The sequence below is a fragment of the Ahaetulla prasina genome, chromosome 4, assembly GCF_028640845.1.
Source record: "Ahaetulla prasina isolate Xishuangbanna chromosome 4, ASM2864084v1, whole genome shotgun sequence".
Classification (NCBI taxonomy): Eukaryota; Metazoa; Chordata; class Lepidosauria; order Squamata; family Colubridae; genus Ahaetulla; species Ahaetulla prasina.
The window spans coordinates 25,167,614-25,239,702 of record NC_080542.1 but is presented as its reverse complement, the minus strand read 5'-3'; the positions used below and the strand labels follow the sequence as shown (position 1 = coordinate 25,239,702).

At 42.2% G+C, this 72,089-nt stretch overlaps 2 protein-coding genes and 1 long non-coding RNA gene across 7 annotated transcripts in view; 1 reads left to right on the top strand and 2 right to left on the bottom strand.

Annotated features, from left to right (window-relative positions):
* The window catches only part of LOC131197434 (uncharacterized), a 6,665-nt gene extending 4,748 nt beyond the window's left edge, over positions 1 to 1,917 (top strand). Inside the window, exon 3 of the long non-coding RNA XR_009154950.1 lies at positions 1 to 1,917. This exon is cut by the window's left edge and continues 202 nt beyond it. This is a non-coding gene — a long non-coding RNA (uncharacterized LOC131197434).
* Positions 1 to 11,820, bottom strand: part of LOC131197431 (immunoglobulin superfamily member 1-like) — a 25,530-nt gene extending 13,710 nt beyond the window's left edge. For 2 of the 3 annotated variants that reach the window (XM_058181494.1, XM_058181495.1), the window contains exons 1-5: positions 11,631 to 11,818; positions 11,461 to 11,496; positions 9,506 to 9,805; positions 6,824 to 7,126; positions 2,012 to 2,302 (exon numbers count right to left, since the gene is read on the bottom strand). In XM_058181494.1, coding sequence (XP_058037477.1) covers positions 2,012 to 2,302; positions 6,824 to 7,126; positions 9,506 to 9,805; positions 11,461 to 11,496; positions 11,631 to 11,658 — 958 coding nt within the window. In that variant the 5' untranslated portion in view covers positions 11,659 to 11,818. Of the gene's footprint in view, positions 1 to 2,011; positions 2,303 to 6,823; positions 7,127 to 9,505; positions 9,806 to 11,460; positions 11,497 to 11,630 lie in introns of all 3 variants that reach the window. The other variant, XM_058181496.1, reaches the window with a different exon arrangement.
* A 20,891-nt stretch (positions 11,821 to 32,711) lies between these two features.
* LOC131197432 (immunoglobulin superfamily member 1-like) lies at positions 32,712 to 56,646 on the bottom strand. 3 transcript variants are annotated; one of them, XM_058181497.1, is made up of 8 exons: positions 56,499 to 56,646; positions 56,353 to 56,388; positions 46,735 to 47,034; positions 45,159 to 45,440; positions 44,218 to 44,274; positions 39,249 to 39,347; positions 38,108 to 38,145; positions 32,712 to 35,502 (listed from the first exon to the last, which is right to left on the bottom strand). In XM_058181497.1, exons 1-8 carry the CDS (start codon positions 56,527 to 56,529, stop codon positions 35,344 to 35,346), a joined length of 1,002 nt encoding a protein of 333 aa, XP_058037480.1. In that variant the 5' UTR covers positions 56,530 to 56,646; the 3' UTR covers positions 32,712 to 35,343. The 3 variants fall into 3 exon arrangements, with proteins under 3 accessions (XP_058037480.1, XP_058037481.1, XP_058037482.1); XM_058181498.1 differs by lacking the exon at positions 39,249 to 39,347; XM_058181499.1 differs by lacking the exon at positions 46,735 to 47,034.
* Positions 56,647 to 72,089: the final 15,443 nt, after the last annotated feature.

Sequence of the window (72,089 nt, the reverse complement as noted above, 5' to 3'; positions counted from 1 at the left end):
CCCGCTTCCGGAGAATGGAGAGGCGATGTCAGCAAAAGGAAGGGAGGGGCAGGCCTGGATAAGTGCTGAGTCATGGAGCCACAGCCCATGGCCTATATAAAGGATCTGCTTTTTGGCATTCCTTGAGTCAGACAAAGTCTCATCTGGTTGCTGAAGTCACACCTTGGATTCCTGCCTGCCCTGAGAACTCTGACAGGAATTTGGCAAAGCTGCAGAGGCTTCATGGCCACGCTTGATACAGACTTCCCAGACCCGGCCGTCGGAGGGGGAGTGGGACACGACAAATTTTGTTTTTTCTTCCTTTTCTATTTTTTCTTTTCTGCACTTTCTATTCTTTATTTTTTACTTTATATTTTAGTTTGTATTAGTTTTTATCGTGTGTGTGTGTGTGTGTGAGTGTGTGTGTGTGTGTATGTATGATTAAAAACTAACATATGTAAAAGCAGGGAGCAACCACACATGCTGATCTTGGTGCTTTGTTGGTAATGAAACATTTGCAAGAAGGGGGATGCACTGGATCAGAGATTTAATGATGCTGGAACTCCTGGACAGAAATGATTTGCCCTTCGGCAGTTTGAGCCCGGCTCCATGAGACGGAATGAGCCCCTGTCGCTTGATCCCTGGCTCCCCGTCCACCCAGCAGTTCAAAAGCATGCAATATTGTGAGTGAATAAATGGATACCACTTCGGTGAGGGCTGCTTTTGTGTGTGTGTAGCTGCCTAGCTGCCTTTGTGTGTGTGTAGAACAAAAACTGGTGTTGGACCTGGCTGGACGGGAGGCATCTCAACATGAGGTGAAACCAGCAGAGGAACCCAGAAGAGCCAGCAATTCGTACCATTAGTTAACTGGTGTAAAAATAGTTTGCCCCCCAACCCCGCAGTGCACCAAGGATGGGTATGCAAGTGTCAAACAAAACGAACTAGCAATTTAGGCTGTCAGGACTGCATTGTGTCTAGCATGTTCAGATTTCTCTGACATTGTATGCCTAATAGTAGATAATAAAGACTAACTACTATTGACCTCACCCCATTCCTAAGAGGTCTGTAAGGGGCGTGTATAAGAGCACCAACATGCCTACCGTTCCTGTCCTAATGTTACCTTTGATAGTTATTTCATGCTTATACTTATATATACTGTAGTGTTTGACAAATAAATAAATAAATAAAAATAAAACAAATGTACTAAATAAATTAATTTGCAAAGAATCCAAGCTCAGGGAAGCATCAAGGGCTCTATTTATGTCTCTTTCTCCACCTGTGTGGCTTAACAGGTTGGGCTTCACACTTCCTGTAGTAGAAGTGATGAATCCATGCACATATTACACTGGCCCTTTTCTTCTGACCCCACACATGCTGTTTTCCACCTCTACTTATGGGACCGCCTTCTGCTACCGAATACCTCCCACCGTCCCGTACGCTCACACAGAGAGGGGCTTCTCAGCGTGCCGTCCGCCAAACAATGTCGGCTGGCGGCCCCCAGGGGAAGGTCCTTCTCTGTGGGGGCTCCTACCCTCTGAAACGAACTTCCCCCTGGATTACGCCAACTGCCTGACCGTGAGCTCAAGACCTATTTATTCATCCGTGCGGGACTGGCTTCGTGATTTTTAAATTTTTAAATTTTATATTTTTAGAGAGTTTAATTTTAATAGGATATTGTTTTATATCTCAACCCATATATAATAAGTTTTTTAATTGTTGTTTTAATTGTATATTGTTCTATTTTTTTATTATGGCTGTGAACCGCCCTGAGTCTTTCGGGAGAAGGGCGGTATAAAAATCAAATAAATAAATAAATAAATAAATACAGTATATGTGTAGTGCAAATGAAGTTGGCTACAATTTTTTCACTTTCTCATTCTGATTTTTTTTTCCATTCTTTCCTCATTAAAGCATCTCATCCTCTGGTTTCCTCAAATGGTTCAGGATAATGGTCCCCAATTTTTACTCATGGTTATTATTCAGAATATGGGTTTGGAAGAAAGTGGGGATTGGGGAAGAGCTAATTCCTTACCTCTTACTTGAAGCTGCAGAGGGTCACTTAACTTTGAATACACAAAGGGTTTATTTTTAAGCTGATAGCAGCAACTGTAGTTTCCTATGTGTTCCAGCCTGACTCCTGAGATGGAAAACTCAGCCAAGGAACTGTTTGGTTTTGTCCTTTGAGAAGTTATGAAGTTTGTTGATTTATAGAGGGAGTAGTTCAGGCCATCCTCTGGCCCCTGGCAGTAGATCCAGACATTTGTATCAAGCATTTGCTGTCCCTTTGGTTCCATATAGATGTCAGGCTCTGTGACCCTGGGGTCTGAATGCAAGAAAATATTAGATAAAGAGCAAAGGCATTAGAAGCACCAAATGACAAGCTTTAAAAGTGGCAAGGACCTACAATTTCTCCCTCTTTTAGATTTATGCAAAATCACTAGCTGGGAGGAATTTGCTGGATAGGAAAATAAACACAGAGAAATAAGGATCATTAAACGAACAGCTTTCCTGAACTTTAACAAGGTTTCCCATTCATTTTTAGCTTGAAAATAATTTTGGATTTCCTCTGGAATTTTATCTTTAACCTGAGCGTTCCATAACAAACTCATTAACTCCATCTAAACATAATTTCTTAATCATTTTAGAACATAGAATAATAGAGTTGGAAGATATCTTAGAGGTCTTCTAGTCCAACCCCCTGCTCGGGTAGGATATCCTATATACCATTTTGGATAAATGGTTGTCCAGTCTCTTTCTGAAAGCCTCCAGTGATGGAACACCCACATCTTCAGAAGGCAAGCTATTCCATTGGTTGATACTCACCGTTAGGAAATTTATCCTCAACCCACTCATTCTTTCTAAGGTTTATTTTGCTGTATGTTCATTCTCTTTATATGACCAAACCACATATTTCTTTCATAATCGTCTCTCATTTGTGCAATCCACATTTTTTCAGCATTCATTCATTCATTCATTCATTCATTCATTCACTCATTCATTCATTCATTCAAATTGTAAGGCCACCCATCACACATACCTAGGGCCTCTGGTGGCTCAGCAGACTAAGTCTGTCTGTTATTAACACAGCTGCTTGCAATTACTGCAAGTTCAACTCCCACCAGGCCCAAGGTTGACTCAGCCTTCCATCCTTTATAAGGTAGGTAAAATGAGGACCCAGATTGTTGGGGGCAATTAAGTTGACTTTGTGTATAATATACAAATGGATGAAGACTATTTCTTAACACATTGTAAGCCGCCCTGAGTCTTTGGAGAAGGGCGGGATATAAATTCAAATTTTAAAAAAAAGTGACTCTGGGCAACTCACAACAATTAAAAACAACAATCTAACAAGTTAAAAACCTATATTTGATTATTGAGCCTCTTGTGGCTCAACAGGCTAATGCAGTCTGTTATTAACACAGCTGCCTGCAATTACAATTACTGCAGGTTCGAGTCCCACCAGGCCCAAGGTTGACTCAGCCTTCCATCCTTTATAAGGTAGGTAAAATGAGGACCCAGATTGTTGTGGGGGCAATAAAAGTTGACTTTGTATATAATATACAAATGGATGAGACTATTGCCTTACACAATGTAAGCCGGCCTGAGTCTTCGGAGAAGGGCGGGATATAAATTAAAAAATAATAATAATTATGTGCCATTAAATGATTTTCAGTTCCTAGAGACCACATATTTCCTACCACATACATCTACCTTGGTCTTTCATCCATGATATTCTAGATTCATATTCCTTAATGCATCATGCAATCATAATATATAATAAAAGCAATTTTTTCAGTGCTTTGTGCAATCGGTGTAGTGTGCATTCTTTTAAGAGGACTTGGAAAATAATGACTTAGCCTATTTTGTATATATAGCAATAGCACTTAGACTTAAATACTGCTTCAAAGTGCTTTATAGTCCTCTGTAAACTGTTTACAGAGTCAGAATATTGCCCCCAACAATCTGGGTTTTACCCACCTCAGAAGGATGGAAGGCTGAATGAACCTTGAGCCTGCTGAGATTCGATCTGCCAAATTGCAGGCAGCCGGCAGTCAGCAAAAATAGCCTGCAGTAGTGCATTCTAACTACTGCACCACTGAGGCTCGTATGTATGTAAGTATGTATGCATGCATGCATGCATGTATGTATGTATCTGGAGCAAGTTTTTGTAGTGGTTAAAGGATCAGGCTAGAAACTGACAGACTGCGAGTTCCAGTCCCTCCTTAGACATGGAACCTACAGGAGATCATGGGCCAATCACCAGGAGACTGTGAGCTCTAGTCCCTCCTTAAGCAAACCAAGAGAGAATCTTGAGCCAATCACTAACTCTCAGCCCTAAGAAAAAGGTAATGGCAAATCCCTTGTGAAAATCTTGTCAGGAAAACTGCAGGAACTAGTCCAAGCAATAACCAGGAGTCACAAATTAACTCAAGGGCTTTCATTCTACAGCATGACAATGCTGTACTGACAATGCTGCTGCCCTACAAAGTGACCTTGACTTTGTGTCAGAATGGTCAAACAATTGGCAACAATTGGCAACTTTGTGTCAGAATGGTCAAACAATTGGCAACTCTAAATCTCAACCAACAAATGCTCTGTCTTACACATTGGCAACGATGGTGGATATGACCTTGTAGATGACCCTCACTCTGTCAAGGATCTAGGAGTACTTATCTCCAATGATCTAAGCCCCAGAGCTCACTGTAATAGCATTACCAAAATGGCATTAAGGGTTGTTAACCTAATCTTGCAAAACTTCTTCAGTAATATCGTACTGCAAACTAGGGCATACAAAACCTTTGCTAGACCAATTTTCGAATATAGCTTGTCTGCCTGGAATCTGCATTGTATATCCGACATTAATACAATTGAATGAGTCTAGAGGTATTTCATGAGAAGAGCAGTGGTGGGATTCAAATTTTTTTACTGCCGGTTCTGTGGGTATGGCTTGGTGGGCATGGCATGGCTTGATGGGCATAGCAGAGGAAGGATACTGTAAAATATCCATTCCCACCCCATTCCAGGGGATGGATACTATAAAATCTCCATTCTCTCCCCACTCCGGGGGAAGGTTTGTGCAAAATCCCCATTTCCTCCCGATCAGCTGGGACTCAGGAGGCAGAGAATAGATGGGGGGGGGCAGTAAGAGGTGGTATTTACCAGTTATCCAAACAACTCAAAATTTTTACTGCTGGTTCTCCGGAACTAGTCAGAACCTGCTGAATACCAACTCTGGAGAAGAGTACTCCACTCCTCTGCTCACAATAGAATACCTTATGCCACCAGGCTTGAAATTTTGGGCTTGGACAGCCTAGAACTATGCCGTCTATGGTCTGACCTAAGCGTAGTACACAATATTATCTGCTACAACATCCTACCTGTCAATAACTACTTCAGCTTTAACCTCAATAATCCACAGGCAAACAATAGATACAAACTCAAGATAAACCGCTCCAAACTCGATTGCAGAAAATACGACTTCAGCAACAGAGTGGTCAATGCCTAGAATCAGTGGTGGGATTCAGCCAGTTCGCACCACTTCTGGAGAACCGGTTGTTAATTTTCTGAGCAGTTTGGTAAACTGGTTGTTGGAAGAAATCATTAGGGCAGAGAACCGGTTGTTAAATGACTTGAATCCCACCACTGCCTAGAATGCCTACCTGATTCTGTTGTTACATCCTCAAACCCCCATAACTTTAATCTTAAACTGTCTACTGTGGACCTCACCCCATTCCTAAGAGTCTGTAAGGGGGCATGCATAACCACCCCAGCGTGCCTACCATCCCTTGTCCTATTATCACCATTTATTCATACCCATTTCCTGTGTCCATATCCATGTTTATACTTATACCTGTTATCTCATACATTTTTGACAAACTAATTTTCTACCGTATCGCAAGATCTAAAATGGACACCTAACATCAAAAATGTCATCAAAAAAGCACAACAAAGAATGTTCTTTCTGCACCAGCTCAGAAAGCTCAAACTACCCAAGGAGCTGCTGATCCAGTTCTACAGAGGAATTATTGTGTCTGTCATCTGAACCTCTATAACTGTCTGGTTTGGTTCTGCAACCCAACAAGACAGACACAGACTTCAGTGGATAATTAGAACTGCGGAAAAAACAATTGCTACCAACCTGCCTTCCATTGAGGACCTGTATACTGCACGAATCAAAAAGAGGGCTGTGAAAGTATCCTGGACATAAACTGTTTCAACTCCTACCCTCAAAATGACGCTATATAGCACTGCACACCAGAACAACTAGACACAAGAACAATTTTTGCCCAAACACCATCATTCTGCTAAACAAATAATTCCCTCAACATTGTCAAACTATTTACTAAGTCTGCACTACTATTAACCTTCTCAGCTTTCCTATCACCTATCTCCTTCCACTAATGACTGCATGTTTGTATCCTTATGATTTATATTGACTGTTTCCTAATATGATTTGATTGCTTATTTGTACCCTATGACTATCAAGTGTTGTCTTTTATGTGCACTGAGAGTATATGCACCAAGACAAATTCCTTGTGTGTCCAATCACACTTGGCCAATAAAATTTTATTCTATTCTTCTAAAATAAGTAAGTAAGTAAGTAAATAAATAAGCAAGCTACTGCCATACAATACAGGGAAGATCACACTATGATTATTACATCTGTATATTCTTTGATGTTCAAGAGAATAATAACAAGTTAACTGAATCGCAGATGCAGGAAGAGATGAAGGAAAAAGAAAATTCAAGTGCTAATATTATTTGTATTCTAAGTACAGAAAATGCAAAAACGCTGAACTCTCTTTTGTGAAGCAACTGTGAAGAATAGGAATCCACATCTTACCTGTTATATTGATATATATTTTATTACTGAACTTCGAATATCTATTGTCACCCTGGTGCCGGTTTTTTAATTGATAGTCACAAAAATAGATTCCTCCATGTGGTTCTTGGGCACTGGTAATAAAGAATTCAGTCATTTTGTTCTTTGAAAATTCATTTGCTAGTACATTTAAAGCACCTTTTTTGAAGAGGTTAAATTGTACAGTTTGGTAATATTCCTGTTTGCACTGGATGGTGACTTCTTTTCCTAGGACAACCAGGCTATTGGGGATCACTGAAATGGAGGGGCTGGGAAAAGATTGTTCTGAGTAAGGAAAAAAAAAAGAGATGAGATTTTAATACTGCGATATTTGCAACAGCCCGAGCTTTAAAGTGGCAAGATATGTGCATTTCAGGAGAAAACAACTTTGGTTAGGTCAAAACCCACCTGGGAAAGAAGGTAAAGAATCAAAATAGGAACTGTGACCATCAGCTGAACTAAACCTCTCCCCTTTTTACCTGTGTTGCTCATGAGATGAATGTAGAAATATTGTCGCAGCCACCAAGTTGCCTTAATGATCCCATCCTGGAGACTTTGACCAGGCAAGTGTTATAGTAGCCCCTTCTCAATTTTTTAAAACCATTTTTGCTCTCAGTGACAGAATGGATGGTGATCAAGAAATGAAACTTGATCAGTGACCACTTGCCCAGGGATTCCTTCCTTTTTCAGCAGAAGAAGAGGCAAAAAGAGTACCATGTCTATTTCTCTTTATTGGGGTGTCAAACTTGATTTCATTTAGGACCGCATCAGGGTTGTGTGACCTTGGGGGGGCTGCGGTAGGTGTGGGCAGCTTGACATCACTCGTGTCAGGAGCACCTGTTGTGGCCCAAGCACTCCTGAGCTCCATTTTCAGCTGCAGTGGCCTCCTGCAACTTTTCACCAGCAAAAACAGAGCTCAGGAGAGTTGCAGGCGGTCTTCATGAGCTCCAATTTTGGCTGTGACAGCCTCCTGCAACCCTCTGCTAACGGAGCTTGGGAGGGCTGCACTTGGTCCTCCCAAGCTCTGTTTTTGCTGGCAGAGGCACCATGGGTGATCTGGTTTCCAGAGTGACTCCACTGTCAGATCTAAGCACCCCACAGGCTGAATCATCCCCCTGGGCCTTAAGTTTGACACCCCCACTCTATATAGTTCTTGGTGTCTTGATACTTATCTCATCTTAGATAATGCCGCCCCTTGTAACTAACCATGGCAAAATCATTCCTCAACAATGGCCATTACCTATTTGTCTTCAGGATATTGACTTCAACTGATCTCCAGTTGGTGAGAGCTACAAATTATCTCTTGCAATAGTAAAGTGATGGTTTCCCCCTGATTTTGATCCCGGCTATCGGCAGGCGGTAAAGAAGTAAAGTCAGCTTGGCTTTGCTTATTTTTATTTATTTTTTAACAAATTTATCTAGCCACCCAACTTACACATAGGTGATTTAGATGGCTTACAAAATTTAACCACCCACTTATCTTTATCTTCAAATGATAGGGAATGAGAGCAGTAGGGTAGATTAGACATCAGCAACGGGATAGCAAATTCATGCCAGTATAATTTCCTGCTGGCTTAAGGACAGGTAGAGAGATATAAACTATAATATATTCCCTTAAACTTGCAGGGATGAACAAAGCCATGCAAATTTATGTTTTCTTCTCTCACTTTGTGGGGATGAGGGCAGGGGACGGACAGATATAGCAGCAGGCACCCTTGAGAAAGCTTCTTAATTTATCTGTTGATACTACAGGCTAAGCTGGGTGTCAGAAAGCAGTGAGGTTTGCATTGATGTTACCTAGTTTGGTAATGAAGTGTCTGCAAGAAAATAACCAAGCTCAGAGAACACCCTGGGCCTCACAGTTTAAGCTACAAATATTCTCATCTATTGATAATTGTTTTCCTTTAATAGTATGAAAAACATGCCTTTCATACATTGTCCTGTCTTGATCCTGAAATTTAGAAGGCATTATTTCCAAGTCTCCCCACTCCCCCATGGAAATATTGGGGTGGCTGGAAAAATGAGGAGGAATAAATGGATTACAGCTCACGGCAGCATATTAGCTGATAAAGAGCAGCCACTCGACCGGCTGAGCTTGGCTGAACAAGAGTTTGGAATGATCTCTTGAGACCTTGGGAGGAAACAGCCTTGGGGAGAAAATGGCAATTTCCGACTCTCCTGCATTTTGGAGAATGCAGACTTTGGTTTCGATTTATAGGTGTAGGAAATACAGGTAGTCCTTGACTTCTAATCACAATTGAACCCAAATTTCTGTTGCTAAGTGGGACATTTGATAGGTGAGTTTTGCCCCATTTTAAGACCTTTCTTTCCACAGTTGTTAAGTGAACCGCTGCAGTTGTTAAGTTAGTACCGTGGTTGTTAAGTGAATATGGCTTCCCCATTGACTTTGCTTGTCAGACGGTCGTAAAAGGAGATCGCGTGACCCCAGGAACACTGCGACTGTCATAAATATGTTCCAGCTGCCAAGCCTCTGGATTTTGACCATGAGGATACAGCAGTGATCATAAGTGTGAAAAGAGTCATAAGTCACTTTTTTCAGTTCTGTTGTAATGTCAGATGGTCACTTAACAAACTGTTGTAAATTGAGATTTACTTGTAGCTACATTAGTCTCATGGATAAAAGCAGCATGGAAAAGGACTTACCTCGCACAAAGATAGAAACTGACTCGCTTAAGTATGACGGTTCTGAAAGAAGGAAATAATATCCACAATAGTAGTACCCCTGATCTGATTGCTTGGCACTGAAAATATGAAATTCAACCTCATTGTGCTCTGTTTCGTTACGATATATCGTTACGAGATGACGATTAATTTCTTTACTTAGATAGAAAGCGGATATCACTTTTACGTTCCCGTCCTTCTTGCAGCCAATGTTTATATTCTCTCCCACAGCAACCACGTTACTGGGATTCACTGAGATGGAAGGTTTGGGATGAAGTTGTCCTGGGTAAGAGAAGAAGACGAAAGAGGCTGTAACATGGAGAACCTGAAAGCAGTTGTTTGTGTAAGAGATTGTTAGGTTATACTTTTAGCCAACAAACAATATTTAATGTGGTGTGTGAGGGCTATATATGAAATTGTGCAAAACCTGAAAAAAGTAGCAATATTTCCTTTGCTCAGTGACTCACACCCACATGAATTGCCAGAGAGAGAGAGAGAGAGAGAGAGAGAGGGAGGGAGGGAGACTGCACTAATGCAAGATACTGCAGTTATTTGAAAAGAAAAATCATTTGGGCCCCTCTGGTTCCAGGAGTAAATCCCAATAGACTGCGGGATTCCCCCCCCCCCGCTCCACCCTTTTGGGGAGCACAGGGCAGAGTTTGAACACAGCCTTCTCTCCTCTAACACCTTGTTTTGATTAAAATCATCTGCCTCCTGAGAAGAATTCCAGTCAACCAAATCTCAGAACAAGCAACTCAGAAGTAGCAACAAATCTTAGAAGTCTTGAGTAATGAATTTTGGAAACTCCATCCATATACTGTATTTTTCGGAGTATAAGACGCAGCTTAGTTTTTGGGGAGGAAAATAGGAAAAAAAATCTGCCTACCAGATATTCATCTGGCTAGCATCCTTAGTCTGGTCAACTTTAGCACATTAGTTTGCTGGTTTTGCTTAGGGATAAAAAACAGCTTCTAAAGCACAACTGATCTTTGGAGAGAGAAGCTTCCAAGAGAGGTACACATCACATTTTTGAAAAAGTCGATGAGAGGAAATACTCAAGAAGGCAAGAGATGAACCACTGCAATACAAGGGAGAAGAATACAATACAAATGGCAAAAACTTTGGGATAGGAAGTATAAAATGACAATGGCCACCTCGTATAAGGAAAACCTATACAAAATGCTTTGTATAGCCACCAAGGCTAGCAAAGATGTCTAAAAATATGTCTGCCAAATGTTGGAAATGTAATCAGACTCCAGGTACTTATTATCATATGTGGTGGACATATGTGAAGGCAAAGAAATTCTGGATGAAAATTCATACGTGGTTAGAAAAGGTAATGAAGTAACATATAGGTCTAAAGCCAGAAATGTTCTTGTTAGGTAGACTACCAGAAACTACAACAAAGGGACTACATATTTAATATTTCATGTGTTGACAGCAGCAAGAATTGTATTTGCACAATATTGGAAAAATAAGAACATCCCCTCCAGATGAAAATATAATTCAGAAAATATTAGACTGTGCAGAGATGGATAGACTGACATTAAAAATAAAAGATAAAGCAGATACAGAATATTACTCAACATGGGATCTGTTTTTACAAGTGGTTAAAGATAAGAGGTAGAAATTAGAAGAAGAAAGATTATTACTATGTATAAGTAAAAGTTGAATTAGTATGACTATGAATATAAATAAGTTAACATAATTATTTTTGTTATTATAATTGTGATTTTACTATTACTATTATTATCAGAACATTTGCTATTTCTCTGTTAAACCAAATGGACCTAGACAATACATTGTTTTCAAAGTATCTATGTATAATTAAAATATAAAATATATCAAAAAAGAAAAATGGATTTGTTTTGGGGAGACCCTGACATGTAATTCTCATTTTACATCCATTCAATAGTTGCGTGTCCCTTGAGACTCACCTTCAGCCGTCCCTCTGTGCTGAGTTAGCCACCATCCTGATAAAAAAAAAAAAAGATGTCAAAATTATTGTCAAAATATCTAAGCAGCAGAAATTGACACTGGATCTTTGACCTTGGCATCATGTTGCCATCCCTACTGCTCCCATCTTCTGTTTACTTGCAATACCAACCTAGGAACAGATTGAAAATGAGCCTCATGCTGGGATTTTTGTAGGCAGCAGAACTTCTGGCTTTCTAGGTCTTCTAACTTGTCCTGTCCTGTTGCTCGGAAGAACAGATTGGTGCTGAAATACGACAGGAATTATGGAAAAGATCTTGTCTGCACATCCCCAAAAAACAGCTTAATTCCGACAAAAGCTTCCTTATTCTGCCTGATGATTCTCTAAATTTCTACAGTTGTGAAAGAAAATAAAGAAAATACAGGAAGTGACAACAATCTATGGGTGTGTTGAAATGAAAGAAGTGAAGCATCATTTGCAGTAGACCCAGAGTTTTAAGGCTCTGAGATATTCCCTTTGGAGTCGGGGAACAAGGAAACACTCCTCCTGAAGATCCAGAAGTGAATTATCAAATTTTTCTACCATTGCTTAGCAGATGGAAGAAAATAGACCTAGAATCATAGGGTTGGAAGGGACCTTGAAGGTCTTCTACTCCAACACCTTGTCCAAGGTAGGACAATCCTGTACAAGGGCCGGATAGCTCAGCCTGGTAAGGCCTGTTATTAAGAACACAGAAGCCTGCAATTACTGCAGGTTCAAGCCCGGCCCAAGGTTGACTCAGCCTTCCATCCTTTATAAGGTAGGTAAAATGAGTACCCAGATTGTTGGGGGGGCAATAAGTTGACTTTGTAAAAATATACAAATAGAATGAGACTATTGCCTTATACACTGTAAGCCGCCCTGAGTCTTCGGAGAAGGGCGGGGTATAAATGTAAACAAAAAAACAAAACAAAAAAAAAACAAGTGGATATCCAATCTTTTCTTGAAAACCTCCAGTGACGGAGCACCCACAACTCCAGGAGGCAAGTTGTTCCATTGATTGATTGTTTTCATTGTTAGTTGCAGGTTAGATTTCTCTTTGATCAGAGAAATCCACCCATTGCTTCTTGTCCTACCCTCAGGTGCTTTGGAGAATAAGTTGATCCCATCTTCTGTATTTCCAGCACCCCACAGGTGCTGGAAATTAGCTATCATGTCCCCCTGCCCACTTTAGCCTTCTCTTTGGTAGACTAGACTTACCTAGTTTCCTTAGCCATTCATCATACAATTTAGCCTTCAGATCCCTTATCATCTTTGTTGCTCTTCTCTGTATTCTTTCTAGGGCTGTAGCATCTTTTTTCTATCTTGGTGGCCAGAGCTGGACACAGTATTCCAATTGTGGCCTCACCAGTGCAGTAAAAATTGTAATAGCAAGAGCACTTAGACATAATATATCACTTCACAGTGCTTTACAACTCTCTTTAAGCAGTTTAGAGTCAGCATATTTCCCCCAACAATCTAGGTCCTCATTTTATCGAATTAGAAGGATGGAAGGCTGAGTCAACCTTAAGCCAGTCACGATTGAACTCCTGGCAGTGGGCAGAGTCAGCCTGCAATACTGCATTCTAACCACAGCTCATAGAGGAAGTGAGATGGAGTCACTTTTGCAGTACATGATCTTGATGATATCCCTCTGTTGATGCACTCCAGAATGGCATTAGCTTTTTTGGCAGCTGCAGCATACTTATAGCCGCTGTGTTGATACCTCAGCCGGTACCTTTAGTGCACCTCAACAATGGAACTAATTTAAGTGGTTTCCCACTAGGCTCAGTGGTTTCCCACTAGGCTCAGGCTCCAAGCTCCCTCTTACAGCTGTTGAGCCAGCTTATCACTTATTCTATACCTGTGAGCTTGGTTGGTGTGATGGAAGGAGAATTGGGGGAACTTTGTATTGTAAAACCAACATCCAATCCACTTCTCTCTCACAGTTTGCTGGTATCCAAGGGACTATCTTCTTCCAGTTGTTTCTACTTGTCCAATTTGATCAGACGGGTTAGACTTATTACAGGTCCTGTCAGCCAAGAAATGTTAAACTGGTGGGAACCAAGAGACTTGCCTTCTCTGCCATATTCACTGCCTTGTAGAATATTTTCCCTTCTGCTATTCAGATAATCCTGACCCTGCTTGCCTTCCATAAGATTGTGAAGATTTGGTTGTTAAGGGTCCTGTTTCCAGACTGAATTAACATCCATATTAATAACTTTACTTTGTGCCTTTTAAAAAATTAATTAATTAATATAATTAATCAGATTTCTATATTACCTATCACACTTGCATGCCTGGAGAATTTACAAATAAAACAGTAAAATGATATAAAAGCTATAGTTAAAAATAAGTGTGCTACACAAAAGCGCATTTTGTTCTAATTAATATAATATAACAACAGAGTTGGAAGGGACCTTAGAGGCCTTCTAGTCCAACCCCCTGCCCAGGCAGGAAACCCTACACCATCTCAGTCAGATGGTTATCCAACATTTTCTTAAAAATTTCCAGTGTTGGAGCATTCACAACTTCTGCAAGCAAGTCGTTCCACTTATTAATTGTTCTAACTGTCAGGAAATTTCTCCTTAGTTCTAAGTTGCTTCTTTCCTTGATCAGTTTCCACCCATTGCTTCTTGCTCTACCCTCAGGTGCTTTGGAGACCAGCCCGACTCCCTCTTCTTTGTGGCAACCCCTGAGATATTGGAACACTGCTATCATGTCTCCCCTAGTCCTTTTTATTAAACTAGACATACCCAGTTCCTGCAACTGGGTGTTGTTTTTATGTTTTATGATGTTACTTGTTGAGATAGGCATCTATAGAAATTAAATCAATCAGTGAAGAAATAAAAATAAGAAATAAATAAATAAATGAATGAATGAATAAATGAATAAATGAATAAATGAATAAATAAACTCCGTCGACTTCGACATGACCTGTGTTTAACACACAAAATCATCTATTGCAATGTCCTTCCTGTGAAAGACTACTTCAGCTTCAATCGCAATATTACAAGAGCAAAAAATAGATTCAAGCTAAATGTCAACCGCTTCAAACTTGATTGCAGAAACTATGACTTCTGTAACAGAGTTGTTAACGCTTGGAACTCATTACCTGACTCCATAGTCTCTACTCAAAATCCCAAAATCTTCAACCAAAAACTGTCTACTATTGACCTCACCCCATTCCTAAGAGGAATAATATATATATAATATAATTAATTAATATAATAATAATAATTAATATAAATATAATAATTAATATAAGGGGCGTGCATAAGAGTGGTTCCTATGGTTCCCTCGGAGGCCCGGCGGCTCCCTCGGTGTCCCCCTTGGCCTACCTGGGGTGGCGGTCGCGGCCGTGGTGGGCGCTGTATAACCTGCGGGTCTGGCGGCGCTGGTGGCGGCGGAGGCCTCCCTCAGGGGCTGAGGGCCTTTTTCCATCGATGCTGGAAGGGGCCTGGCTGGACTTCTTCCCCTTGGTCTCTGGCGTTTCCCTCGGCATTTTCCTTCGGCCTTCTGTTGGGCCTTTTGGTGGGCCTTTGGCCGGGGTGATGGCCACGGCGGTCGCGCCTGGCCTCCGGATTCCGGCGGCGGTGGCAGCGGCGGCGGACGGCCTCCCCTATTTCCAGGGGCTGAGGATTTTCTATCAACTTTTGAGAACTTTTTCCACCATTGCCAGAGATGAGGAGAGAGGAGAAGATCGGTCGCTGAATGGTAGTTGCAAGGGGTCGGATGTGTCATCTGGAGGGTTCGCCCGCCGAAGGAGGAGTGGTGGCGAGGCTGGCCCTCTTTTAGACCCTCTGCAGCTCGGCCTAAGATTGTCCAGGGTCGGGCCTGAGAAGCAGGAGGAACCGGGTATGGAGTTTTTGACATCAAGGCCCACATTGATTTTAACACCATGGCCGAATGGACTGACTTGGAGGAGAATGGCTTGTTATCTGGACCTGGGGAAAGTGGGACCGTTTGGGTTTGGGGGTAGAATAACGGCCCCACGGAGTCCTGGAAGTCCATGGTCCATCTCCCCAGCCAGGGAGCCTAGTCTTGTTGCAATGACATTTTGACATCTTGACCGGCTTGGATGGACTGCTGACCGTACTGTACTTTATTGATGCGAAGATTTTCAACTGCGGACCTTCTTGCCCTGCGAGATTCCCCTCTCTCACAGGTCTGGCCCTCTACACTATCGAGGGCACATCTCGAGGACGGGTTTTGGAACCCCGAGAGCTGGCATGCGAAATCTAGGAGGCTTAGGGGATTTTTAATGAACTGTTTTAATCGTTTTTTACCGGGGAGTTTTAAGGGAAATTTTAAGGGGGGGAGGGAAATTGACGGGTTTGGTTCAGGGGGGTGGATGGGTGGGTGGGGAACCCGCCAGGGAGGGAGCTAGGTCCACCATGTGTTCACAGCGGTAACTTAATAGGTCTTAGGGTTGTGGAGAGGGGTGTCGTTCCAGTTTATAAGGGTCAAGCTACTACGGTAAGTGGGAGAGGCAGATATGACGGAAGGGGGGGCCACATCAGGTTTCGGGGGCTCGCCCTTGCTGTTTACGAGTGATTGTGCGCTCCGGCCCCCTAGGATTTTCCCGTGACCCGAGTGGCCAGAGTGCTCGGGACCTGGGCCTTCGGCTGATGTTATGCGATGCCAGGTCCGCGATTAATAAAGCCCCCCTGATTTCAGATCTTATTCAGGAAGGGACCGTGGACGTTATGGGCATTACCGAGACCTGGTTGGGCACCGAAGGGGGGGTCCCCCTAGTGGAGATGTGCCCACCAGGTTTCTGAACATTCCATCAGCCGAGGGCCCAGGGTAGGGGTGGCGGGGTGGCGGTTATTATTAAGGAGAGTCTTGAGCCGAGGGAGACCACTGTGCCTCAGATAGCTGGGTGTGAATCCCTCTATGTGAAGTGGGGTCATAGGACTCAGGTGGGCTTGTTGATCACGTACCTGGCTCCTTGCTGCGTGACAACAGCCCTGCCTGAGCTGTTGGAGTTGCTGGCCGGGTTGGCAGTTGAAACCCCTAGACTGTTAGTCATGGGGGATTTCAATTTGCCATCAGCCGGCGTAGCATCCTCGGCAGCTCGGGAGTTCATGGCTTCCATGACGGCCATTGACCTGATTCAATTAATTGACAGCCCTACCCACGTCGGGGGAGGCACCCTAGACTTGATTTTCATCTCTGGCCAGTGGTTGAATGATCTGATTTTAAATGATTTAGTTGCTGAACTTTTGTCATGATCAGATCATTTTCTCCTTCGCCTAGACTTTCTGACCGCTACCCACCACCGCAGGGAGACGGAACCAATGTGTTGGTTCCATCCCAGGCGCCTGATGGACCCGGAGAGGTTCCTGACGGAGCTTGGGTCGTTTCCCAAGCACCTGGCCCACGACACGAACTAGTTGCGGCTTGGGAACAGGCCGTGGCTGGAGCTTTGGACCGTGTTGTGCCTTTGCGGCCTCTGACCCGGCGTCGGTCTCAACCAGCTCCTTGGTTCTCCAAGGAGCTGAGGGAGATGAAACGCCGGAGAAGACGCCTAGAGAGTGTCTGGAGATCCAGCCGTTCTGAGGCTGACCGGACACTAGTTAGGTCCTATAGCAGGACCTACCTAGTGGTACTGAGGGATGCGAAACGTTCCTACGTTTCCTCCCTCATTGCGTCGGCAGATAACCGGCCGGCCGCCCTGTTTCGGGTGACCCGCTCTCTCCTCCAACAGGAGGGGTGGGAGGACCCCCTACAAGGGCGTGCCAAGGAGTTCAACGGTTATCTATACGATAAAATCGTTCAGCTTCGGGACGGATTGGATCAAAATTGGGTAGATCTAGGCGAGGGTTCCGAGACCCGTCTTGTTGAGGTGGTTTGGGATGATTTTGATCCTGTGACTCCCGAGGACATGGACAGGTTGCTGGGGAGGCTGAACGCCACCACATGTTTACTGGATCCGTGCCCCTCCTGGTTAGTACTGGCTACTCAGGAGATGACACGAGGCTGGCTCCAGGGGATTGCAAATGCTTCTTTGCGGGAGGGGGTCTTTCCCGCTGCCTTGAAAGAGGCGGTGATGAGACCCCTCCTCAAGAAGCCTTCCCTGGACCCAGCTGTTTTAGGGAATTACTGGCCAGTCTCCAATCTTCGCTTCACGGCGAAGGTTGTAGAGAGTGTGGTGGCATGTCAGCTACCCCAGTACCTGGATGAAGCTGTCTATCTAGACCCGTTCCAGTCCAGCTTCCGGCCCGGATACAGTACGGAGACAGCTTTGGTCGCACTGGTGGATGATCTCTGGAGGGCCAGGGATAAGGGTTACTCCTCTGCCCTGGTCCTATTAGACCTCTCAGCGGCTTTTGATACCATCGACCATGGTATCCTGCTGCACCGGTTGGAGGGGTTAGGAGTGGGAGGCACCGTTTATCGGTGGTTCTCCTCCTATCTCTCCGACCGGTTGCAGACGGTGTTGACTGGGGGACAGAGATCGACTCCAAGGTGCCTCATGTGTGGGGTGCCGCAGGGGTCGATTCTCTCACCCCTCCTGTTCAACATCTATATGAAGCCGCTGGGTGAGATCATCAGTGGCTTTGGGGTGAGATACCAACTGTACGCTGATGACACTCAGCTGTACTTTTCCACCCCGGGCCACCCCAGTGAAGCTGTCGAAGTGCTGTCCCGGTGTTTGGAAGCCGTACGGGTCTGGATGGGGAGGAACAGGCTCAAACTTAATCCCTCCAAGACGGAGTGCCTGTGGATGCCGGCATCTCAGTACAGTCAGCTGCAGATGCGGCTGTCTGTCGGGGTGAGTCATTGGCCCCAATGGAGAAGGTACGCAACTTGGGCGTGCTCCTGGATGGTCGGTTGTCCTTTGAAGATCATTTGGCGACCGTCTCCAGGAGAGCTTTTTATCAGGTTCGCCTGATCCGCCAGTTGCATCCCTTCCTGGACCGGGATGCCTTATGCACGGTCACCATGCTCTCGTGACCTCTCGCCTGGACTACTGCAATGCTCTCTACATGGGGCTCCCTTGAAGAGCACCGGAGACTTCAGCTAGTTCAGAATGCGGCTGCACGGGTTATTGAGGAGCGGTTCGAGCTCCCACGTAACACCCATCCCGCGCGGACTGCACTGGCTACCTGTTGTTTTCCGGTGCGCTTCAAGGTATTGGTTACCACCTTTAAAGCGCCCATGGCTTAGGACCGGCTATCTACGGGACCGCCTACTGCCGGCTTCTATCTCCCATCGTCCGGTGCTCCCACAGAGAGGACTCCTCAGGGTGCCGCCAGCCAAACAGTGTCGACTGGCGGCCCCAGGGAGGGCCTTCTGTGGGGCTCCACCCTGTGGAACAAACTTCCTCGGACTTGACTACTATCTGACCTTAGGACCTTTTGCCGCGAACTTAAAACCTATTTATTTCGTATGGCTGGACTAGCTTGATTTTTATCTTTAGATTTTAATTGAATTTGATAGGTTTTTAAATTTTTGTAATTTTATAGGGGTGTAAGTTATTTTAATACTTGGGTTAATTTAAATCAGTTTTTTAAGGGTTGTTTTAACTATTGTGTATATTTGTATTTTACCTGCCTGTTCACCGCCCTGAGTCCTTCGGGAGAAGGGCGGTATACAAATTAAAATATTCATTCATTCATTCATTCATATTCATTCAAGAGTACTGGAAGTGTCTTGGCGACGTTTCGACAAAGTCTCATTCGTCATCTTCAGGCTTCAGCTTCGTGCTTCTGGGAGCAATTGCTTGTTTTATTTATGACAATTGTTTATGTATACTGTTGTGACAAAAAGAAATTTAAAAAAATATTAAAATGAGGTGATTGGGACATAGGAAAGAAGTATTAAGAAGGTACAGGAACAATATTTTCGGAAGAGTAGCTATCGTGATAGCTAGGTCACATTACACAGAATTAATATAATGTGGACCTGACGTGGTTTATGACCACAGTATTCTGTTGTGAAGGAGGACAGCAGGAACTTTAAAGGTTGGGACTGAAAGATGTACCCTAGACTGGAAGTGTGAACAGTAAGGTAAAGGTAAAGGTTTCCCTCGCACATATGTGCTAGTCATTGCCGACTCTAGGGGGCGGTGCTCATCTCCGTTTCAAAGCCGAAGAGCCAGCGCTGTCCGAAGACGTCTCCGTGGTCATGTGGCCGGCATAACTAAACGCCAAAGGCTCACGGAACGCTGTTACCTTCCCACCAAGGTGGTCCCTATTTTTTCTATTTGCATTTTTAGGTGCTTTCGAAACTGCTAGGTTGGCAGAAGCTGGGACAAGTAATGGGAGCTCACCCCATTACACGGCAGCACTAGGGATTCAAACTGCTGAGCTGCCGACCTTTCGATTGACAAGCTCAACATCTTAGCCCCTGAGCCACCGTGTCCCCATGTGAACAGTAGAAGCGCTCTAAAGCATACCTTGGCACAAACTATTTTCGCTCTTTTTATTACTTTGTAAACTACCACTGTATTCCAGCAGGTGGCCCCATCCAACTGATTTCAAATCTTTTTGAAAAGTTAAATTGGATCAAATTTAAGTAGGACTTGATAGGAAAATAGTTCTACTTTATGCAGAATATGGTCTCTCCTGTTCCTGACATACATATCTATCTCTTCCTGTCTTTCGGAAGTGTCAGGCTCCAGTTTCTTTGCATGCAAATCTCTGCTCTCGTTAAGAGTGCTTCCTTATGACAGGATCCACATGCATTGTGTTGACTGAAAAAGTATTGAGTTGGCTGGAAAAGTATTTAACTCTTATAGCCCCTGTGTTGATACCTCAGCCGGTACCTTTAGTGCACCTCAACAATGGAACTAATGAGTGTGCTGTCTTTCCATAACATAACATAACATAACAACAAAGTTGGAAGGGACCTTGGAGGCCTTCTAGTCCAACCCCCTGCCCAGGCAGGAAACCCTACACCATCTCAGTCAGATGGTTATCCAACATTTTCTTTAAAATTTCCAGTGTTGGAGCATTCTCTGCAGGCAAGTCGTTCCACTTATTAATTGTTCTAACTGTCAGGAAATTTCTCCTTAGTTCTAAGTTGCTTCTTTCTTTGATCAGTTTCCACCCATTGCTTCTTGTTCTACCCTCAGGTGCTTTGGAGAACAGCCCGACTCCCTCTTCTTTGTGGCAGCCCCTGAGATATTGGAACACAGCTATCATGTCTCCCCTAGTCCTTCTTTTTGTTAAACTAGACATACCCAGTTCCTGCAACCGTTCTTCATATGTTTTAGCCTCCAGTCCCCTAATCATCTTTGTTGCTCTTCTCTGCACTCTTTCTAGAGTCTCAACATCTTTTTTACATCGTGGCGACCAAAACTGGATGCAATATTCCAAGTGTGGCCTTACCAAGGCATTATAAAGTGGTACTAACACTTCACGTGATCTTGATTCTATCCCTCTGTTTATGCAGCCCAGAACTGTGTTGGCTTTTTTAACAGCTGCTGCACACTGCTGGCTCATATCTAAATGGTTATCTAATGGGGCATAGTTTCAGGGTTGCCATTTGCGGATCCTCTGCCTTTCTTTGTCCAATGAATACAAGTTGCTTTCCATAAGGATGGTGAGACAGTGAAGGGTTGGAGAATGGATTATGGCTTGCTTCAGCATGCCTTCTGTCAGCCATCACAAACAGAAAGACAGATATTACAAGTTTGACCATCTTCATTGTTGCATTGTCCATGTTCTAATAGTATCCAGAAACCAGGTGAGTATATAGCCTTGAGATTTAAAGTCAGAAAGTTTGTGACTTGACTGTGACATGAATTGTAGGGACCTGATACAGGAGAAGAGGCAGAGGTGGTACCACAAGAGCTGTGACAGCCCAGGTTTGAAGGGATATAGAATTCCATGAGCTGGAATGTCACACATTTGAAACCAGGGCTTGGAGCATGTGTGAGAGGTACCCTGCTTTGGAGTATGGGAGTTGTGTCCAAGAATGAGCAAAGACTCAGAGAATCCCTAGGTACCAAAAAAAGCTTGATCGTTTAGCTCAGGTGTGAAATACTCCCGGATCAGACCGGATCACGCGATCTGGTAGCGACCGTGGCCGGTAGTTCGGCAATCCAGTAGTGACACCCACCTGGGTGTCATTACTTCCTGGTTTTAACCTCTTCCAGTAGGTCAGATCAAGAAACAGGCATCACCAAAACTATATTAATATGGGGTATAACAGAACCTTGAACCCCTAACAGAGTTTCTCTTTCCTCCCTTTTATACCCAGGGAAGTCAAGACAGGACAATTTTGAGTTTCTTCCTCACCTCTTCCTCTCATTCAAAGCCAAACTGCTATTTTTATAATAGCTGCGGATATTTTTTTTCCAAGGCTTCCCCTGTATTTCTCTATGATCTGGATCATCTAGCTGAACATTCAGTCAGAATACTTGCATTTTTACTAATTTATTTTTACTAATCTATTATTGGTTCAAGAATAAGGTAAAGGTAAAGGTTTCCCTCGCACATATGTGCTAGTCGTTGCTGACTCTAGGGGGCGATGCTCATCTCCGTTTCAAAGCCGCAGAGCCAGCGCTGTCCGAAGATGTCTCTGTGGTCATGTGGCCGGCATGACTCAACACCAAAGGCACACGGTACGCTGTTACCTTCCCACCAAAGGTGGTCCCTATTTTTTCTACTTGCATTTTTATGTGCTTTCAAAACTGCTAGGTTGGCAGAAGCTGGGACAAGTAACGGGTGCTCACCCCGTTACACGGCAGCACTAGGGATTCGAACCGCTGAGCTGCTGACCTTTCGATCGACAAGCTCAACGCCCCAGCCCCTGAGCCACCATGTCCCTTGGTTCAAGAATAGTCTTTTCTAATTAACATAGATAAATGGCAAAGAGCACCATCAGAAGTGGTGCAGAGACAGGCAGGTATTAATAGTAGATGGCAGTCCCTGCCTTGCCTCCTCATGTACTTTTATTTGATAACAGAAAATACATCAGGGGTGAAATGCTCCCAGTTCAGACCGGATCGCATGATCTGGTAGCGATGGGGGCGCGTAGTTCGGAGAACTGGTAGAAAAAATCTCCCCCCCCAACCCACCCGCCAAAAGTGTAGTAGAAGGAAGAGCCGGAGTAATCTTTGTAATTCCTCTCTGGACAAGGATTTGAGATCACCCACAAGTGCTCCAGACAGTTGCCCCTTGCAAGGAGACAACAAAACAGCAGTCTCTGGTTGAGAGCTCTAAACTAATCTAATCTTTAGATGAGGAAATGACCATCTTGCTCAAACCGTAGTCAGCTACTTTTGGACAAATTGGCTCTTTGGTTTGTTGTTAGATTGATAGAATTTGATCCACAGATATTTGTGTCCTAAGGAAAGACATCTCTGCTTCAATGAAAAGTGTCCACAACCTCACTATTGAGAGGAACGAGGCTGCATTTCATATTGTGACAGCTGAAAAAAATCAGATGCAGGAAGATACAGTTGTATCCCTGGGTTATGAATGAGATCCATTCCTAAATCTGACTTTAAGTCAAATTTGTAGGTAAATTGGAAGAGTTATTTAGCATCAGTTAGTCAAATGTTTGTCTTAATATATATAGTAGTATTTATTTTACTTTTCTGTGCACATGAAACACTTAAAAAACACTCCAAATACACTAAAATATCTTAAATATAATAAAACAGTACATAGTAATAATTATATAGTAACTGTAAAAGTAACTGGGTACTGTACTGTACTGAAGATGGAATATCTCTGTGTATGTGCATAGATATACAAATCGGTAAAAAACGGTGAAGAAGCAGTTCTTAAAAGAATTTTGATAGGGAAACCAAGATCATGATTAAAGATTAATTTATTCTTCTTCCATGGATGCCTTGCCTACTGGAATGGTCGTGCGTGAGATAATATGCCGATGAATGAATATGAATGAATGAATGAATGAATATTTTAATTTGTATACCGCCCTTCTCCCGAAGGACTCAGGGCGGTGAACAGGCAGATAAAATACAAATACACACAATAGTTAAAACATCCCTTAAAAAACTAATTTAAATTTGCCCAAATGTTAAAATAACATACTCCCCCATAAAATTACAAAACTTTAAAAACCCATCAAATTCAATTAAAATTTAAAGGTAAAAAATCAAGCTAGTCCAGCCATACGAAATAAATAAGTTTTAAGTTTGCGGCGAAAGGTCCTAAGGTCAGGTAGTTGTCGAAGTCCGAGGGGAAGTTCGTTCCACAGGGTCGGAGCCCCCACAGAGAAGGCCCTCCCCCTGGGGGCCGCCAGTCGACACTGTTTGGCTGACAGCACCCTGAGGAGTCCCTCTCTGTGGGAACGTACCGGACGATGGGAGATAGAGGCCGGCAGTAGACGGTCCCGTAGATAGCCCGGTCCTAAGCTATGGAGCGCTTTAAAGGTGGTAACCAATACCTTGAAGCGCACCCGGAAAACAACAGGTAGCCAGTGCAGTCCGCGCAGGATAGGTGTTATGTGGGAGCTCCGAACCGCTCCCTCAATAACCCGTGCAGCCGTATTCTGAACTAGCTGAAGTCTCCGGATGCTCTTCAAGGGGAGCCCCATGTAGAGAGCATTGCAGTAGTCCAGGCGTGAGGTAACGAGAGCATGAGTGACTGTGCATAAGGGATCCCAGTCCAGGTAGAGACGCAACTGGCGGATCAGGCGAACCTGATAAAAAGCTCTCCTGGAGACGGTCGCCAAATGATCTTCAAAGGACAACCGACCATCCAGGAGCACGCCCAAGTTGCGTACCTTCTCCATCAAGGCCGATGACTCACCTCCGACAGACAGCCGCATCTGCAGCTGACTGTACCGAGGTGCCGGCATCCACAGCCACTCCGTCTTGGAGGGATTAAGTTTGAGCCTGTTCCTCCCCATCCAGACCCGTACGGCTTCCAAACACCGGGACAGCACTTCGACAGCTTCACTGGGGTGGCCCGGGGTGGAAAAGTACAGCTGAGTATCATCAGCGTACAGTTGGTATCTCACCCCAAAGCCACTGATGATCTCACCCAGCGGCTTCATATAGATGTTGAACAGGAGGGGTGAGAGAATCGACCCCTGCGGCACCCCACACATGAGGCACCTTGGAGTCGATCTCTGTCCCCCAGTCAACACCGTCTGCAACCGGTCAGAGAGGTAGGAGGAAAACCACCGATAAACGGTGCCTCCCACTCCCAACCCCTCCAACTGGTGCAGCAGGATACCATGGTCGATGGTATCAAAAGCCGCTGAGAGGTCTAATAGGACCAGGGCAGAGGAGTAACCCTTATCCCTGGCCCTCCAGAGATCATCCACCAGTGCGACCAAAGCTGTCTCCGTACTGTATCCGGGCCGGAAGCTGGACTGAACGGGTCTAGATAGACAGCTTCATCCAGGTACTGGGTAGCTGACATGCCACCACACTCTCTACAACCTTCGCTGTGAAGCGAAGATTGAGACTGGCCGGTAATTCCCTAAAAAGCTGGGTCCAGGAAGGCTTGAGGAGGGTCTCCCACCGCCTCTTTCAAGGCCGCGGGAAAGACCCCCTCCCGCAAAGAAGCATTTGTAATCCCCTGGAGCCAGCCTCGTGTCACCTCCTGAGTAGCCAGTACTAACCAGGAGGGGCACGGATCCAGTAAACATGTGGTGGCGTTCAGCCTCCCCAGCAACCTGTCCATGTCCTCAGGAGTCACAGGATCAAAGTCATCCCAAACCACCTTAACAAGACAAGTCTCGGAACCCTCGCCTGGATCTACCCAATTTTGATCCAATCCATCCCGAAGCTGAACGATTTTGTCGTATAGATAACCGTTAACCTCGGCACGCCCTTGTAGGGGGTCCTCCCACCCCTCCTGGTGAAGGAGTGAGCGGGTCACCCGAAACAGGACGGCCGGGCGGTTATCTGCCGACGCAATGAGGGAGGAAACGTAGGAACGCTTCGCAACCCTCATTGCCATAGGTAGGTCCTACTATAGGACCTAACTAGTGTCCGGTCAGCCTCAGAACGGCTGGATCTCCAGACACTCTCTAGGCGTCTTCTCTGGTGCTTCATCTCCCTCAGCTCCTCGGAGAACCATGGAGCTGGTTGAGACCGACGCCGGGTCAGAGGCCGCAAAGGCACGACACGGTCCAAAGCTCCAGCCGCGGCCTGTTCCCAGGCCGCAACTAGTTCTTCAGTCATGTCGTGGGCCAGATAATAGTTGGATGCTGCAAGGAAGATGATGGAGAGATAGAATAGAATAGAATAGAATAGAATAGAATAGAATAGAATAGAATAGAATAGAATAGAATAGAATAGAATAGAATAGAATAGAATAGGTTGGAAGGGACCTTGGAGGTCTTCTACTTGCTCAATAGTAGTAACTGTGAGAGGGATCTTGGAGTCCTAGTGGACAACCATTTAGATATGAGCCAGCAGTGTGCAGCAGCTGCCAAAACAGCCAACACAGTTCTGGGCTGCATAAACCGTGGGATAGAATCAAGATCATGTGAAGTGTTAATACCACTTGATAATGCCTTGGTAAGGCCACACTTGGAATATTGCATCCAGTTTTGGTTATCACGATGTAAAAAAGATGTGGAGACTCTAGAAAGAGTGTGGAGAACAGCAACAAAGATGATTAGGGGACTGGAGGCTAAAACATATGAAGAATGGTTGCAGGAACTGTTCTATTAATTAAACTATGTTTAGTTTAATGAAAAGAAGGACTAGGGGAGACATGATAGCAGTGTTCCAATATCTCAGGGGCTGCCATAAAGAAGAGGAAGTCAAACTATTCTCCAAAGCACCTGAGGGTAGAACAAGAAGCAATGGGTGGAAACTAATCAAGGAGAGAAGTAACTTAGAACTAAGAAGAAATTTCCTGACAGAACAATTAATAAGTGGAACAACTTGCCTGCAGAAGTTGTAAATGCTCCAACACTGGAAATTTTTAAGAAGACATTGGATAACCATTTGTTTGAAGTGGTATAGAGTTCCCTGCCTAGGCAGGGAGTTGGACTAGAAGACCTCCAAGGTCCCTTCCAACTCTGTTATTATTATTATTATTTATTTTATTTATACAAAATGACAGTATATACAACAAACAACTATGCTGGATTTCATATCACAGATCTCTAGTCGAACACTTCCCAAGCGTTTAGGACTGCGTGATGTATCGGCGAATTATCCGAGCAGATCCCAGTAAGGTGAACTTTTGCAGCTGACCAATGGTGATCTTGTCAGCGCCAATTATATAATATATTATTATTGTTGTTGTTATTGTTATTGTTGTTGTTGTTGTTGTTGTTATTATTTATTTATTTATTTATTTATTTATTTTATTTATACAAAATGACAGTATACACAGCAAACAAGATAACTATGCTGGATTTCATATCATAGATCTCTAGTCGAACACTTCCCAAGCGTTTAGGACTGTGTGATGTATCGGCAAATTATCCGAGCAGATCCCAGTAAGGTGGCCTTCTGCAGCTGACCAATGGTGATCTTGTCAGTGCCAATTATATAATATATTATTATTATTATTATTATTATTATTGTTGTTGTTGTTGTTGTTGTTGTTGTTATTATTATTGTTATTATTGTTGTTGTTATTATTATTTTATTTACACAAAATGACAGTATACACAGCAAACGAGATAACTATGCTGGATTTCGTATCACAGATCATTACTCAAACACTTCCCAAGCGTTTAGGACTGCATGATGTATCGGCAAATTATGCAAGCAGATCCCAGTAAGGTGGCCTTCTGCAGCTGACCAATGGTGATCTTGTCAGCGCCAATTGCTTTTAAGTGCTTGCCTAGGTCTTTAGGCACAGCTCCCAGTGTGCCGAGTACCACTGGAACTATCTGCACTGGTTTATGCCAGAGTCTCTGCAATTTCTTCTTCTTCTTCTTCTTCTTCTTCTTCTTCTTCTTCTTCTTCTTCTTCTTCTTCTTCTTCTTCTTCTTCTTCTTCTTCTTCTTCTTCTTCTTCTTATTATTATTATTATTATTATTATTATTATTATTATTATTATTATTATTTTAACCCCCTGCTTAGGCAGGAAACCCTTCAGACAAATGTTTATACAACATCTTCTGAAAAGCTTCCAGTGTTGGAGCTGTACTTTTAGGAGAACTATTGTTATTAACTATATATCAACCAATCCATTGAAGTTTGAGCAATAACAGTTAATATCATTGTAAGAGGCAAGGATTGTTTCATGCTTTTTTCAAAACTGAGACCAAATTAGACCTTTCCCAAAGCGAGTTTGGGTTTCAAAGGGAGTTGAACATTTCCATTCTCCAAAATGCAAGAGAGACAAAAGTAACTGTACTCACCCTAAGGCTGATTCCTACAATATTCACAAACCAAAACACTTGCACAGCAGGTTTTGTGTGTGTGCATTTTAACAATTAATATGCCTCCCTTTGTGATAAAACCACAAACTGTATAACAGACCACCTGGTTCTATTTTTTTTTTTTTTGCCTCTTCTTCTGCAAAGAAAGTAATCTGGGTAAGATTTAGGTGGCCTTCAGTTCTTTACCGACATCAAATCTGTGTCATTGGCAGCAAATGGATTTTAAAAAATTGGGTAGCTGCTAATGAGGTCCATCTGCCTGATTGATAAGTTTTGAAACAATTGCAATCTCAAGAGTGTGTGTGTGTATGTGGGGGAGGGGGCTTAAGCAGTGGTGAAGTGTAAAATCTGTGGGCGTGGTTTGGTGGTGGTGGGGTAATGTGACTGGGTGGGTGTGGCCAACTTTTTTTTTTACTTTTAAAAGCATTTTTTCTTCAACCTCTTCGGCCGAAGAGGTGTAAAAAAATGCTTTTAAAAGGCTCCTCTGATGATCCCAGCTGAGCCGTGCGATCATCAGAGGCTTTTTTTTTACTTTTAAAAGCATTTTTTCAGCTGAAGAAAAAATGCTTTTAAAAGTAAAAAAAAATTGATGATCACGCGGCTCAGCTGGGCATGGGGGGGGCAGGGATTTTTGCTACTGGTTCTCTGAACCACCCACCACCATCGCTACCATATCGTCTGGTCCAAACCAGGAGCATTTCACCCCTGGGCTTAAGGCAAGATGGTGGTCGTAACCATATAATTGAAGACTTTTTCTACATTCAACTCATGCTCAATGAAAGGAAAAAGGGGCTGGCTTTGATCATCTGATGATTGCAATCTTGCTACCCAGCAGAAGTCAAATATACAAAGAAGAAAGTAGCTTAAGTCCTTATTGCCAGTGCCCAAGAATCAGATGGAGGGATCTATTTTTGTAACTTTCTTAATGGTTCTACATCTATTCCTTAATGGTACTACATCTAAGTGGAGGGAAGTAAGCAGTGGGGTATCACAAGGTTCCGTCTTAGGCCCAATACTCTTCAATATTTTCATAAATGACTTAGATGAGGGAATAAAAGGAGGACTCATCAAATTTTCAGATGACACTAAGCTGGCAGAAATAGCCAACACCCCAGAAGACAAGCTCAGGATCCAAAAAGATCTTTGCAGACTTGAATAACGGGCCCTATCCAACAACATGAAATTTAATGTGGAGAAAAGCAAGGTTTTAAACCTGGGCAGGAAAAAGTATAAATTAGGTGAAACCTGGCTCAAAAACAGTAACTGTGAGAGGGACCTTGGAGTCCTAGTGGACTATCACTTAAACATGAGCCAGCAGTGTGCGGCAGCAGCCAAAACAGCTAATACAATCCTTGGTTGTATAAACAGAAGCACAGAATCAAAATCATCTGAAGTATTAGTACCACTTTATAAAGCCTTAGAAAGACCACACCTGGAATGCTGTATCCAGTTTTGGTCACCATATTACAAAAAAGATGTCTGAGACTTTGGAAAAAGTACAAAGAAGTACAACTAAGATGATTAAAGAATTGGAGACTAAAAACATGAAGAACGTTTGCAGGATTTGGGTTTATCTAAGAAAAGAAGGACTAGGAGTGGCATGATAGCAATATTCCAGTATTTGAGAGGCTGCCACAAAGGGCTGTCAATTTATTTTCCAAAGCACCAGAGAAAAAACAAGAAAAAAGAAATGGATGTAAACTAATCAAATAGAGAAGCAACCAGGAATTAAGGAGAAATTTCCTAACAGTGAGGACAATTAACCAGAGGGACAACTTGCCTTTAGAAGCTGTGGGTGCTTTGTCACTGGAGGTTTTTAAGAAGAGACTGGACAGTCACTTGTCTGAAATGTTACAGGGACTCCTGCTTGAGCAGGGATTGTACTAGAAGACATCCAAGGTCCCTTCCAGCTCTATTCTGATTGCTTGAACTACCTACAGTATTCAGCCAAAGCTTTGGACAGATACTTAAGGTTTAGCAACAACATATACATCCATATAATGGTAAGGATAGGATTCTGCATAATAATTCTGCAAAGGAAACTTCCTTGTTTTTGCATTTTTTAATTGAATCAGGAAATAATGTAATGAACTTTTAAATCTAGAGCAGTTACAGTCCTGACTTCAAAATAGGTTACATACTCATTTCTATCTAAATCATTATATTACCAAGTTCATATATGTCCTAATTAGAGTCTTTCTTACATAGTGTTTTAAATAAGATTTAACAATTAGTAAAATTGAAGTTAAATTAGCAAATCTCATAGTATCCTACAGGACAAAACCAAGTGTTTCATCTTTGGGTTCAGATTGAAAGGTATAGAGGTACAAAACCTCATAGGTTTTGCTATGAGCTCAGAGGAAGTTTCTTTGTGTGGTCAGAGTTAAGTGACTATGTGCAGGTGGAGGTGAGAGGTATTTGGTAGCAGTAGGCGGTCCGTAAATAACCCGGCCCTATGCCATGGGCGCTTTAAAGATTGTCACCAACACCTTGAGCGCACCGGAAGGCCACAGGTAGCCAGTGCAGTCTGCGCAGGATAGGTGTCACAGGAGCCACGAGGCTCCCTCTATCACCAGCGCAGCCGCATTCTGGACTAACTGAAGCCTCCGGATGCCCCTCAAGGGAGCCCCATGTAGAGAGCATTGCAGTAATCCAGGCGAGGCGTCACGAGGCGTGGTGACCGTGCATAAGGCATCCCGGTCTAGAAAGGCGCAACTGGCGCACCAGGCGAACCTGGTGGAAAGCTCTCCTGGAGGCGGCCGTCAAATGGTCTTCAAAGACAGCCGTTCATCCAGGAGAACGCCCAGATTGCGCACCCTCTCCGCCGGGGCCAATGACTCGCCCCCAACAGTCAGCCGAGGACTCAGCTGACTGTGCGGGATGCCGGCATCCACAGCCACTCTGTCTTGGAAGGATTGAGCTTGAGCCTGTTTCTCCCCATCCAGACCCGTCGGCTTCCAAACACGGGACAGCACTTGATAGCTTCATTGGGGTGGCCGGTGTGGAAAAGTACAGCTGGGTGTCATCAGCGTACAGCTGGTACCTCACACGAAGCCACTGATGATCTCACCCAGCGGCTTCATATAGATGTTGAACAGAAGGCGAGAGAATCGGCCCTGCGGCACCCACAAGTGAGGCGCCTCGGGGCGACCTCTGCCCCTGTCAACACCGTCTGCGACCGGTCGGAGAGATAGGAGGAGAACCACCGATAAGCGGTGCCTCCACTCCCAATCCTCCAACCGGCGCAGCAGGATACCATGGTCGATGGTATCGAAAGCCGCTGAGAGGTCTAATAGGACCAGGACAGAGGAACAACCCCTATCCTGGCCCTCCAGAGATCATCCACCAACGCGACCAAAGCCGTCTCCGTGCTGTAACCGGGCGGAAACCGGACTGGAGCAGGTCTAGATAGACAGTTTCATCCAGGTGCAGAAACTGATATGCCACCATACTCTCTACAACCTTCGCTGAGCGGGTTGGAGACGACGATAATTACCTAAAACAGCGGGTCAGGAGGCTTCTTGAGGAGGGCCTCACCACCGCCTCTTTCAAGGCGGCGGAAGACTCCCTCCAACAAGGAGGCACTCATGTCGCCTGGAGCCAGCCTCGTGTCACCTCCTGGTGGCCAGCACCAGCCAGGAGGGGCACGGGTCCAATAAACACGTGGTGGCATTCAGCCTACCCAACAACCTGTCCATGTCCTCGGGAGCCACAGGGTCAAACTCATCCCAAAAAATGTCACCAAGGCCACCCTCAGGCGCCTCACCTGAATCGCCGCAATTTTGGTCTAAACCGTCTCAAGCTGAACGATTTTATCGTATAGATAACCGTTAAACTCCTCATGCGTCCCTGCAGCGGGTCATCCCGCTCCCCTGGTGAAGGAGGGAACGGTCACCAAACAGGGCGGCTGGGCGGTTATCTGCCGACGCAATGAGGGAGGAGGCGAGCAACGCCTCGCTTCCCTCAGTGCCACTAGGTAGGTCCTAGTATAGGACCTAACTAGTCCGATCAGCCTCTAAACGGCTAGACCTCCAGGAGCTCTCTGGCGTCTTCTCCGGCGTTTCATCCCCTCAGCTCCTCGGAGAACCAAGGGCGGTTGGGATCTGCGCTGGGTCAGAGGCCGCAGAGGCACGACACGGTCTAAAGCCCCAGCCGCAGCCCGTTGCCAGGCTGCGGCTAGTTCCTCTGCCGTGCCATGAGCCAGACCCTCAGGAAGTGGCCCAAGCTCCGTCCGGAACCTCTCCGGGTCCATCAGGCGCCTGGGGCGGAACCAACGTTGTGGTTCCGTCTCCCTGCGGTGTTGAGTGGCGGTCAGAAAGTCCAGGCGAAGGAGAGAGTGATCTGACCATGACAAAGGTTCTATGACTACATCTCTCAAATCCAGATCCTTCAACCACTGACCAGAGATAAAAATAAGGTCCAGAGTGCCACCCCCGATGTGAGTGGGGCCATCCACTACTTGAGTCAGGTCCAAGGCCGTCATGGAAGCCATGAACTCCCGAGCCACTGTCGATGGCGCGCCGGCAGAAGGTAAGTTAAAGTCCCCATGACTAAAAGTCTGGGGTCTCACTGCCACCCGGCAAGCACCTCCAGGAGCTCGGGCAGGGCAGCTGTCACGCAGCAAGGAGCCAGGTCGTGACCAGCAAGCCATCTGACACCTATGACCCCATCTCACAAGAGGATTCACACCCGGCAATCTGAGGTACAGTGGTCTCCCTCGGCTCTAGACTCTCTTTAATAGCAACCGCCACCCCCACCCCTACCCTGGGCCTCGGCTGATGGAATGCACGGAAACCGGTGGGCACATTTCGACCAGGGCACGCCTTCAGTGCCCAACCAGGTCTCCATGCGCCTATAAGATCCGCGCGCCCCTGAATAAGATCATATATTAGGGGGGCCTTATTGGCCACGGACCGTGCGTTGCATAACATCAGACGAAGGCCCAGGCTCTGAGGGTCTTGACCATCCGGGGAACGGGAAAAGTCAGAGGGATCGGGGCACGCGATCGCTTGCAAACATCGAACGCGTGACCCCCTAGACCGATACGATCCCCCCCTTCCGCCATATCTGCATTCTGTATAAACAGAAGCACAGAATCAAAATCATCTGAAGTATTAGTACCACTTTATAAAGCCTTAGAAAGACCACACCTGGAATGCTGTATCCAGTTTTGGTCACCATATTACAAAAAAGATGTCTGAGACTTTGGAAAAAGTACAAAGAAGTACAACTAAGATGATTAAAGAATTGGAGACTAAAAACATGAAGAACGTTTGCAGGATTTGGGTTTATCTAAGAAAAGAAGGACTAGGGGTGACATGATAGCAATATTCCAGTATTTGAGAGGCTGCCACAAAGGGATGTCAATTTATTTTCCAAAGCACCAGAGAAAAAACAAGAAAAAAGAAATGGATGGAAACTAATCAAATAGAGAAGCAACCAGGAATTAAGGAGAAATTTCCTAACAGTGAGGACAATTAACCAGAGGGACAACTTGCCTTTAGAAGCTGTGGGTGCTTCGTCACTGGAGGTTTTTAAGAAGAGACTGGACAGTCACTTGTCTGAAATGTTACAGGGACTCCTGCTTGAGCAGGGATTGTACTAGAAGACATCCAAGGTCCCTTCCAGCTCTATTCTGATTGCTTGAACTACCTACAGTATTCAGCCAAAGCTTTGGACAGATACTTAAGGTTTAGCAACAACATATACATCCATATAATGGTAAGGATAGGATTCTGCATAATAATTCTGCAAAGGAAACTTCCTTGTTTTTGCATTTTTTAATTGAATCAGGAAATAATGTAATGAACTTTTAAATCTAGAGCAGTTACAGTCCTGACTTCAAAATAGGTTACATACTCATTTCTATCTAAATCATTATATTACCAAGTTCATATATGTCCTAATTAGAGTCTTTCTTACATAGTGTTTTAAATAAGATTTAACAATTAGTAAAATTGAAGTTAAATTAGCAAATCTCATAGTATCCTACAGGACAAAACCAAGTGTTTCATCTTTGGGTTCAGATTGAAAGGTATAGAGGTACAAAACCTCATAGGTTTTGCTATGAGCTCAGAGGAAGTTTCTTTGTGTGGTCAGAGTTAAGTGACTATGTGCAGGTGGAGGTGAGAGATTAAGGAATTTGGGTTGCGATTTTTACATTTCAAACCCTGTCCCTTGAGTAAGAGGCACGATTTGGGGCTGAAAGAGCAAAATGAAAATCTTTAGAGTGAGGCATCTGAGGCAATGGGAAGGTGAGACGTTTTCAGCTCCTATGCAACCATTCACAAACTCAGGACCAGAAATCAGAACAGTTAAAACTAAGATCAGAGGTGATGGGTTCTTGCAATTCTGGTAGAATATCTTCAGAAAAATGGAAACCCCACAGCTGCTTTATGAAGGGAGCTCAAGCATGCAGCTTGTATAAATTGTTTTATAACTTTTAATTAACTTATTCTGGCCCTGCTGACAACTGGAAGGTTGGAGGGACATACAGGTAATCCTCGACTTACAAACATTCTTATAGTGAGTGTTCAAAGTTGTAATGACACTGAAAAAAGTGACTTCTGACCATTTCTCACACTTGCAGCATTCCTGTGATATGATGATCAAAATTTGGATGCTTGGTAACTGGCATGTATTTATGACAGTTGCCATGTCCTGGGGTCCTATGATCACTTTTTGCCACCTTCTGACAAGCAGCGTCAATGGGGGAGCCAGAGTCACTCAACAGCTATGTTACTAACTTAACTACAGTGATTCAGTTAATAACTGTGCCAAGAAATGTCATAAAATGGGGCAAAACTCACTTGTCTTACTTAGCAACAGAACTTCTAGGCTCAACTGTGGTCATAAATTGAAGAGTACCAGTATGGAAAAAAGACTATATGGGATCCTTGACATATGACCATGACAGAGCCTGCCCATTACACTCATAAGTGATAATGGTTGCAAAATGAGCTGACTCCATTTTACAACCTTTTTGCGATGACTGTTAAGTGAACTTCGTCACCAATAGTTCACTAAGGGCATGCCAAAAACTGGAAGTGCTGGATTTTGGCAAAACTGACATAAAACACAATCATGTAACTGTGGGATACTACGAACAGTCATAAATGCGGCCATGTTGCCAAGGACCCAAAATTCAGCCACATGACCACAGAGAGGGACCAACCATTGGAACTTTGGATCTGGGTTGTAAGTAACCCTTGTGACATCTGTAGTCACTTTGAATGGTTACTAAACGATCAGTTGTAAGTTGAGCATTATCTGTAATTCAAATATCGACTAAGAGCATATAGGAAAGAACCATTGTTATAGACCAGGAGTAGATTTCAATGTCAACAACTTCCATCAACTGGAGGTGAGAGTGATGATGGTACAAGCCTGCGCCTCAGTGCTAAAGGATCCATCACAATCCTAAGTAACGTAGTCAAAAGCATTCTGTTGACCTCATTTCCGGAGCCCCCAGTATGATCCAGTCCTTACATTTGGCATCTATAATTACACATCGGTGAGGAAATAAAAGTAAGCCACTCTTGCTTGTATTCATCTCAGGAGGCCCCACAAGGTCTTATGACATATATGGCTGAAAACTTGTATTTTTGACCACTGATGCATATAAGCAAGGTTCAGAAGTTTGCCTAGGATTGGCTGCCTGCTGGATTTTCTGTGGCTGGTGAGTCAAGATAGCATAGGAGACTTCATCCGGATGTTCTTCAACATCAGAAGACTAGAAAGAAGAAGAAAGGCTTAGAAGACGTATTTTCCTTCTCTGTTGCAATACAAGCAGATGAGGTGATGTAATGGTGGGTGGAAATGAGCTTGCAAGGGGAAGAGATGCTGCCTTGGGAACGAGCAGATAAAAGGAGGGGGAGCCTGCAGCTGAACAATGGGTGGAGAAAGAAAGGAGCCATCATAACTTCTCAGGTGGTAAAAAGAGCAGTGGGTGCTTTGTACTTTGAGATTTACAAGGTTGACGTCAGTCTCCAAGTACTAAGCTCCCTCTGAAAGCACAAATCTCCCGGCATCTCATTTTACCATCTGAGGAGTTAGGGCAGATAGCAATAGCACTTAGACCATTCACAGTGCTTTACAGCCCTCTCTAAGTGGTTTATAGAGTCAGCATATTTCCCCCAACAGTTTGGGTCCTCATTTGACCCACCTTGGAAGGATGGAAAGCAGAATCAACCTTGACTTCTTCAGATCCTTTCTAACACCCTTTCTTTTCCTGTTGTTCAACTCCAGGCCGCTCTCATTTTTATCTGATCATCCCTTGGACAGGATTTCTTTCCCTTTTCTCCCAAGGTCATACCACTTATGTGGGAGTCTCTCAAAATAAAAGAATTCAACTCTGCAGACTTGCAAGATTTACCTCAGTCCTTTGAGGTGGACCAGACTAGAAAACCAAAGTTAGGAATGCTACTACAACTTTTCTTATAATGTTACAATCACAGAATCATATAAGTCTCATTTGAGATGCCCCCGCCATCTTTGTGAAAACTAGGAGGGGTAAAACTGAGATATTTTCTCAAATTAGTCTTCTACCTTGGATTCAAGCTTCATTTATCTAACCACTGTCTTAGTTGTGGCTCTTCCTATTGTTCCTCAAGGTTATTCCTACTTCCCATGCAGTAATTGTTCAGCTACTCATAATCTACTCTCTACTAGAGGCAGAGGGTTGTAAACAGCAAAATCTTTGCTGTCTCTTAGGTCATCAATCTATTCTGGCTACTTGTCTGCTAAAATCTCAGATCACTTCCTTTGACTTTTGTTTCCAGTTTTCACCAAAAAGAGCAGATGCTCTTTCATTCTCTTTCTAATAGGATGAAAGCACTAGTTTTACTTGCCCCTATCATATATGTCTTGTAAATAAATCTTCTTTCAGTTATAGTTTTAAAAACTCACTCCATTAACCAATTCTCAGGCAGTTCCTGTTCTTAAGACCTTCATATGCTGCTGCTTCCAACTTTGAAGAGACTTAGAGAGCTCCCATTTTTTCATGGAATAGAATGAAAACTTTTTGGCCTCAGAGAAATTGAATCAATTTTTTGGTTGCTCGCTGGCACAGGACTGAACCTACACAGAATCCCCACTTTTCCCAGGTAAACAGTTCGCATGAGATAAGGAGAGTTAATTCAGCCTCCAACAAGAATAGTCAGATCTAGCCTTCCTTCTGTTAATTGAGTGGGTCATTTCTGGGGTTAGAGAATTCATATGTCTACTCATTCATTCCCATGTTCTCTTTAAGAATTTAATGCTACTTGTTTCATTATGTGGGGTGGTTTCTTAAATTCTAAATCACACATGCACAACTATTGTCAAGCTTTTGTGTGTCATTCTTCAAGCCAGACTCCCTAAAGCAAGGCATAAAGAAAATTGTTTTAATAGTTAATGTTGAAAGTTATCATCTTCTTTTCTTTTTACAGCCTTGTAATCCCTTTTATTGGGCTGGAGTCAGAGTGACTGAATGAAGCTCAGCAATTATTGGCTGGATGCCCTTCCTGACACCTATGCGGAGTTCACAGAAGATATTTTCTCTTTGCGCCCTGATAGAGGAACATCTGTCAATGCCTAAGATTGAACTCTCAACCTTCTGGGTGGGAGACAAGTGTCTTTACCTCTAGGTCAGTGGTTCTCAAGCTTTATAGTGCTGTGACCCCTTTAATACAATTTCCCACAATGTGGCGACCCCTTTAATACAATTCCCCACAATATGGCGATCCCAACCGTAAAATTATTTTCATTTTGAATTTATCGCGCCTGAAGCCGTATTGGCTAGCGATCTGAACTGCTTGCGATTGCCTTGAGGACGGAGGCATTAAAGTGGAGACTCCTCCCCTATTAAGTTTATCGCACCTGAAGCCAGATTAGGCTAGCAATTGGGAGTGATTGCAGCTGGCTTGAGAGGGAGATATCAGAGCAAAGATTTCTCTCTTTTTTAATTCACCATGCCTGAAGATGAATTTGGCTAGTGATTTGAAGAGCCTGCAGCTGGCTTGTGGAGTCAACCATTGGAGTGCGATTCTTCGACTTGCAAGTATACTTCCCATATTTCCGATGGTCTTAGGCGACTCCTGGCAAATCATCATTCGACCCCCAACGGGGTCGTGACCCACAGGTTGAGATCCGCTGTTCTAGGCCATGGTGCTGCTCTTGCTGAATGTTATCAATTAATTACAGTTAACAGCTTTACTCCCTGTGCAACAATATTCTCCTTAGATCAAATGAAAACTAACAATTCAGAGGTAACTTTGGAAGGACTTGCCTATTCTAACTTCTATATCTGATGAAATAATCTGGACAAGGAAGGCAGAGTTATGAAAAAAAAATCTTACCAGATTCATTGCTGGGTTATGTTCATTGGTTTTGGAACCTGTGGATCAAAGACAGCCATGAAATTCTTTGCCTAATTTGAATTTGATTATAATAAAAGCAGCTGATCCTTTCCAAATTATTCTACTGTTAAAATTCCCTAAATGAATAAGTCTCTATCAGTTGATTATACCAGAAAAGTTTTGTGCCAAGATGGCCCTACTCTACCATTGTTAAAAATCATGAAGACATAGGACTTTGACATCATCACTTTTGGTCTCTTTTATTTTTATTTTTTATCTTTTACTGATTTTATTCTAATTTCTTTGATTGTTGTGAACCATTCAGAGTTGCTGAGAGTTGCATACAATTTATATTTTAAGAATATTTTAAAAAATATTAATTGCTTAAAAACTTCCTCCTGTTTTAAAAATACAGCTGCTAAGATTTTCATATTATTTCAGTTTGAAAAGCTGGTATATCATGTTTCATATGAAACCTGCAGTTAAAATAAATTCTACCCATTTCCACTTTAGGTCTTTGCACTCCAAATTTGCAATTTCCTTTCTGGTTAGATTTGCTTGTGATGCTTTATTAATATTAGACATGAGATTATATCTGTGTTTATTCAAAAGGTTAAAATTTTATTTTGTGCTGCTGATCTATTGCTCAGTTTTCTTAATTTTGCATTCCTCTTTCGTCAGTTGGATTCCTTTGCTTTTCAGTATTTGGTGTAAGCCATTGTAAGCCATTTTTAAAGCATGTTCATATGTTGAACTATAATGGCTATAATATATTTCTTTAAGCCAGACTATGTTCAATTTGTTTTTTACTTAATTCAAGTCGTATATCAAGGAGATGCATAAGCTTTTCCCCTTGGATTATAAAAAAAATCTTCCTGGGCCAATTATGGTACCAAGGTTTTCAGATTTTATGGCCTATTGCTAGCAAGCTTCAAGCTTCTTTTTAAAATCACAAGGTCTAAAATGTGCTTTGCTTCTCTGTCTGATACTATTAGCTGTACTATTTTAGGGAGAAGCTTTTTTTATGCTTTTTGTGAAAATGAAGGCAATGCAGTCATTATGTGAGGTCTATAGACCATGGTTAGTTATTGTTCATCCACTTCTCTGTAACCATGTTTATTACAAGATCATCTCCACTTACTTTTTCTCCTTTTCCTGTACAGTACCACAGCCAGCATTAACACGACAATCAGGAAAACGCTCACCCCAACGCCTGCCCATAAGTATGGGCTAAGAATAGCTGTAAAGCCAAGACATTTGCATTATACTGCTACTCCTCTAGATGTCCGTCTCAACGCTCATGTGGGATTTCCTAGAAGTTCCTCCTCACTTAGAGATGACACAGTTTGAAACTGGCATCCTTTGAATGCAAAATATGTGCCTTAAAATAGACTTACGATCTTTTCAAACCTTCTGCTGACAGTGGGGAAGAAAAGCTATTATGATTCTTAAGTCAGTGTGTTTGCTTCTCTCAGTGGAGCCCTTTCCCCACAACGCTTCTTGTCCATAGCTTCTGGTTCTCAATCCATCCCACGCTTCCCTTTTTTACACACATATACGCACACACATAAATTCTCTGCATCATAATTTTACATCATGAGGTGGACCTAGACTTAAGCAACCACATGAGTCAAACTAGTTGAGTAGGTCTTTCCATATCCCTTTCGTCACATAAGCACTAAATATATCTAAGGAAGCTTTTCTGGAAAGCTTTGCTCCCATTGTTAGTGCTCTATCTTGCTTAATTCACAGACACAGATATATCCTTTCTTTTATCTTCTTTTTTTATTTAGCTTTCTGAAAGAAAGAAAAAAAAAGGATTTTCATCCAACTGTCTCAAGTCTTGCAGGGACAGCCCTGTCTGCTTAGGGCAGAACTGCCTATCCTGTAGGCTTTTAAATATATTTATTTTATTTTATTTTATTTATTTTGTCACACAGTATATATAAGCATAAGCATGAAATGACTATACAATATATAAGCACATATATAAGTATGAGTATGTAATAACTATATTAATTGGATATAACGAAAGGAAACAATAGGACAGGAACGGTAGGCACACTGGTGCTCTTATGCACGCCCCTTACAGACCTCTTAGGAATGGGGTGAGGTCAATAGTAGACAGTTTTTGGTTGAAGTTTTTGGGATTTTGGGAAGAGACCACAGAATCTGGTAGTGCATTCCAAGTATTAACAACTCTGTTACTGAAGTCATATTTTCTGCAATCAAGATTGGAACGGTTAACATTAAGCTTAAATGTATTGTGTGCTCGTGTATTATTGCAGTTGAAGTTGAAGTAGTCTTTGACAGGAAGGACATTATAATAGATGATTTTATAGCCCAATCTTCAGCTAACATGTTTGAAAGCTAATAAGTTAGGCAATGTCAAATGAAGGACTGTTGCCTTTTTCAAGTTTTTGCGCCCATATTTCAGTTCCCACCACCTTTATTTCAAGCTGGCATTCTGTCTCTGAGTTTCTATACATCAGATCAAAAAAAACAAAAAAACAATGGCTATTAAAGGGTAACATGATGCTTCCGCAATGTTTATCAGATGCGATAACTGAATTTTGTAAAATTAAAACAAATCTTTCATCTTGTTAGCTGTTTTGTATCTTACAGCTCTGAAAACCAAGTCACCACGTCCTGGTTTGACTTTATAGGCAAATGTAAATATGATATGTCCTAATTAATGGATAAATTAGGGTGGGAAACTTGATGTTATTTAGGTATAGCTGAAATAAACTTTTGAGTATCGTTTCTCACTGATGCACCAGCTGTAGGTTCTGTTTGAATCACCAGTACAATGATTCAGCAATATCTGCCAGTTACAGAGATGATTTTGATAGACAAACTTTTTTGGACAGTTAATTATAAGCATTTTTAAATAAAGTGGCAGAGACAGGGAAAGTTAATGGAGGACAAAGAGGACTTATACACAATTGTTTAAGGTAGATCTGAAGACGCCTTGAAGGAGACGTCCTCATGACATAGATTTGCTCTCTCCCATCCATCCCTAAGGACATTTTAGGTTTACCTAATTCAGTGTTGAAGTAGTATTTTAGCCTTGCTACATGCCTCTTTTGAGGCAATTGTAGTGACGATGATGAAGCAAGGACTGAGACCTTCTGAGCAGTCATTTTTGGCTGCTATGAACACTTCCCTCTTTTCTTCCAATTACTTGTGATTTCTCTCTGTGCCCATTCTAGCTTTTTGAGAACAAAAACGATCAGGCACTAGAGTCTTGCTATATAATCCTTGATCTGTGCCTCACAATATGCTAATCAGTTGTTACACAAACTTCTTATGTACTGTACTGTAGCTCCTTATTTGCACAGTTCTAGCACTCTCACATATCAGACACTATCTATCTATCTATCTATCTATCTATCTATCTATCTATCTATCTATCTATCTATCTATCTATCTATCATCTCCATCCCACGGGTGAAAGAGAGTTTGTGGGGTAGAGTGTTACTGGTGAAGCAATGAGTCCACCCACCAGTGTGGGTCAGCTGTTTTTAGACAGAGCAAATCAGCAAGAGAGTGACCTTAGGAGACAGGAGAAAGAGTTAGCATTTAAAAGATGTCTCAGCCCACAGAATAGGGAAGAAGCACAGGGAAACATTTCAAAAGGGACCCTCCCCAGTTTTCCAGAGAGAAAAAGGAAAGTGGGGGGAGGAAGAGAAATATTTTACAGTATTCTGTTAATTATAAAGACAGAGCTAGCATTCCTGTTTGTGTTTCTTCTCTGGACTGCCTCTCAGGGATTACACCAATCTTGCAAGGCTGAAAATATTTATCCCCTCCAGAAATCCTATACAATAGGTAGGCTAAAATATAATAAATGATAAAATACGGGTAATCCTTAACTAGCGATCATTTGTTTAGTAACTTCGGAATTGCAATGGGGCTGAAAAAGTCCAATCCTTGCACTTAAATCATTTCTTGCACTTATGATTGACATTCCACCCGCATGTGATCGCAACTGGGATGCTTGGCAACCAGCTCACATATATGACAGTGTCCAGTATCATGAGATCATGTGATCATGATTTGCAACCTTTTTTGGTGGGTGGGGTTCTGGCAAAAAAAACCAGTTTAGAAGAATGGGTTTGCATTTATGACGGTGGCATTAATAGCTATGGGTGGTCATTAATGGCTGTCATAAAAATGACCGTAAATCAGGTCTGACTTGACTTACAAGCACAATGACTTAGCAAAAGAAATTCCAATCCCAATTGTGGATGTAAGTTGAGGACTATATAAATCCAGGGAATGGAAAATCAGAGAGCATGAAGAACTGCAGTATGTGCAGGGATGAAGGAGAAAACAAGACCATCCGATTGTTCAGCCATGAAAAGAGAAGTAGGAAGTAGAACTTCTCAAATCCCACGCAGGGATATCACACAGAAGGAAGTCAAAACTTCTTCATTTCTTTCCAAAGTACAAGACATAGAACAATGGAGCTAAATTATAGTCAGACGGTGTTTGAATGAAGATTAGTAAGAACTTCCTAACAATAAAGAGCACTTCAGCAGTGAAAACAGTGATGTGCTGGGACCTCCTTCATTGGGTATAAGCTAAGACAGTCATTTCCCAGGGATAATTTAATCGGAATTCCTGACAAGGGTGTTGAAAAAGGAAAGGTGTTGATTGCAGACTCCAGCTGAAGCCCAGCCCCTCTGTGTGTGTGTGTGTGTGTGTGTGTGTGTGTGTGTGTGTGTGTGTGTGTGTGTGAGAGAGAGAGAGAGAGAGAGAGAGAGAGAGAGAGGGTGGGGGATTGCGAATTCATAGAAAGGAGTAGGGCTTTTATAGCATTACTGCATCACCCTCTTTCCTGGTTTGACTAGTCCCTGCAAACCACCTTGATTTCAGCCCAGAGCAAGTGCTTGCTGTCCATGGCCCCAGTGGAATTTTTCAGCTGTGGAATTCTGTGAATCAGAATTCAGTTCAAATCACAGTCATAAAAATTATTTGCAAAGATTAAGAGAACCCTAATGTGAAGGGGATAATCCAAATTGGTTGGATATGAGAAACTATCATTATAACGGGTTGAAAATCCATGTAATACATTTAAGGAATAAAAACAAGGGTCAAATATACAGCAGAGTAGAGTAAGCAGAAATAGATTTCCATCCACCATTAAATCTGCAAAAAGATCTATAGCCTCAGGTGTCTTTGTCTGTTTTCCATTCCCATTCTATTTTCTGTAAGATCTCAATACGCTGGAAAGTAACCACAAATAATTGCCTTGGGGGCAACCAGGCTCTATGTCCTACAATTTTAGCAATGCAGCCAAACAAAGCAATATTCCTTAGCAACATGTTTTATTTCAAGAATATATTTGAACCTCCACGTAGGCCCAAGAAACACAATTAGAAAAAAACGAGTGACTGAAAATCAATATTTTGTTTGGAACACAGGAACAATCAGAGGTAAACTGTGAGGGGGCCAAATGGGTATTGAGGAGACATTGTCCCCGTGTGCTATTTGGGAAGGGGGCATCTTTTGACTAGAGGAACCATCATGGTGGCTATTTTGAGAAGAAGAAAGCTCTCAAGGCAGCCATCGTGGGGATTGCCCAAAGCATACTTCTGCTTTTCCAGATATGCTCACTTAACCCTCCAAGCTGACCATTCCTGTCCTCTCTGTGGCTGAGCACCAGTCTCTGTCTCTGGAAAGTGTTCACCAGGGATTTCTGAGATGAGGGATTATACAATCATTTAAATAAGCCCCATATATCTCATTGATTGGAGGCAACAAATTGGAAATCGTGTTAGGTTTGGTCCACATCCTCAAAACCCAACTCAGACCAGATCTGAGCAATTGTATCTCTGTTTATCACAATCCTCACAGCAGCCTTGAAGATATTCATCAGGCCCCTCCCTTCCATAAAAGTGGTTCAAGATCTTTGTTCTTAATCCCAAGGATATATAACCAAAAATTAAACCTAACTATGCTTAATACGTTGCAACTGCTAAATTTCTCATTGGTTTAGCAGGTAATGTCAATGGAGTCTGGGCAAAGACAGTCCTCATTCTTATTTATGACGGCAAAAATCAGACCATTTCTTAGCCTCTGGGACTCTATGGGGGGATTCTTACCTGAATCACTGGACCCTCCAGGTATCGTCTCCATGGGGGGATTCATCATCTCAGGATCTAAACACAATCAGGATTCAAGAAAGAAATTCATTTAGTCCTTTGGATTTCAACAATATTTCTTGTGAAATCTTTTAGCAAATACCAAGGTTCTTTTTGCACATTTGCAACACATCTTCATTTATTGGCAAAGAAAAGAGAATCCCCCACAAAACAATGAGGATGGAAGCCCAGCACCACTCTATACAAAACATATTACACCTCCCCTCCAGTGAACAACAAGAGTCAGTTAACCTAACCCGCCACCAGCTGTTTTCCAACAAGGGAGGCTCTTTCTGCTCTGGGTACACTGCCACACAATGGGAATCGACCTCAAACTGGTCAGATGATCAACTTCAGAGGACAAGCAGAGCCCATCGCTAAAGGTCCTTGCAGGTCCTATCTTGACCAAGTCCCTTCTCATCTCCTCTCTCTGCATAAAGGAATACACCCATTGCTAATACTCCCACCCCTTCTGTGTTTCCCTGGGAGCATTTCCTGATCTTTGGCAAAACAATTTCAGCAGCTCCTGCCAAGGGATAACTTTAAAAGATTATCATCCAAATCTTATGCTTAAACCCAACAGTCATTGCAAGCCCTCACTATTGGAACAATATCCTTCAATGTCCTTCATTGTTATAATCTGGTGATGGAACAACTCAAAAGTGCAGATAAGCCTCAATATTGCAATATGTGTCTATTCACCCTCTCTAGCTCTTCTCATTCTTCTGAACATTAATTTTATTGCTACAACCTATTAAAACAATGGCCTAATGTTTTACGATTACCAATCTGTATGGTATCCATTACTAAAAATTCTCCCCCAGTTTGAGATCTTCCAGAAATTCAGTCCATCTTAGATGGGCAAAATGGAGAAAAGGAAATACGCAGTTTTAGTGACTTACCTTTCAAAGGCAACTCCAGCGCGTCACTTGGCACTGACCAGACAAAGGGGCTGCTTTCAAGGTGGTACTGGCAGGTATAATTTTCTGCCTCTTTCAACCTTGCAGAGTTGAGAGAAAAATCCACTGCCATTTCCCCTGGCTCTGCAGCCTTGTAATGTATCTGCTGCCTTGAGTTCATAAGAGCAAATGTCAGACTAGGTTCTGTCCCGTTGCACCATACAGAGAAATATGGTTGCTCTTTTGGATTTAAAATCTGGATGGAAGGCTTGATCAGGCTAGGATCTAGAAGGGGGAAAGATTCAATGAAATCTCAGAGATCCTTGTAGGCAAATATCTCCTGCTCCATTCAGCCACAATAAAAGTGTCACCTTCTCCATTCTCAATACATTTTTTTCCAAATATTATAAGAAAATAAAAGCCTATTTATTTCTTCTCCACTACATTGTTTTATCGAAGGCCCAAGCACCTAAATTTTCCTTATCTTGCATTCTGTGTCTTCAAAGTGATATATTAAGCAATGTTAGCTTATAGAGAATGGCATCTATAAAAGCAAAAAGATATCAAAGATATCAAAATGAAGTTATAGGTGCCATGAAGTAAGTGCACAAATGGCTGCATTGTGTCATGAGGTCAACAACATCTGATGCAAAGATGTAAGTTACCACATTTCTGTTTTGCCATCCTCATGCACATGTAAACACTCTTTGTCCAATCCAGTGGGTGCCCAAATTTAGATATGGATTTCGCATTTCAAGGACTGTGAAAGAACCTAACTCACATCAGGGCAAGAAAATGAACCAATTTTAATCTGGATCACATCACTATGGACACAGAAGGGAACTCTCATGCAAAATGCATGGATATTTTAATTGAAGCAACTTGGCCTTCCATTCAGGCATTACAAAGGCTAATTTCCCACCTCTTCTACCTGTGTTCTGAGTGGTATACAGAGTGCTCCCTCTTCCTTCCCCTTCCCAATAACAACCCTGTGAGATATGTTGCTTGATAGAGAGCAAACCCGAAACTTTTCTTTTGAGTTTAATGGAAAAAGACTTGGAAATTTTTTGGGGAACTTTGATGTTATATATATAAAGACACCGTTACTTTTATTTCTACTTGGAAACTGCTTCTGGACTTTGTGCTCGAGGTGGGGGAAAAATGAAACTTTGATTTTGGGGTTTACTGATTAGTTAAGTTTGTTGTTATAGAAATGGTTGGTTTATACTATTATGTAAAAGTAAAAAGTTGAGGTTTGATGTTACTGTCTTATTCTACTGCACCAAAAGGAGTAAGAAGTCAATGCCTTTTCTTTCTTTCCTCCTTCTTTTCTACACTTTCCTCTTCTCTTTTCCCTCCCCCATTTTTCCTATTATTTGCTTTTGTATTTTTCTATTTTATATTATAAATGAATAAAAAGTATAAAATACAAAAAGAGAGAGCGAAAGAGACTAATTTGCCCAAAATTATCCTATGAGCTTCTCTGGCAGGGAAAGAAAATATTTGGCTGATGCAAAATTGTTAAACTCTTTGTAGTGCCAGTTGTGTGAAAATCAAACAATTACTGAGCAGACATCACCTATTAGGTTGAGATAGATTTTACTACTGAAGGATGAGCATTCCCAGTCAGGCAGGCAAGATCTGCAGCTGTACATGCCGGCCTGTGATTTGCTAAGACAGGAAAAGGAAAATGCAGCCTGATTGGATACTGCATTCTCAGTTTCTGCAGTTTCCCCTTGATCACTTGAGCTTGAATATCTCGTGAGATAGAAACTTCCATAAAAATCATCCTGGCTCTTGCATAAGATGGTGACATCTTCTCCTAAAGCAACCATCCCACTGAAGTTGGTAGATATCAAAGGTGTGGAAAGAGTTTGACCTGGACAAGAAAAAAAATATCAGCAGAATAAATTGTGGAAGGCGGAGCATCTGTTTATCCTCAGAAATGGAACAACTAAAAGCAAAATCAGGACTTGTTCTGTGTTTGGAAGCAGTATTTTTCTTTATGAAGAGTGGACAATACTTTTTGGAAGAAATGATTCCCATCAGGAGCACTTAACTGGAGAATACACCTGCAATAATATCTATTTTGTTGCCATACATTACCATTTTTATGCCTTCAGGTTTTTGATACCATTGACAATATAATGCAGTAGTGTTCAGCAAATTGGTTGATATGTTTATTCAATATTTTATATTTCACATTTTCTTGTTCTGCCTTATGTATTTATTATTTATTCTATTTATTATTTATTCTAGGACATTATACATAGATTGCAACATCCAGAGGTTTTACGTGTGTGTGTGTGTGTGTGTGTGTGTGTGTGTGTGTGTGTAACATATGCCCAACTTCTGTTATTGGTCAAAACCAGCTGGTCTTTCTTTCTATATGAAAGAATTCAGGTCTGAATTCTTTTTGTGGGCTTTCTTTTTCCTGTGCTCACCCTTTTATTTCCTCTTGCTCTATAATAGCGACATTTCTAATAACGGTGAGTCAAACATTTCAAATCTGAAGTCTGCTTAGTTCAAAACAGTACAATCTGCCTTTAGAGTGTGCTATTTTGAACTCGAAACCAGGCATTTCGCTTTGAAATGTTTTGCACGCCTGTCATTTACGCTCCTTGAAAAAATTATCTTTGAAAGTAAACAACCTCAGGACAGGTTTCTATTTTCCTCATGCTTAATTCCAGAATTAGGATCCCCTGAACATAGCTGAAAGGTGAGATAAATACCCGAAGGGATGAGAAACTTCATGCAAAACCCAGAAAAAAACCATGAAACATATTAGATGTGGGCGATAAAAGAACAGGAAAGAAAATATAACTGAATCACCTTTACACCTAGAGAATTCAATATACCATTCTGTATATTTCTGTTCCTACAAACCTGCCCAGTTTTCATCACATCCAAACCAGTTTCCAAATGATATTACAAATTGTAAAAGTAATTAAAAAGCAATTGTAATGTATTACTGTAAGTTTTGGCGGGAGTTTTAGGCGGGAAATATCTCGTTTCTGATTGGATGCAGCCTCAGGCTGAAGTGTATATAAGGAGAGGTTTTTCTCCAGAGTTTTGCTGGGGTCACACTATATTAAAGAGCTGTTGTCACTAACCTGGTCTCCTGCCTCGTCAATACCCAAACTTAACATTGGCGACGAAGGTGGGATCTTGAGGCAGAGCACCAGAACAGAGCTGAACTCACTACGAGAATCAAACCCAGCAAGGTGACGGCGAATGCAGCGATGACCGGCTACACGCCACCCACTCCGTTTGACCCTGCCCAGGAGACATGGGGAATATATATGACCCGTTTCGAAAGTTTCCTGGAGGCAAACGAGCTACAGGGAGTCTCCGACAACCGCAAACGGGCTTACTTCATAAGCCACTGTGGGTCAGCAGTCATCGCCGTCGCAGAAGCTCTAGCGGAGCCAACACCGCTACACTCCGTATCATGGCAGACCCTTCAGACCCTCCTGAAGAATCACTACGCACCAGCCCCGTCCAAATACGTTCGACGGTACGAGTTTGGGGAGCGAGGCAACAAGAAGGCGAGTCTATCAGCGACTACATGGCAGCCCTGAGACAAGCCTCCAAGCATTGCGAGTACCGCGATCTGGACGAAGAGCTGCTGGAACAACTTATACGGGGGGTCAGAGACATCCGTTTGAGGAGACGGTTGCTAGCCAAGAGCAACCTGACATTGGCAAACGCTCTGGACGAAGCCAGAGCCCATGAGATGTCCAACCATGCAGCAGACACCTTACAAAAGCGACTCACGCCGATGGCGGGCGCAAAGCCGAGCACAGTCCACCACGAAGAAACCTATCGTGAGTCAACCAGCGAAGAGGAGGAAGAAGTCCACTACACCGGAAAATCGACAAGGGAAGACCCGGAGGAATGCGGAAGTTGCGGGGGGCGACATCAGCGCCAAAGATGTAAGTTCAGGGACGCCATTTGCGGCGGTGTGAAAGGAAGGGCACCTGGCTCAAGTCTGCCGAGCACCCCAACCTTCCCGAAAATTCAAATCGGCCAATCAGAGCGGCTCTGAGTCAGAGATGCAAACCCCACATTCCGCGAAATTTCAAACCAGCCAATCAGAGCGAGATCGGCGAGGCGACCAGCGATTGGCCAGGAAAGAAAGAGCGCGAAGTCAAACCGAATGACTGTTACCATAGACCACGCAGCTACCCGCATCAAGAAAAGATCTTCACAAACCCGACAATTGAAGGCGTACCGTGCCGACTGGAAGTAGACACAGGATCAGCTATCACAATCATGTCCTGGGACACTTTTGTGAAAGCCTTGCCGCACATCGCAAAGCGCAAGCTACAGAAACAACGGCCCGGGTGCAGGATTACCAGGGCAACCGCATCCCTGTTCGAGGGACAACGACCGTCGAGGTCAAGTACGGGACATACGAAAAGACCCTGCCCATCACGTTAGTCGAGGAACCTTGCCAAGCTTGCTGGGGCTAGACTGGTTCCGGGCGTTGGGAATGGGGTGACTGGCGTCCACCGAGCGGATGCAACCTGCAAACGCCCTACTGGAGGAATTCGCAGACGATTCGAGGACCGTTTAGGCAAGTACAAGGGGACCCCTATCTCCTTCAATTTAGACCCCAAATAGCTCCCATTAGGTTAAAGGCAAGGAGGGTTCCTTTGCACTCAAACCTAAAATCGACAAAGAGTTAGATAAATTAGTCAGCCAGGGGATACTAGTGCCAGTTGACCATGCCAAATGGGAGACGCCAATCGTCACCCCTATAAAACCAGACGGGTCCATAAGAATTTGCGCTGATTACAAGGCTACCTTGAACAAAGCATTGCAAAAGAGCGCCTACCCAGTTCCAGTAGTGCAACACTTATTGCACTCACTAGGGCACGGACAAGTTTTCGCCAAATTAGACTTGGCACAAGCGTACCAACAGCTACCCGTAGATGCTAGCACAGCTGAGGCCCAGACCATTGTAACGCACCGGGGTGCCTTTAAGTGCACCCGGTTACAGTTCGGGGTGAGTGTGGCCCCGGGGCTATTCCAAAATTTGATGGAGCGGCTCCTACAAGGGTTACCGGGAGTCGTACCCTATTTTGATGATGTGTTGGTATCAGGGGAAGATTTAAGAGAACTGGGAAAGCGATTAAGGAAAGTTTTGGCCATTTTTAGGTCGGCAGGATTAAAAGTCAAAGCAAGCAAGTGTCAGATAGGGGTCGAATCTGTTGAATTTTTGGGCTATAGAATAGACAAAAAAGGGATTCACCCCACTGAGAGCAAAGTCAAGGCGATAAAGAGAGCCCCAGCACCCAAAAACAAGACAGAACTCCAGGCTTTCCTGGGTCTGGTAAACTTTTACGCCGTGTTTTTAAAAGACAAGGCAACCGTTGCTGAACCGCTGCATAAATTGCTTGGAAAAAACACTGCTTGGTCGTGGGGGAAGTCAGAGAATAGGGCATTTGAGGCAGTAAAAAGTTTGCTATCAAGCGATAGCCTGTTAATACAATACAACAACAGACTGCCGTTAGTATTGGTTTGTGATGCGTCCCCCTATGGAGTAGGAGCGGTACTTAGCCACAGACTCCCAAACGGCACTGAAGCCCCTATAGCGTTCTATTCACGAACGATGTCCCCGGCTGAGAGGAATTACAGCCAGCTAGATAGGGAGGCTCTCGCAATAGTGTCAGGGGTGAAAAAATTTCACGAATACGTTTTTGGGCGAGATTTCGAAATTGTCACTGATCACAGACCGCTATTGGGGTTACTGGCTGGCGACCGCCCAACGCCAGTAGCACTCTCACCTAGACTGACCAGATGGACTATTTTTTTGACCGCATACTCCTACAAGCTGCAGCATCGGCCTGGAAAGGAGCTGGGGCATCGGACGCATTGAGCAGATGCCCATTGCCAGGGGAAATCGAGGACCCCACCCCGGGCACACCCGTGCTACTCATTGACTCTTTGGACTCGGGGCCAGTCACATCGCAGGAAGTGGCTCGGGCCTCCTACCGGGACGTTGTTTTAAGGACTGTAATCAGTTGGGTTCAAAGGGGATGGCCCGCTGCGCCACGACGTTCAAGGAATTTGTAAAGAAAAAAGGGGAATTGTCCGTACAAGGGGGGTGCCTGCTCTGGGGGGATAGGGTGGTAGTCCCAGAGAAACTGAGGAAAAAAGTTCTGGAACTCCTGCATGAGGGTCACCCAGGAATTGTGAGGATGAAGGGTTTGGCTAGGAGCTATGTCTGGTGGCCCCTAATGGACAGGGAAATCAGTGACAGGGTTGGCCGATGCCAAGTATGTCAGGAATCCAGACCACTACCACCTACGGCCCCAGTTTTAGAGTGGGAGAAACCCCAAGGCCCTTGGTCCCGCATACACATTGATTTTGCCGGCCCCTTCCACGGCCAAACATTTCTAATTGTGGTGGATGCATTCTCCAAATGGCTGGAGATCATCCTAATGAAATCCACAACCGCGGGAGCTGTCATCTCAGCACTAAAACACCTTTTCGCCACGCACGGGCTACCGGACACCCTCGTGTCCGATAACGGCCCACAGTTCACCGCAGCATTATTTGAAGGGTACCTGGCTGAAGAGGGCATCCGACATGCCCTCTCAGCGCTGTTCCACCCTGCGTCGAACGGCCTTGCTGAACGTTTTGTCCGGAGTGCGAAAGAAGCGCTATCACGAAGCGGCCCCGGCGATTGGCAGGCACAAATCGACGCATTCCTAACCGTCCAACACAGGACCCCTGTGTGGCCACCGCCGCAGCCCAGCCGAGCTATTAATGGGCGGAAGCTACGGTGCCCGCTAGACCGGCTACACCAACTACGTACAGGACGGGTTCAAAACAAAACCAGATAGAATCCGAGAGTTAAACATAGGAGACTCGGTGTGGGCACATAATTACAGCGACGGCCCTAACTGGAAGAGGGGGATAGTCATAGACAAAACGGGCCCCAAATCTTATCTAGTGGAACTAGACGATGGCAGAATCTGGAGGCGCCACATAGATCAATTAAGAAACAGATTGAGCGATAAGGCAGAATTAGGCGAGAACAGCCCTGACTATGATTTAATTAACCCCACAGCTGACCGGCGCCAAGAACAAACAGAAAGCGTAAGCAAAGAACCAAACAGAGACTTATCTGAGTCAGGCGAGGTCCAGCGACACCCTCCGGTCCCTCTAGAGGACAGCAGGTCCGAGCCGGCGAATAATCCAGGGCCGGATGGCCGGGAGGAGGAGCTCAGAGGAACGAAAAGTCCCTCCGGCAAGCTCGACTCAACTCCAGAAAGTGAACTGCGCAGGTCCGGGAGAGTCAGGAGACGCCCCACGTACCTGCAGGACTACGTAGAGAAGTAATATGCAAATATTGGCAAAGTGCCTTCTGGGAGGGAAGGAGTGTAATGTATTACTGTAAGTTTTGGCGGGAGTTTTAGGCGGGAAATATCTCGTTTCTGATTGGATGCAGCCTCAGGCTGAAGTGTATATAAGGAGAGGTTTTTCTCCAGAGTTTTGCTGGGGTCACACTATATTAAAGAGCTGTTGTCACTAACCTGGTCTCCTGCCTCGTCAATACCCAAACTTAACAGCAATATTATTTCTTCACACACAGGTGGGATTACACAGAATTATATTGGAATTTTCCCTCCATGTTTAACTCTAAGACACAATTAAAATGCTCTGTAGAATCAGAAATTGGCAAAATTTCCATTGGTCTGGAGTGCTAACATATGATCACAAATACATATTCATTGAGCGAAGGAACTGTATGCAAAGTACAGAAAAAGCAGATTAATGTAATAAGCCAACCCAATAGAGGTAGGAGATGAGGAAAAGGAATGTAAATTAGGTTTACCACTATATGATTCACTATACCACTGTCTCTTTTTTGTTCTTGCAAACCACTGTCTTTGCTTTCACTAAATCACTTAAGGATTTAAGGATCTTTGTTCTTCAAATGCAGCCCTTTTCACTTATTCAGGACCTAATCAACTCCCATCTCATCACAATTCCTTCTCTTTCTTCCCTTCCTCTCAATGGAACATTTTGCTCATCCTTTTTTTTTTTCCTTTTGTGATTTCATCCTCATTCTTTATCAATTTTATGGTAAAACCTCAGTGTGCTTCATACTGTGTTCATTGTGATCATTGTAACAGATAGAATTAGGACTTGTTTTTCATTGCCCTCTCCAACATCAAAAATTTCCATTTTGATTTCTTTTGACATTCATTCTTCAGAACAAGCCATATGCTTAGTTTCTCCCCGGACTTACACCTCATAAAAGTTCTCCATCCATTTTCCATCTTTACGAAACTGTTGTGAATGAGAAAGATGGAGTAGAATTCTGAAGAAAAAAATTACACTTTTTGAAAGTACAGTAATTCAATTTCAGATTACAAAGGAAAAGGAACAGAGTATAATAGAACGGAAAATAATTAATAGGGATTTTGAATTGTTGAGTGAGAATGTTTAGGACTCTAGTTCACCGTCAGGATCTTGTGAGCATATAGGGAAAAACTGGATAAGTTTAATTGTGTAAGTGAGCCATTTTATCATTAAAATACCCCATGTTTTACAGAGGCAGCAGAGATGCTGGAAACAAGCATAGTTTCTTGTTAACGAGTGAAAAAACATTGTTAGAGTTAGTTTGTGCAATTATTTTAGTCCAGTGTTTCTTAAACTTTTTTCCCTCAGGACCTCTTTCTACTTTTGAAAATTTGTGAAGGACCCCAGAGAGCTTTTATTTGTATGGGTTACATTTATTGATATTTACCACATGGAAAATTAAAATTGACACATTTGCTGCCAGTACCACTTCTCACAATTGTTTGATGGGAATGTTTGAAGTATTATTTTTCAACATAGGCAACTCATTTTCATTTCATGGACCCTTGAAGGAGAGTTGTGTGATCTTTCCATAGTCCTAAGACTTTAAAGTGTGTGATCTTTCTTAAGTGTTTTCACACTTTAAGAAACACTGCCTTAGTCAATTCCGTTGGGCTGAATTTTGCCTGCCTCTAGTCAATTTTATTGTGTTTTTGTTAATGATGAACAATCTTTATTATGTATTTATTTAGTGCTAGCTGGTAACCTGGCATTACCCGGGTATTTATAGACATTGAAGCCTTTGTCTGACAGGGAGCCATTGAGAGAGGCCTTTCTTCCCCCTACTCCCATGCCCATCATCCCTGCCCTCTCCCTTCCCCCTCCCATGTGCTCTTCTTTCCCACCCTGTCTACAATCTTGGCACTTTGCCCCAAATCCATCAGGTGCTTCCTCATTGCTCCACTGAAGGGCAAATGTCACAGCTGCCTTTCCAGAGGAAGCTGTGAAGAAACTGACATCACAAACAATTGCCGCTCTAGGATTCCATCCTCGCTCTCCTTAACAGCCCAGGCTCTCCCTTCCCCCTCCCATGACATCACAAACAATTGCCACTCTATGACACCACACTCGCTCTCCTTAACGGCCCAGGCGTTCCACAGTTATGCTTGAACACACACACACACAGACACACACCAGGGGTGTCTTACCCCCGCAGTATTTGTTTCCAAATAGTAAGTCATCTGTGTACCAAGTCTGGTTGAAATTGCTTAAGGCGTTCCAGCATTATGCTGGAACATACGTACATACAGCCTTTTTAATATAGATAGATATGGCATATCATACATAGACTAGCAAAATATATTTTAACTTTAGATTGGTGTTCAAATACATATGTCTAGAAGTGCAACATCAATTATAGTAAAAAAAAAATCAGATACTGGACCAGTAAATGCCTTCAGCTTACTGCCAGTCATGGTGTGATCTACAGCAGAGGTCCCCAACCTCTGGGCTGAGGAATCACTACCTGGCTTTGAGCATGCACAAAACCACCACCACCCCCGGCTGGTCCACAAAACCGAAAAGGTTGAGGAACTCAGATCTACAGTTTGACATTGGACCTCGTAATCACGAGGATACTATGCCTCATTTATACAGACAGTCTCATAGATATCATGTAAGGTGTGAATCCTATTCAGAATTGTTCATTCCTGATGTGGCAGTTCAAAGCCTGGCATCTTTTTTATATGGTCATTTATATCAGCAAGGAAAGGATTATATGGAAATGGGGGTTGTTTAGTGGCAGGAACAGTTTTGGGGGGATCCGAGGGGATTATGTAAAGTGGGGTACTGAACTTGATCCTGTCATGTTTCCATGTTCAGGGCAAGAAGTCCTGGAAATTAACCCTCTTTCCACTTCAGCCGTAACACTTTTTATCAATATACATATAATTTTCTACTTGATATAATTTTTCATCATCATTTGCAGTTCATCACTCTATTTACATTGTCAAATGCCGCCTGTCTGCCCTTTGGTACATTAATTTTCAGATTAATACTCTTTGCTTTATGAGACATTATTTCAAATATTCACTGCAAATCATTCATATTGTCATTGTTTGCAAACTGTACACAATTTTGCTATACACAAAACACCTAAAGTGCAACAAAGATACACACAAAAATCGCCACAACTTCTTTTAAATAGGTTATCTTCAAATTATGCTGACACAGAAGCACCCTGATGCATACATATCTCTATATCCCTATAAAATTGTAAAGAGTCAGACATGACTAAATGGTTAAAAGAGCAAGACTGAGATCCATGTATGGACACATATTTAACAAAGTTAAAGCAGCTTGAGCTTATACAACATACTACAATTCAAAAGACAAAAGAAAAATTAAAAGTAGCTGAACTTCATGCATAGTATAGATGCAGTTGCAAACTTTAATGGGACCAATTGAGAATTTTGAGCCAATTCAGTCATTCAGTCATGACCTGCCCCAGAGAGGCTCAACAGTGAAATGGGAAACATATAAATTTAATAAATAAGTATGTTTCCAAGAAAGACTGGGCAAGATGTTCTCCCCCAAGAATCTAAAGATCAAGGGATTTCTCGCAAACTTTACTGCAGAAGTTGAATTAAATACCTTGAAGACCCTTGTGGTCAACTCCTAGGATTAAAATATTCGTCAGTGGAAGTGTCTGCTTGTTGGAGTGCTTACATTATGCCTCTGTCTAAGCTCAATTCCTCCAAGTATAAACAATTATATAACAGTTATTTCAGATGGTCCATAAACATCCAGGAAGTCAACCCCCAGAACTTCCCAGCATTGGGGGGAAAAGGTATAAAAAACTTCCACCATATTGACTCACCTCTAGAAATCCAACACTGCCTGGCCAACCACCATCCTGGAAAGAAGATCAGGCCATTAGATGCACAGCAACCAAGAAATGTTGAGTTCCCCCCCCTCTATAAACAGCATATATGATTTTCTTTGCCTTCCGTGTCAGATACCTACCAAAGAAGAATATGTTGAGGGATAGCTTCATCTTTAAAGTTCCCTCAGCCCTATAGCCAGGATAGTCTTCTCAGCTCTTCTCATGTGCAGAAAATGGCCCCCACTGAGGATTTGTACCTCCTAACACACAACACGGACTGGACTAGTGTCTAATCATGACTTTTTTGGAATCTCACTTTGGTGTTGTTCACAGTCAACAGGCCTTGTCATCTTCAAAACCACATCCCGTTTTTCTATTGCAAAAGAAGCATAAAATGTCCCAAGGGGAAGAAATATGCTACATACACAGTTGTGAGGATTTTCAAGATGAAACTGATAAGTTAATGATTTTTTTCCTCTTTCGCAGCATCAAGAGCTTCACTTTTCTCATGAAAAGAATTATGACTTCTGTAATGGAGGGCATCTGGCTTAGCATTTTTTCTTCTTCTCTATCCTCTGTGAGACTAATTCCAAGGTGGGTGAGATCATGTTAACAAGCACCCACTTTGGTGGATGATGTCCTGTTCTGTAAAGAGAAGGAAAATTATATCCTGAAAAACATGAAAGATTGCACAAAGCATGCAGAAGCTTCCAAGCCATTTTTATTGGTAAAAAAATACACTTTCTTGTTTAATTTAGGCGCTTTCAATAACAAGACATACAAACTCCCATTGTTTCTGCTTCTCAGTCCATCCAAACCAGTTCAGTGCTTCAAATACCAAAAGTTTAACTCTGCATTATTCTTGTGCAGTTTCTTCCATGAAGGATTTAGGGATTGGGGGGGGGGGGGGTTCAGCAGAATGTTGAGTCCATAGGATGGAAGGCTAGAAGATCTGTAATAGTGTATGGGGAGGACCTTGGGAGTCTGAGCAAGGAGATGCTGCCTAGGGGAATGGTAGCATAGCCTAGGGAAGAGACAGCATAACCTGTAACTCTGGATGGTGAGCACAGTTCAAGTCTCAGAAGAGACCCACCCTAGTTTCTCAGTTTGTAAAGGGGGAGGATTGTAGACTTTAGACTTTAAGTGTGGCTTTACAATAAAGTAGAAATATCTCACCTGGTAGTGATTCCTATCTGGTTTATCCCACATCAGTCTTACAAGTCTGAAAGTACAATTCTGCCCCATCTGTCAGCAGATCACAAGGCTGTGATTAAACAAAGAGATTATTTTTGTGGTGGTACTGTTGGGTATAAATTAGGGATGAAGTCTTTCCCGGTTTGCCACCGATTTGCTGCCCACGCATGCACAGTGTACACCAAATGCATGCTGCGCACGCGTATGTACAGTATGTGCAAAACACTCCCTGCGCACAGAAAGGGGAAGCTTGGGAAGGTAAATAGAACAGCGAGCAGGATTTCCTGCTTTCTAGCGATTTTGTTGGAAATACCGGTTTGGAGGAACTGATAGCTTTTTTATCACTACCAGATTGCCCAAACCAGTCCTAACCAGTAGCATTTCACCACTGGTATGTAGAGGTGAGAGGTCGTGGTATAGGGCCCTGTGTGGCAAACTGCTACGGACTGACTGCCTACACACCTTGCATCTCTGCATTATCGCATTCTGGTTTTGGTTCACATTATCTCACCTTGACTTCACCACCAGGGCCCCTGGTTGGTATTTCAGGGGGGAGAGGAATCTACCAATGAAAATACTGTTACCAGTTTGCCTTATTCTGTATAAAAGTAATAAAATACTACGCAGGGAGAGAGACATCTGGACCCTGATTATTACATCTGGCGCCCGAAACGGGACACCTTCCGCAGGGAGCAACAGCCAACATACTTACCATTCTCTGGAATAGACCCTGATGCACCTTTCATCCTACAGGATCCCTCAGTGGTAAGTATGGGTTGCACGCTATCTCAACACCAGCAAACACATGTTCAAGAACTCCGATTCTTGTTGCACAAGTCTGGTGTGACGGCACCTGAGGCTGACATAAGAAAGCTTGTAGTGGAGGTAAGGAAACATTGTCCGTGGTATCCAGAACAGGAGAGGCTCCATTTACCAGATTGGGCTAAGACAAGGCACGCTTTACATCTTGAACCCCGGGCTCCAGTGCAAGTACTCCATTGATGATATCAATGCCATCAAGCAATAGAAAAATTTGGCTCCGATACTTTGGCAGGGTACCAGTTAACTACAAGCCTTCTGCCTGATTATGAAAAAATTAAAATTGTCACCCCGAAACCATCTTTGATTGAACCATCAGCTCCTCCTTAAGGGACTAATTCTATTGCATCTCTACGGCCGCTATACGCCCCCATTAGGCAAGTTTTAAAGAAACAGTTAGGGGGAATATAGAAGAAATTGCTGATATGCTTTCTGTTTGTCCAGTACAGGTTACAGGACAAGTAGATCAGAATGGGGCTCAAATAGTGGAATATCGCCCTTTGTCATATGCAATTTTAACACAACTTAGAAAAGGAATTAGAGAGATGGGTTTGGGAAGTACCTATATGCAGGTGTAAGGGAAAAGATATATTGAGGTACTGGAATTGGCGGAATCTTGCTAATGATTTCTTACCTGCATGCTGTAAATATCTGTTTCCTGTGGCACTGACATATTATGCCTTTGAAGTTATAAGACAAACATGTCACATTGACTAAATTCCTGGATTGTTATCATCCTGAAAGTATCTGGCATTTGTCAAACTATATGTCCCATCATTTGATCAGAGCCCATCATTTGATCTCTCCCCATTCTGCCTGAAAAATAGCCAAGTGTGAAAACAAAGGAGATGATCAGAGGAAGAGATAACGCTAAATGCTGCTCATTAAAGGGCTCTACCCTGGGGAGAGGGGATACGCAAACCAGATTCCAGGATACACAAATTTAAGATGCCAGAATTGAAGATTCATGACGTTCCTGAAGAATGTAAAAGGGATGTGGATTCCCTCTCTGTTTTGTAGTCCTTCCGTGCATGTATATTCTATGTGTTTGGAACAGCTAACCATTTAAACTTGATCAAGATTAAATGCTATTTTACTCAAGCCTCTGTTTAAGTCTCTTGTTTGGCATTTATGAGCTTAAACATATTAATAGTGAACCTTACACAGGGAATGTTGGAAGCTACTGGAAAAGATCTTGATTTGGCAGATATGATTAAAGTGTGTCAAGATATAAGAACATCCTCTTACCAAGCCAATTTGTTAGTAGCTGCTTCACAAGGCAGCAAGCCTCAAGGAAAGTGTTATAAAGATCTTGATAATTTACCATTCTCAAAAGAGCCAGAGAACTCTGAAAGAACTAAGAATAAAAAAGAAAAATATCTTCGCCCTACTGGGCCTCCAGGAGTTGGTTAGATGCTGTCTCCACCTGAGAAGTTTGCCCACCCGGGATTTAGCAGGTAATAAAAAATGTAAAGCCTGTCTAAATGGAAAGACTCCGATAATTTGAATTGATTAATTTGATGTGATTTCTGTTAAAAATTATTTTGTTGTTATGCATCTATAATAATAGCATGTAGAATTGAATTGGATTGAATTGATTGTGATATGTCTGGCCAGCCTGCAATTAAATAAACTTCTCAGCTTGGAGCTGTGGGGAAACGAAGAGTGGATAGGGCCCACAATCACATTTATGATTGAAATTGCTCTCTGAGTTTTCCCACTGCTTTAAGAATGAGCTATAGGTCGGCCAAGGAAATAAAAAGTGAGGATTTAAAAAACAAAATGCCACAGTTCTGGAAATGTTGTTTACTGGTGTGTATGTGTGTGTATGTGTAATCATTTCCAGACCTGGATGGAGGATGAAATCCTCTAATAATAGTACACAAAATTATTTAGAAAACGGAGCTCATTGGCTTGTGAAAAAGCTCCCTGAAATAATAACGATTGGTTTGCATGGAGGAATGCACTGAATGAAATGTTTGTATGTGAAACCGGTTTATACAAAAAAGGTCTGATTGCAGTACAAATGTGCATGTATGTGTGCAATGTGCCTATGCTCATAAGGAGTGATAAGGCGAAGTGACCTGTGAATGCCTGTGTGTTGACCCCACCTTAGAGAGATTCCCTTTCGTATAAACAGTAGATTGTAAGGTTTTGTTGTTATTGTTTTGAAGTAAGTAAAGATCCCATGGAGGATGTGGGAGATAAATTTGTGGAAAATGTCTGTGAGTTATTGAGGCTAGAGAGAAATGCAGAGTGGGTTGTTTTGTTGAAAGGACGCTGAGAGGCAAAAGGAGGTGAGAATTCTGTGTAGTTTAAACATATTTTCTCCCTGTACTCCCCGCACCATCATTCTTTTATGCAAGGATTTTCCCACCTTGGAGGAGCAAGGGGGGGCTGCAGGTTTTTGTTCTTTTCACCATTTTTCTCTCTCTCTGCTGAGCCAGCTTGAGAAAGGCGGGGTAAAGACAGTGGTGGGATTCAGATAATTTAACAACCGGTTCTCTTCCCTAATGATTTCATCCAACAACCAGTTCACCAAACTGCTCAGAAAGTTAGGTTCTCCCGAAGTGGTGCGAACTGGCTGAATCCCACCACTGGGTAAAGGGTGACATCTGATACCTGCCTTTGCAGTTGCACTGTTTTTGGGTCTGAATACAATTTTGATTTTCTTTTTCTTTCTTGAATTCTTTGAGGTTTCAAATGTTTAATTATATTTTAGAGTATTGGCTCAAAATACCTCATTTAGGTTGTTTGTTTTATTTTTGAAGCTGTTTTAGAAGAGCAAAAAGTATATTGTATTGAATGGCTTTATTTACCCCATACACCATCTCAAAATGTTTTGCCATTTATCCAAGCCATTGCTGAAATTATAACCTTGGGACGCACTCGAGCTTCTCGTAGAAATGGGACTGATTTAATAAATATTATTCTTCCTATCAGAAAATCTGATTTTCACTTTTATTTTCAGAATAACCTATCTCTTCAGTGTGCTTTAACTGACTATGTGGGTTGTATTGCATATCATTTGCCTGAAGATCCTTGGCTTACTTGTTTAATGACTTCCTCCTTTCCGGTCCACCCACTGCTTTCTCCCTCTCCATTGTCGCAAGCTCTTACTGTTTTTCCCGATGGAGGACGAACGAGAGGAGCGATTGTTTACAAGGATCCTCATGATGATACCTGGAAAGTGTCCTACACTGCAGAGTAATCTTCGCCACAACGCTCAGAATTGTCTGCTGCTATCTTAGTTTTCCACACTTTTTCCCAACAGCCTTTTAATTTGATCTCTGACTCTCAGTATGTGTGTCAACTTATTTTTAATCTTCCAGGTGTTTATATCATGCCCAGGATTGACTCCAATCTTATGGCCCTATTTCTCATTTTACAGCAACTGCTACAAGATCGGAAACATATGTACTTTGTCTCTCACATACGCAGTCACTCATCCCTTCCTGGTCCTCTTTCTGAAGGCAATAGTCACACTGATGCTGCTGTTCATGTTCACTTTGTTCACAGATCTGTTTTTTCCAAAACGCAGGCAGTGCTGCAGCAGCAACAGGTAGAACAAACTCCAAGACTTTGTGCACTGCCATTTTTGCAGTTTTAACTGCCAATTCCTTAGCCATAATTTGTTTGTGCTTGATTGTTAATAATTGTACTTTGGCAACAGCAGCTGTCATCCCACCCAAGCATTCGCTCGAATAACGAATGAAAAAAAACCTATGGGTGCAGCTAGCAAACATCACAGAAATTGATGCCTTTTGTTTGTCTGAAGCCTATGATATGGAAAATTTGCTTTCTACATGTCTAATCCCTGTCAGTACCCCTGCTGCACTAATTCAAAATTTTACTGGTTTGAGTGGGTTTTTATTAATAGGGAACTTTAATTATAAGACTATAGCTAATTGGGGGGAAGTTGCATATTATCCACCCCCTAACGCAATCACTTTGCATACACCAGTGGTAGCAATCTCTGAAAATGTAACGTGTAAAAATATTGTACTTCTTCAAGCAAAAAACCTCATTGTCTTCACATTAGTTCACCTGTCTTAAACGGTACAGCTTTTGAAGAGTCATGGAACATTCAGCATCAGCTTAACATTTTACACAATTTGGCCTCTGATTTAAAAATTGACACATTAGGATCTTGGTGGGAAAGCCTTTGGTCTTGGCTACCTACAGGTTTATTGGGAAATATCCTACGTTATCCTACGTTTGTGCTATTTTGATTGGTGGATGTTGTTTTTTTCAGTGTCTTCCCTCTTTTTGTAACATATGTATCGCCATATTTTGTCCCAAACCGCCTCCCACACTGCTTAAGGGGCAGGTTTATGCCTTGTATAAGCAACTGCAGGGATATTCCTCTCCTGATTACGACCCTTTTACTAAACCCTTGTAAGGTAATGTCTTGCCAAACAAAGCAAAACAGAGTGGGATGTAGAGGTGAGAGGTTGTGGTATAGGGCAGGGGTGAAATCTAAAAATTTTCCCTACCGGTACTGTGCGCGTGGCTTAATTGGTGGGCATGGCTTGGTGGTCAGATGACTGGGTGGGCATGGCCAATAACAATAAATAATAAAAATAATAAACAAAGTATAAAACAACAATGAGGTACCAAAAACCAACTTTCACACTTTACATACACACAACACAATACAACACAACTGACTCACACACAATGTAAAAGCAGCTGCACTTCACACTTCACACAGCCACAAAAATCTCAAAAACCAACTTTCACACTTTACACACACACAACTGACACACACACACACACACACACACACACACACACACACAATACCTCAAACAGCTTTCTGAGATTTTGTGTGTTTGTGTAGTTAGAGTGAAGCACTACAGAAACACACCAAATCTCAGAAAGCTACACAAATATTTTATTTTATTTTATTTTATTTTATTTTATTTTATTTTATTTTATTTTATTTTATTATTTTATTTTATTTTATTTTATTTTATTTTATTTTATTTTATTGTGGACTTCAATTCCCAGAGTTCCTCAGCCAGACAGCATTAATCACTCAGTGGTGAAATAGATTAGCTAAGTTTAGATTAGTTCTGTCTAGTGCTAAAAGCGAAACTGGGGCTTTTGGGCTGTGAGAAAAGCCATGAGGTCGATCAGGAATCAGGTAAGTGTCTTAGACTCTTTTAAAAGGAGTTTTTCTTAAGGTTCTGCTGATGAGGAACTCAGGTGAGATCCCCAGAGTAGCCTTTAATATTTTTTTTTAAGTTTAAAGGCTGCCGATCTCAGCTGAGGGGCGGGATCCTCAAAGGCTTTTTTTTACTTTTAAAGGCAGGTTTCAGCTGAAGCAAAACCTTCTTTTAAAAGTTAAAAAAAAACCTCTGCTGATGGTGCGGCTCAGCAGAGGCAGGGGGGCGGGGCCAGGGATTTTTGCTACCGGTCCTCCGAACCAGCAGCTGCCATCACTACCTAATCGGGAGAACCGGTACGAACCGGGAGCATTTCACTCCGATATAGGGCCGTGTGCAGCAAAAAGCTACGGACTGACTGCCTATGCACCTTGCATCTCTGCATTATCTCATTCTGACTTTGGTTTGCATTACTTCACCTTGACTTCACCACCAGGCCCCCTGGTTGGTATTTCAGGGGGGAAAGGAATCTATCAATGAAAATACTGTTACCAGTTTGCCTTATTCTGTATAAAAGTAATAAATGCTGCGCAGGGAGAGAGGCATCTTTGCACCTTGCAAATGCCTGGACCCTGATTACTACACAGGGAATGCCCTAGTCGGTTGCAGGAACTGGGTATGTCTAGTTTAATAAAAAGAAGGACTAGGGAAGACATGATAGCAGTGTTCCAATATCTCAGGGGTTGCCACAAAGAAGAGGGAATTGGGCTGTTCTCCAAAGCACCTGAGGGTAGAACAAGAAGCAATGGGTGGATTAAATATAACTACAAAAGGATAAAGGAAGAGATTTTAAGACTGTGGTTGCAGAGAAATTTAAAAAGACTTTTTACTAATTTTAACTTTAAGAAATAAAGCTTAAAAGAAAATGGCAGCTAAGCAATTAAAAACAACTGCTTCTAAAAGTGTTGGAGTATCCCCAGCAGCATCCCCAGCTCATATAGCAGATACTAAAGCATTAAATTTGGAAGCATTACAGGAAAACCTGAAAGATTTTGTGAAAGAATCCCTGAATGATGCTATAAATTTGCAAACTTCTCTTATCGAAGAGAAATTTAAACAAATGGCTGATGAGATGATTGAAGTGAAAAATTAGATGTTGGAAATGAAAAATCAGATGTTAGAAATTCAAGTAGGAAATAAGAAATTAAGGAAGGATTCATCTCAGCAGTTCAAAGTTTGGCATCAAATATGATTTTGCTGGAAGAAGAGGTAGAGGAAATTAAGCAAGTTAATTTAAAGTTGGAAAATAAAATGGAGGAGGTACAAACTAAAGTGGAGAAAGCAGATGATGAAATTGTTTTGGTACAATATAGGGCAATGGAATTTGCTTTAAGAATTAGAGGGTTAAAGGAAGATAAACAGGAGAACTTGAGAGAAATATTTTCTGAAACTTTTGCAGAGATATTAGCAGTCTGACCAGCAGATGTGGCTTTTCAAATTGATAAAATTTACCGTGTGAATTCTTGGATTGCTAGGCAGAGAAAGCTGCCAAGAGACGTAGTTATTTATTTCACAACAAGAAAAGTGAGAAATGAAATTTTACAAGCTTCCTATAAGGGGGAGAAAATACAAGCTGCTGGTGATGAAATTTTAATATTAAAAGAAATCCCTCCTAAAATGTTGAGAAATAGACAAGAATATGCATTTCTGGTGAATGAACTTAAAAAGCGACAGATAGAGTACAGATGGGTTATTCCAGCTGGAATAATAGTTTATTATGCAGGCAAAGCATATCGTCTTAATACTATTTGGAAAGCAAGAGATTATAATGTTAACATACTTAAAGCAGGAAGTCCACCTTCACCAGAAGGTAGGAGGAAAGAGGATGAAGCAAAGAGGGGAAAAGAGCTGAAACAGATACAAGAACAAGCTGGAGTTGCAAGTGGTGGATATATCTAAAGTGGGATTAGAAGGCTGTATATTTAAAGGAGTTAATTGATCAGTTTGGTAAAGTATCTGGTTTTAAAGTGAATCAACAGAAGACAAAGATGATAATTAAAAATATTAATGTACATCAAAAAGTAGATTTAGAAAGAGTAACTGGATATGAAATAGTTAAGAAAGTTAAATATTTAGGAGTATATATTACATCTTCGAATATGAAATTATATAAAAATAACTATGAGGTAATGTGGCAGAAAGTACGGAAAGAAATGGAGAACTGGAAAAAGATACAATTGTCTTTGTTGGAAATAATAGCAGCCATAAAGATGAACGTTTTGCCTAGGTTTTTATTTTTGTTTCAAATGATACCAATACTTTAAAAGGATGCAAATTTGCAAGAATGGTAAAAAGGGAGTAGTAATTTTATTTGGATGGGTAAAAAACCGAGAATAAAGTTAAAAATAATGCAAGATATACATGAAAGAGGGGGTTTAAAAATGCCTAATTTGAAATTGTATTATGAAGCAGTTGTTCTTTCACTAATTAGTGATTGGTTTAACTTAACAGAAGAAAGAATTTTGAATATAGAAGGTTATGAGTTGTTATAAGGATGGCATGCTTATTTATTATATGATAAGAAAGCTGATAAAACTTTTAAAAGTAATATAGTTAGAAATGCATTGTTGAGGGTGTGGAAGAAATATCAATATAAGTTAGATGGTAAGATACCAATATGGGCAATTCCTAGACATATGATAGAGAATATAAATATATATCAAAAAATGGAGGTGATTACTTATAAAGAACTTCTTTTTATGGAAAAGGGGGAATTACAATTAAAATCTAGAGATAAAATGGGGAAAGAAGGGATAAACTATACATGGTTTCAGTATGAGCAGTTGCAAGCTAGATGGAAAATAGATCAGAAAATGGATATTAGGCAAAATGAGGATAATTTGGTAAAACAAATCAGAGATCAAGGACAACAGCATATTAAGAGGTTGTATAATGTATTGGTAGAAATAGATTCAGAAACGGAATTAGTTAAGGATTGAATGATAAAATGGGCACAAAATATACAACAACCTATAATGTTGGAAACATGGGAAGAAATTTGGGTGAGGAATGTTAAATTTACACAAGCACAAAGCTTGAGAGAAAATTTTTATAAGGTGTTTTATAGATGGCATTTGGATCCTAAAAAGTTGGCATGTATGTATTCGAATATGCAACTAAATGTTGGAGATGTGATCTATTATCATATATGGTGGACTTGTAAAAAAGTTAAAGCATTTTGGATTAAAGTATGGTGGGTTATGCAACTGGCGGATCAGGCGTACCTGATAGAAAGCTCTCCTGGAGACGGTCGTCAGATGTTCTTCAAAGGACAACCATCCATCCAGGAGGGCGCCATAAATTGCGCACCCTCTCCAGTGTCTTCTGGGAAGGAAGGGGTGTTATGTATCTAATTTTGGAGGGAAAATTTAAGCGGGAAAAAGCTTGATGACTATTGGCCAGTACTCTGGCCAAGAAACTATATAAGGAAAGCTTCTCCTACTGTACATTCGCTGGATTCTCATTGTGAGAATCCAGAGAATTCTCATTGTGTAAAGAGCTGTTGTTCACATAGACCTGGCTTCTTTTCTTCTCACTCGCCCAACCTTCCGCCGTGAACTCAAGACCTTTCTGTTTTACCGCGTAGGGCTGGCCTAATACACTGTTGTTTTTAATTGGGGTTTTTATTATTTTTCTATTATAGTTTTAAATGGGGTAGCCAAATTGAATTTTTAAATTGTTTTTTAATTCTATTAATAAAATTGTTTTTATGTTGGCTGTAAACCGCCCTGAGTCCTTCGGGAGAAGGGCGGTATAAAAATCAAATAAATAAATAAATAAATAAAATAACAGCTAGACATGTAAACAAAAAAAAAATCTCAGAAGAGAGCAGATACAGATCAGTCCAATATTGTTGCCAAGAAAACAGCAGTTCCATAACAGAATAACAGAGTTGGAAGGACCTTGGAGGTCTGTAGTCCAATCCTTGCTCAGTCAGGAGACTTTATATCATTCCTGATTAATTGCTGTCCAGTCTCTTCTTTAAATCCTTCAGTAATGAAGAACTCACAACTTTTGGAGGCAAGCTGTTCCCAAGAAATTAATCTTAACTTGAAGGAGACTTTAAAATCTTCCCACCAGCAGAAAACTGAGGCCACCTGTGTTAAAGCATGCAGCACCAGAGGATTCAAAATTTGGGGAGGGAAGGAACATGTAGTAGCAGCAGCTGATATGCTTTAGCCTAGTTGCTTTTCTGCTTCCATATCATGGAGGAAATCAAACAGCATTACGTGCTCCCAGCCCCTCCTCAGACCTGACCTCAACTCACCTTCCAGATGTGTTTTGACCTTAGGAAGAGCAGAAAAACCACTCTGTGCTCCCATGAATTATCCAGAAGAAGTAGTTACTCTCCTCCCATCTTTTCTAGTAATGCTGTACTCAATGGTTTTAACTCCTTTAAGCTCAACCACGTATGCCTATTAAGGGCTTTCTAGTCACTGATATGTGACTGCCATCTCCCAATATGGGGCAAAAGAACACACTTGTTCTGTCTCTATCTACTGTGTTTGTAAGAGGTTTTCACTGATGAAATGCTATCAAGTCGTTTTCAACTCCTAGCAACTTATTTTGCAACTGAGCCATATAAAATGTGACATTAAATAGCTTGTGAAGGTTAGCTACATGCTGAGCCTTAAATGTTTATGAAGCTCTTACAGAATTATGTAGAGTTGGAAGAGACCAACTCTCCAAGCAAGAGATCTTATAGTACCCTTCCAGAAAAATGGCTGTCCATTCTTCTCTTTAAAAACCCCACTGATGGAGCACCCACAACTTCTAGAGGCAAAGAATTTCCACTGATTCTCACTGAAAGTTTTCTAGGTTTCTAGGTTTGATTTCTTTTTGATAAGTCTCCCTCTGCTACTTTTTGTCCTGCTCTCGGGCGCATTGGAAAATAGATCCACCCAGGGGTGAAATCTAAAAATTTTCCCTACCAGTTCTGTGGGTGCGGCTTAATTGGTGGATGTGGCTTGGTGGTCAGATGACTGGGTGGGCGTGGCCAATAACAATAAATAATAAAAATAATAAACAAAGTATAAAAAACAATAAGAGGTACCAAAAACCAACTTTCACACTTTACACACACACAACACAACTGACACACAAACACACACAGACAAAATACCACATACAGCTTTCTGAGATTTTGTGTATTTGTATAGTTAGAGTGAAACACTACAGAAACACACCAAATCTCAGAAAGCTGCACAAATATTTTATTTTATTATTTTATTTTATTTTATTTATATATTTTTTGATCAGGGGTCTCCAACCTTAGTAACTTTAAGTTTGTGGACTTCAATTCCCAGAGTTCCTCAGCCAGCAAAGCCAGCCAGCATTAGCTGCTCAGTGATGAAATAGATTAGCTAAGAGTTCTGTCTCCTCCCTTCCTTCCCAAAACAATACACCAGCCGAGGCGGTCTGCCAGCAATTTATTTACACTTGGTTGGGTTCCTTCTGGCATCAAAAGTTCTGGCAAGTGCCAGCCAAATCCTTATCACTTAGCAGCGTGCCAACAGATCATTGCCAGGACAACCAGGAGTCTGCAGGATGTTCTGAAGTACTCACAAGTAATCCCAGCCTTCAGTCCAAAGCAGTCAAAGAGCAAGTAGTCCGTAACTTTGTCCGACACAAGAGTCTACGGAGCACTCTCCCTGCTTTTATCCCCTGTGGGGTGTGGGTCCATGACTGCCCCACCCCTTCCTCTGCTGTGCACGCTTCTCTCGGCATCGTTGTTTCGCATCTAGCCAAGATTGATCCTCAGCAGCTGGTTCTTGGGGCATTGCCAGGGAGGAGGAGGGGTTGGGGGAAAGAGGCCTTGTCAGCTCCTCCTCCTCCTCCTCCTGGCCTGCATCTGGAATCTGAGACAGTGCCAGGGAGGAGAAAGATCCAGGGGGAGAAGGAGGCCTTGCCAGCTCCTCCTCCTCGCTCTCCGAGTCATCCGGCTCCAGGAGGCCCGGCCCGGGGGCCGGAGGCACAACACTAAGCAACTGATTCTGTCTGGTGCTGAAAGTAAAAATGGGCTTTCAGGCTGGGAAAAAATCCATGTGTTCATTCAGTAATCAGGTAAGTGCCTTAGAATCTCTTAAAAGGAGGTTTTCTATGTGTTTTCTACAGAAAAAAATGTTTTTTAAGGTTCTGCTGATGAGGAACTCAGGTGAGATCGCCAGAGAAGCCTTTTTTTTTAAAAAATTAAAGTTTAAAGGCTCTGCCGATCTCAGATGAGGGGAAGGATCCTCAAAGGCTTTTTTTTCCTTTTAAAGGCATGTTTCAGCTGAAGAAAAACATGCTTATAAAAGTAAAAAAAAAACCCTCTGCTGATGGTGCAGCTCAGCAGAGGCAGGGGGGTGGGGCCAGGGATTTTTGCTACCGGTCCTCTGAACCAGCAGCCGCCATTGCTACTAGATTGCGCGAGCCAGTCCGAACCGGGAGCATTTCATCCCTGATCCACCCCTTATTTCTGTGTCAGCCCCTCAGATATTGAAAGACTGATATGATGTCTCCCTAGTTCTTCTCTGTGTTAGACTAGACATATTCAGTTCCTGCAGTAGTTCATAGGAGTAGAAATAAAGAATTTATAAGGAGGGTATGTATTGTCAGAGAAGCAGGAAAAGAAAATATAATAGGCATAATTTATTGTCCAGCAGAAAATAAATGGAAACAGGCTCTAAGTTAACGGGAAAAATAGAAGAATATAGAAAAATCACAGGACTGAAAATAAACAAAGATAAAACTGAAATTTTAGCTAAAAACCTCACAGAAAAACAGAACAGAGAACTGACAAAAAAATTAGATTTTCAGATAGTTAAGAAAGTAAAATATTTGGGAATATATTTAACTGCAAGGTATGTAACAATTAAAGAAGATAACTAAATAAGACTGCTATAACAAATTAAAACAGACTTGGGTAAATGGAAAAATTTGCAACTATCAATGGTAGGAAGAATTGCAACCATAAAAATGAATGTTTTACCAAAGTTACTTTTTTTTGTTCCAAATGGCCCCCATAAAAATAGGAAAGCAAATACTTTGATGAACTGAATACAATTAGTTTGAAATATGTTTGGCAAGGGGGAAAAGCAAGAATCAAATTGAAAATGTTGCAAGAATTTAAAAATAATGGGGGCTTTGGGCTATCAGATCAAGCAGCTGTATAAAGATGGGTGAGGTTAACCCTAAAACACAAAAATTACTGTTTTGGGAAGGCCATGAACTCCAATTAGGATGGCATGCTTTTTTACGGTATGATAAAAGCAAAACTCATAGGTATTTTCAAAGACATTATATTAGAAATGCTCTACTTTCCAGATGGGAAAAGATGAAAGCAAAATTTTACATGAAAATTCCAGTTTGGCTCTCAATGATGGAAGCATTTGTTCACCCAAACATAGTAAATCTGGAAAAAATCTTAATGTATAAGATGAGCCACACGATCATCAAAAGGTTTTTTTTTTACTTTTAAAAGCATTTTTTCTTTGGCCAAAAAAAAAAATGCTTTTAGAAGTAAAAAAAAAAGCTTCTGATGATCACATGGCTCCACTGGGATTGTCAGAACCCTTTAAAAGCATGTTTTCTACAAGCTATTTGGCTAAAGGTTATAAAAAAATGCTTTTAAAAGGTTCTGGCAATCAGGGAACTCAGCTGGGATTGTCAGAACCCTTTAAAAGCTTTTTTTTCCTCTGGCGATCCCAGCTGAGTTGCCTGATCATCACAGGCTTTTAAAAGCATTTTTTTACAAATGCTTTTAAAAATGCTTTTAAAAGTAAAAAAAAAAAAGTTGGCCATGCCCACCCAGTCACATTAACCCCCCCACCAAGCCACGCCCACAGAACCGGTAGTAACAAATTTTACATTTCACTCCTGGTATAAAGATATTTTAAATGTGGAAGGGCAACTTAGAACCAAACTCGAGTTGCAGTACCAAGGTGAGGAGTTATCATAGTGGTCAGATGTGCAAATACAATTGAGATATGAGAAAGATATTAAGAACTATGGTTTTTACAAAGAGCTTTCAATACTTAACCAAATAATTTTAGGGGTAGATGAAAAGTTGATAAAGAAATTATATAACTTTTGCTAAGCCTGAAAATGAAAGATGAACAGGTAAGAGACAATGATAGATAGTATGGGCAATTTTTTTTGAATATACTATAGACAAGGGGTGGGATTCAAATAATTTAACAACCGGTTCTCCGCCCTAATGATTTCTTCCAACAACCAGGTCACCAAACTGCTCAGAAAGTTAACAACCGGTTCTCCCGAAGTGGTGCGAACTGGCTGAATCCCACCACTACTATAGACTTAGACAAGTGGCAAAAACTTTGTGAAAGGAATTGTAAATTGGCAATGGAAACTACGTATAAGGAAAATTTATATAAAATGTTTTATAGGTGGCATTTACAACTGACCAGATTAGCAAAGACGTTTAAAAGCATGTCTGACAGATGCTGGAAATGTAACGAGACACTGGAGACATATTATCATATGTGGTGGACATGTGAAAAAGCAAAGAAATATTGGTCAAAAATACATACATGGTTAGAAAAAAAT

Excerpts from the sequence above, each read along its gene's own strand:
- LOC131197432 (XM_058181497.1), bottom strand. The coding sequence starts at position 56,529 with ATGAAGCTATCCCTCAACATATTCTTCTTTG. Across the intron at positions 38,146-39,248 it reads GTACAGGAAAAGGAGAAAAA|GTTCCAAAACCAATGAACAT; the intron begins GTAAGTGGAGAT and ends TTTGATCCACAG. Across the intron at positions 35,503-38,107 it reads ATAACCCAGCAATGAATCTG|TCTTCTGATGTTGAAGAACA; the intron begins GTAAGATTTTTT and ends TCTTCTTTCTAG.